General features: G+C 46.5%; 5 protein-coding genes across 6 annotated transcripts in view; all 5 read right to left on the reverse strand.

Annotated features, from left to right (window-relative positions):
* The window catches only part of LOC102971990 (T-cell surface glycoprotein CD1e, membrane-associated), a 2,985-nt gene extending 1,699 nt beyond the window's left edge, over window positions 1-1,286 (reverse strand). Inside the window, exons 1-2 of the mRNA XM_015538472.2 lie at window positions 1,151-1,286; window positions 587-895 (exon numbers count right to left, since the gene is read on the reverse strand). Coding sequence (XP_015393958.2) covers window positions 587-895; window positions 1,151-1,286 — 445 coding nt within the window. The remainder of the gene's footprint in view (window positions 1-586; window positions 896-1,150) is intronic.
* Window positions 1,287-14,253: 12,967 nt separating this feature from the next.
* LOC102972283 (T-cell surface glycoprotein CD1b-like) lies at window positions 14,254-17,745 on the reverse strand. Its single transcript, XM_007084268.3, has 6 exons — window positions 17,624-17,745; window positions 17,109-17,375; window positions 16,293-16,571; window positions 15,808-16,086; window positions 15,473-15,566; window positions 14,254-14,547 (listed from the first exon to the last, which is right to left on the reverse strand). The coding sequence occupies exons 1-6, from the start codon at window positions 17,682-17,684 to the stop codon at window positions 14,529-14,531; spliced, it is 999 nt and encodes a 332-aa protein (XP_007084330.1). The 5' UTR covers window positions 17,685-17,745; the 3' UTR covers window positions 14,254-14,528.
* Window positions 17,746-27,085: 9,340 nt separating this feature from the next.
* On the reverse strand, window positions 27,086-29,837 carry LOC102972571 (T-cell surface glycoprotein CD1c). Its single transcript, XM_007084269.2, has 6 exons — window positions 29,730-29,837; window positions 29,059-29,325; window positions 28,159-28,437; window positions 27,673-27,951; window positions 27,238-27,328; window positions 27,086-27,107 (listed from the first exon to the last, which is right to left on the reverse strand). Exons 1-6 carry the CDS (start codon window positions 29,788-29,790, stop codon window positions 27,086-27,088), a joined length of 999 nt encoding a protein of 332 aa, XP_007084331.1. The 5' UTR covers window positions 29,791-29,837.
* Window positions 29,838-44,112: 14,275 nt separating this feature from the next.
* LOC102972850 (T-cell surface glycoprotein CD1a-like) lies at window positions 44,113-47,776 on the reverse strand. 2 transcript variants are annotated; one of them, XM_042976501.1, is made up of 6 exons: window positions 47,463-47,776; window positions 46,644-46,910; window positions 45,689-45,967; window positions 45,212-45,490; window positions 44,794-44,821; window positions 44,113-44,650 (listed from the first exon to the last, which is right to left on the reverse strand). In XM_042976501.1, the coding sequence occupies exons 1-6, from the start codon at window positions 47,521-47,523 to the stop codon at window positions 44,554-44,556; spliced, it is 1,011 nt and encodes a 336-aa protein (XP_042832435.1). In that variant the 5' UTR covers window positions 47,524-47,776; the 3' UTR covers window positions 44,113-44,553. The 2 variants fall into 2 exon arrangements, with proteins under 2 accessions (XP_042832435.1, XP_007084332.1); XM_007084270.3 differs by having other exon boundaries at window positions 44,794-44,884.
* Window positions 47,777-52,861: 5,085 nt separating this feature from the next.
* Window positions 52,862-56,068, reverse strand: LOC102948549 (T-cell surface glycoprotein CD1a-like). Its single transcript, XM_042976502.1, has 6 exons — window positions 55,906-56,068; window positions 55,093-55,359; window positions 54,141-54,419; window positions 53,663-53,941; window positions 53,244-53,334; window positions 52,862-53,097 (listed from the first exon to the last, which is right to left on the reverse strand). Exons 1-6 carry the CDS (start codon window positions 55,964-55,966, stop codon window positions 53,052-53,054), a joined length of 1,023 nt encoding a protein of 340 aa, XP_042832436.1. The 5' UTR covers window positions 55,967-56,068; the 3' UTR covers window positions 52,862-53,051.
* Between the last annotated feature and the right edge of the window lie 13,887 nt (window positions 56,069-69,955).

Here is a 69,955-nt window from a genome sequence, read left to right on the forward strand (position 1 = left end):
GTAAGCCATCTAGAAGTAAAGGGATTCAAGGGAAGGGGAATCTGCTGGGGAATCACACGGCACACCGGAGTTGGGTCGGGGAAGGGAGGGCAGTTGTGGGAAGAAAACGCGAAGGTGAGAAGGTCTTGAGGAATGACGAACGTGCAGGTGCCTGATGGGAAGGTGCTGGAAGTTGGGGGCTGGGCTGGGAGGCCTCACTTGGAAGGGGTTAGATACACCCGGGCCTGGTGGACTCTCAGGCCAGAGAGAAAAGAGGGCAGAGTTCTGGCTGGGAAAGTCTTCTGAGGTGGGGGGGTGGGGGGAGGGGGGTGGGGATGGGAGGGCTGTAGGGCAGAAGATCACAAGGAGACAACCATCCAAGGAACCAGAACGCGAAGGTGTGTGCGGTGGTGGGACGGGCTGTGTCCTTGCAAGGCGTCAGGCGCATACGGTGGGGGGGCACAGAAGGGAGAGCATGATCCCCCCCCACCCCTGGGGGGAGGGGGCAGGGATAGGGAACAAGTCCGGAAGGTCGGAGGAGGTCAGAGCCCCTCTGCGAGGGGGCCGGAGCCTTGAGGCAAATCCCAGCTGGGAACCCCGAACTCACATTCAAACTGGAACTCGTGTGCAAAGGCCTGAACCTCAATGGTGAACCCGTGGAAGTAGAGCCGGAACAGGCTCTGGAGGTTGTTCAGCTCCTGGGTGCTGAAGTTCCCCCGCGACCAGGGCCACAGGAAGCGGATGGTGCCCAAGGCCGTGTCCCAGCCGTGCGTCTGCACGTCGCCCAGCCAGCCCGAGCCCTGCGAGTGTGCCCAGCTGTGGTTGGCAAACGAGGAGGCCTGGAGTACGTGGAAGGACAGCGGCTCCTCTGCGGCCGGACCAGGGGGACGCGGGGCCTGGGATGCTGGGGATGGGGCTGGGGATGGGGGGGAGGGACGGAGACCGTTGCACGGATGGCACGCACTCCCTTACCCCAGCCGCTCTCGGGCCAGCCAGCCCTCCCCAAAACCAGAAGGAGAGAGCGAGGTGGGGCAAGAGAAGGTTGTCAGGAGCCAGCCTGGCGCGCGGACGCCCAGGGCATCTTGCGGGAGCACAGGCCCCACCCGCAAGGCCCCCCAGAAGGTCACCCTGCAGCCCCTGGCCCCTGGGGTCTTCCCAGGGCCCTTCCTACCCCCAGTGCCTGCTGCATGGTGGAGAAGAAGTCCCTGGAAAGTCAGGAGCAGCGGGAGCGGCATTGCGGCGCGGCAGGAGAAGGATGCCTCGGCAGGACCCGGATGGCACTGCCCTCCAGGCCCTCCCGCCTTCATCTGACTTCCCCTGCCGCCCGCACCGGCAACCCTCACCCTCTGCCCACTTCCCTGTCAGAGAAACCCTCCCGCCTCCTCACTGTGGGCCCACGGGGCTCTCATTTCCCCTCCCTCTCTGCCACTCTCTGGCTTCCAGATTTTTCTCCCCGAGTTCCCCACCCCTGGGCACAGCCACCGTCACAGGACTCCAGGCTGCAGCCTGTGGTCCCGCTGGAGAACGTAGACCTTTCTGGCCTTGCAGAAACCCAGTCCACACTTGGGCTCTCTATGTCCCCCCTCCCCGCCCACCCCCGTGGAGAGAGGGCATGGCAGGTGATCTGAGCGGCCGTGGCCTTCAGCCCTTTGTCCTGCCGCTGCAGCTTCTCCCTCTTCATGACCCCCGACCCCCATCTTCTATTAACCCCGGTTTCCCCTCTCCAGTCTGCTCTCGCCCCTCTTGCTGCCCTGCTTGCTCTCCCTTTCTGTCTCCACCTTCCGCTCTTCTCAAGCCACTGTCAGAAGACACAGGGCACCTCGGGTGCAGCTGTACCACCACCATGAAGAGGGGCATCAGTGCCAATGCAGGCGACCCAATAACCTAAGAGAAGTCCCTCGTGCTCGGCTTCCGCCATCAGACCATCGGTGGCTGTTGGCGGGGGTCTGAGGGTGGGCTTGCCCTGGCACTGGGGAGTGAGTGGGTCTGGAGGGAACACACAGGGGCCTTGGAGCCCTCCCACACTCCAGATTAGTCTACAGGTCTGTGGCAAGCCTCACTCTGGGTGTGAAGGGCTCTCAGCTCATGGCCTGGGAGCACTGGTGATCCCTGGGAGGAGTCTGACGAGAGCAGGGAAGGAACGCTAGGGGCCTGGCGTGTTACTGGGAGAATTGACTACTGTGTGCGGTCTCTATTTTTGTTGCTTGCATTGATGCTTGCTGGGGCAGCCTGGAGGCAGTTGGAATTCTGTTCCTTTGTTTGGTTTTCCTATATTCGCCAACTGACTTTGTGTCAGAGCCCAGCTGGGGCCAAGAAATGTGCCAGGCACAAAGATGTTGGAGATAGAAGTCCTTTGGAGGAAACAAAACAAACCCAACCTAAAAGCTCTACTTTTCTTGTAGAGAGGACCAGAGAATAGTCGCCAGTTATTGGAAAAGGCCCCCCCACACACCCCCCTTTCATCCTGGTATTATTTCTGAATTCTAAGGGTGAAGAAAAATCTGGCAAAGTTTCAGACAAAATGCTCGCTACTTTCATAGAAGAATCGTCCTGGCTTTAGATACGTCACACGCAAGGCCACGGGGAAATACTTCAGAACTCTGAGGTAATAAGGTCACCCAAAAGTTTTTTTTACTCAGGTAAATTACCATTCTCTGACAAGGCCAAAATTAACCCATATTTGAACACTCAAAAACACAAAAAATATGCCACATACTCCTTTCATAAAACCAGTTGTCTGAGTAAAACCAAAATCAACCTGAATGGAAAACCCAAAAAATCATGCAAGACATACCAGTGTCAAAGTGTGTTAAAAATATATACTGAACTTTAAATAATTGCTTAAAACGTAATTGCAAAACTTAACACCTCCGTGGAATATTTCAGAAAAAAAGTTGGTAATAATCAAAGGATCAAGTTCCATATTACCTCACCAAAACCAGGACAGGGAGATGAAAAGAAAGAGAGAAACAGGCTTATTTCAAATCATATCTTATTGGCCAAGAGCACAATGCAAAATGGAGTCAGAAAAGTTGGGGAAATCATGACATTTATGGGAAACTAGATTGCGTCGAGTGGCAGGGAGCATGAACTCTTAGCTCCTAGTCCCGAGACACTTAAAATGTTTAAAAAATGTATGTAAGGAGAAGACACATAAATCCATTCCCATGCTGGAAAATGGTGAAAGGCCCAGCTTCCGAAGAGAAACTTGAAAGTCCTTCGAAAAAGAAAGCAAGAGAAAAGGGTTCAACGTGCCAAGCCCAAGACACACACGGAAGAAACACAACACACCCGGAAGAACATGTCTGCAAAATGTGGTAACAAACACAGGACTTGATCGTACTTGACAGAGAATTACTAACACCAGCCTTCTTGAACCTTCCTGCTGGAGAAGCACTTGGTCGTAGGACAGTGACCCAGGACCTGCTCTCTTAGCGGAGCCACGTGTCCACCCGGAGAGGCGCAGGGGCACCGCACGAGCCCGTCGGGGACAAGGGTAACTAGACCCCCCCATCAGCAGCTCCTTTGTTCTTTCAAGAACCCCAAAGATCTGTTGCATCACAAACGCAGCAAAGTGGAAATTGGTGGGGTGTAATCTGAGTAGCAGCCTCCTCGTTCTACGGAAAGTCAGGTGGATCTGACAAGTTTATTTTAAATTTTATCATAGGGGCGTCTGGGTGGCTTCGCCGGGTAAGTGTCCCACCCTTGCTTTCGGCTCAGGTCATGATCTGACGGTTGGTGAGTTTGAGTCCCGCACTAGGATTCTCTTTCTCTCACTCTCTGCCCCTCCGTCTCCCCCACCCCCCCCCACCGCCCCACCAAAATAAATAGACATTAAACAAATTTTAATAAATTTTATCTTAAAAAATAAAAATGTAAGATCCTACGGGCGCCTGGGTGGCTCAATCGATTAAACAGCCAACTTCGGCTCAGGTCATGATCTCACAGTTTGTGAGTTCAAGCCCCATGTCAGGCTCTGTGCTGACAGCTCGGAGCCCGGAGCCTGCTTCAGATTCTGTCTCCCTCTCTCTCTGACCCTCCCCCACTCACACTCTGTGTGTGTGTGTCTCTCTCTCTCAAAAATAAAATAAACATTAAGAAAAAATTTTTTAAGTGTAAGAGCCTACATATTTCTGCTAAATAGTAACGAAGAGCGTATTTGCCTTACCACACAGTAGCACATACTAGAAAGTTAGCGTCAACACAGATGTATAGAAATGTGTTCCATGAGACAGGTGGGTACTAACAGCTTGGGCACCAAAGGGCAAAAGGAGCCAAGCCAGCAGTCGTTGGTTGGTAAGCCCCTATGACATGTGCCTCACTGAAGATCTGTCTCGTTTCTCCAGCAAGGGAAGGATTTCGAATGCGACAGGGATGTGGTTGAATGACATTTAGGAAAATTCCCTAAACCCCAAGGAGAGTCACAGGAGAGTGTATCAGGGCCTGAGGCCACCACGATGGCAGAGGATGTCAGTGACCTGAACACAGGCAGGAAGAGTGAGTATGGAGAGGCGTGGGGACAATAGAGATAGCCTGGGGGTGACAGGATTACCCAAACCGGGGATGTGATCGGGAAGAGGGAGATAGTGCCATTCACGAAGGCAGACGACGCAGGTGTGACGGACCGTGTGGAGGTGCACAGTTGAGTCTGGGGCATGTGGAGACTGAGGCTCGGGACGCAGGTGCTGGGGTGGCTCACAGCGTGTGCCTTGTTGCACGGGGCGGTTTCGGACCTCACAAAACCTGCTGACCATGTGCCGCCATCCAAAGAGGTGTAGATGTCTAGAAATCTGTCCCTCTTTCAAATTATATCTTGAAGTTAAATTTAATGAGTGTTATTATCTGTGTCTTAGAAGATCTTTTAAGTCTCGGGGCGCCTGGGTGGCTCAATCGGTCAAGCGGCCGACTTTGGCTCAGGTCAAGATCTCACACTTCCTGGGTTCGAGCCCCGCATCGAGCTCTATGCTGACAGCTCGGAGCCTGGAGCCCGCTTCAGATTCTGTGTCTCGCCCTCTCTGCCACTCCCCTGCTCATTCTCTACACCCCCCCTCTGGAGCCCACTTCAGATTCTGTGTCTCCCCCTCTCTCTGCCACTCCCCTGCTCACTCTCTCTCCCTCTCTCTCTCTCTCTCTCTCTTTCTCTCAAAAGTAAACATTAAAAAAAAAATTAAAAATAAAAAAAGAGCAGGAAAGCAAGTTATCACCTCCTTGTCCTGGTAGAGTTTAGTGTGAATAAAAAGACTCATACAAATAAATCTACTTCTGAGAGATTAGAATGACATGCCAACTACCCGTGTTATGAGTAACTGTACTAATTTGAGGGATTTTAGGATCACTTACAAAGTAAAATGAAGCAAAAATAAGTTAGAGATAAAGCAATTGCAATATCCCACTGGAACTCACAGTTATGATGAGGGAGCATAAGGCAAGCTGAGGGCCAAGCACAAGCTAGCCGCACCCCCCCACCCCCAGGAGGGATTTGTGACATTCCTCAGGCTCTCCCAGCTGCCCAAGAACAAAGGAAAGGGGGGAAAATGGTTAGCTGACAGAGGTCACAGTCATGGGGGACAGGAGTCTCCAACAGTTCACAAATATCTTAGTAAATTACAAGAAAAAGGCGATCGTATCAATAGCCAAATCTCCAAGAACTTATAGACTCAGTTCCCTGGAGCCCCAACATCACCCTCCCCTCCATAGTGTTGTGGGGAACAAAGGCAAGAAGGAAATGGCAGGCGAAATTAAATTTCTTTAGGACCTGCAGCCCATTGACAAATGAGGCAAATACAGAGTATAACATTTCTCCAGGAACCCCCTCTGGTCTTAATGTTAATGCCTCACTAGAGGGAAACCAACCTTAGCTTGACCACAGCAAGGCCCCGGGCATCGTAAGAGTCCTCTTTAGCAGATGAAGGTCCTTCTGGAGGCCTCCCTTTGGCCTTTCTTTCCCCCAACTCCATAGTAGGTAACTACTCACTCCTCACAACCCCAGTGCAGCCCTTCCCGCCCAGGGGTCCTGTCCCCATACTTTAATAAAATCACCTTTTTTGCACCACGGACATCTCAGGAATTCTTTGTCGGCCCTCAGCTCGGGGCCCCACCACCACTCCAGAACCTCATCAATTACATGGGTGAAAATAACCACAAACCAGTCTGCAATTTGAGGGTTACCAAATCCACAAGTCACAGCAATGGACCGAGCATAGCAGAAGTAAATTCCTGATAGCAATCCAACAACAGTTAACAAAACGATCAAGGAGATTTCCTCTAAACTGAAATCATGCAGGAGATAAGTTCCGCAGGAAAAATATCTAACATTAATTTTATTTGGGGGCTACATAAAATGGTATAATTATTTCCTCCTCGCTTGACAAAATTTCCTTAGTGTGTAACCACAGTTTTTGACTAAAAACACTTACTGTTTGTGGCCAGGTCCCTTTTAAGAAGAAATTTCCCCTCCTACACTTCTGTCTGTCCCTCAAACTCCCAGATCCCTTTTGTTAACCTTCTTGCCCAAACTGAAACATTCCCTTGAAGCCATAAGATGTGGCTCTAGACAAATTAATCTTCCTAAGTAAGAAATTGGTTGGAGGGCAGCAGCGGGAATCACCTAGAACTGATTTAAAATAGTATTTGGGAATACATTTGTGGAAATGTTAAATCTACTCTGGAAACTCTGCCAACATCTGATGACCTTCCTGTTTTTCCTGCAAAGAAGTCTGATTTACAACTTCAGTGATTTTGGAATCAGCAATGCAAACTTAAGAAAACGTTGACAGAAAGTATAAAATAACATCAATTCTTACTGATGTCTGTCGCCACCCACAGTTTTGTGTAACAAAATCTCATCTTTCCATCCTGAGGGGCTGCCTTTCCGTCCCAGCTACAAGAGGAAGGTGGACCAGGGTGCAGACTGCCCTAGATGGTCACTTAGCTAAGCCTTTCCTGAGCCTTCTTTACCTATAAGGTATCAGCAAACGCTTAATCTTCTAGCTGCCCACACAGCCAGCTCCTTCCGATGGCTAATTTCCAGGAGGTTTATAGCTTACAGCTCTTTTCCTCCCTAATCTAATTCTAAAGCCCAGGGGCATTTTCTCTCTGAGTCTGCTTCTTTTTCAAAGAGAGTCCCCTAGATAGCAATTCCATTCACATGAACTGAGGAAGCCGACATTGTCTCAGGTAACCGCAGTTAAAAGGACACGAAAAGGACCCTGGCCGTATTCATCCACATGGCTCAGATCCCTGCCCTTACCTCTTGGTGCTGTGCCTTCAGGTCTCCCAAAAGCACGGTGGTGATTTTCTGTGAGCTCACCAATGTGTCCGTGTAGCCCCCACATTTTGAAAACCTGGGCGCAAGCTCCTCAGCCCCGTCACGTGCCAAGACAGTGGTGGCCGTTGACACGAACTGGGCTCACATGCTCCAAAGGGCAGTACACCGTGAGGCCCCCCAAGTGCTCACTTCAAATGGAAATCTGTCTTTCAGTTGCATTCTACTGATGCATCTTAAGAAGTCTTAGGTTACGCCAAGCACATCTTACAGCAGTGGTCTCTAATAGAACTACCTTCACAATGGCCGTGTTCTGCTCTGTGCTATCTAGGACGCCACGTTATCCGATTTCACTCTGGAAAGTGCAGCTTTAGGGTCTAAAGTACAAAGTAAGACTTTGCAGGTTTTATCCACATCGCTATGGCTTTCAGTGATTCCAAGGTGTCCAGCTCACAGAACAACCAGACCTTCCCCTCACATCTGAATCCCGAATCCTGCCACCGTTCAGCCCAAACTGGAGCCCCCTGAAGACAGGCACGGGAACTGATGACGGACCATAAGGCAGGCTGAAGGCAAAGCACGAGCTAGCACACCCTCCCCGTCAGGTGGGATACACATGACATTCCTCGGGCACTCCCAGCTGCCCAAGAACAAAGGAGAGCAAAGAAAACAAATGGTTAACTGACAGAGATCACAGTCATGCAGGAGACTCCATCAGTTTGCAAATGTCTCGGTAAATGACAAGAAAAAGGCAATCTTATCAATAGCCTAATCTCCTGGAACTTATAGACTCGGTTTCCTAGAGCCCCAACATCACCCTCCCCTCCACAGTGATGTGGGAACAAAGGCTAGAAGGAAATGGCAGGTGAAGTTAAATTTCCTTCTGACCTGCAGCCCATTGACAAATACTTGTGGCAAAGGCAGAGCCTAACATTTCTCCAGGAAGCCCTTATTGTCGTAATGTTAATGCCTTCCTAGAGGGAAAACAACCTTAGCCTGATAATAGCAAGGCCCCTGGCATCCTATGAGTCCTCTTTAGCAGAAGAAAGTCCTTCTGGAGGCTTCCCTTTGACCTCTCCCTCCCCCAGCTCCACAGTATATAACCAGTCACTCTTACAACCCCAGTGCAGCTCTTTCTGCCCAAGGGTCCTGTCCCTGTACTTTAATAAAATCACCCTTCTGCTCCAAAGACGTCTTCAAGAATTCTTTCTTGGCTGTTGGCTGCAGACACCCCCCCCCACATCACCCCCAAACTTAACCAATAACCACAGTGCTTCATTTAAGGAGTCTGGAGGATTCATCACCACAACATCCTATATTCCTCCATCCCCACCACCAAGGTCATGATATCTCATACTCTATAGCTAACGGTGACTGTTTCTTCACCCCCTGCACAGTTAGTCAAGTAGAGTAGAAGACAGAGTGACCATTGCATAAAGCTGGTTTTTCGTGACCCTGCTTTCGTTCCTGCTTCTCTGACCATCTCCAGCCAGGACAACCGATACTTCTCAGTAGGCTCGTGAACACTTCCAATGACAAAATTTCATTCATTTATTTATTCTTATTTTTTTTTTATTTTTATTGTTTTAATGCTATTTTATTTTACATTTATTTATTTTTTTGAAAGACATAGAGAGACAGAGCACAAGTTGGGGAGGGGCAGAGAGAGAGGGAGACACAATCCGAAGCAGGCTCCAGGCCCCCGAGCCATCAGCACAGAGCCCGACGCGGGGCTCAAACTCACAAACCATGAGATCACGACCTGAGCCAAAGTCGGACGCTTAACCGACTGAGCCACCCAGGCGCCCCTGTTTTAGTGGGGTTTTTTTTAATGTTTTTTCACTTTTGAGAGCAAGAGAGAGCAGGGGAGGGGTAGAGAGAGAGGGCGACAGAGGATCCGCAGTGGGCTCTGCACCGAGAGCCCTATGCGGGGCTCAAAGTCACAATCCACAAGATCGTGATCTGAGCTGAAGTTAGATGCTTGACCAGTTGAGCCACCCAGGTGCCCCTATTTATTTATATTTTAGATAGAAAGAGAAAGAGAGCATGTTAGTGGGGGGCAAGGACAGAGAGAGATAATCTTAGGTTTCACACTCAGCACAAAGCCTGATGCAGGGCTTGATCTCACGACTGTGAGAGCATGACATAAACCAAAATCAAGAGTTGGACACTCAACTGACTGAGCCACTCGGGCACCCCTCCAATGACAAAATACTTGAATAACAGGTTTAATACTGAATTTCAACTTGTGTGGTTTTTGTTCCAATTAATTCAATGTGTTGTCCATCTATTTCTAATTTGAATTTTTCTTTTTACTGGTCATGCTTTAGGAAATTTTTTTTTCAGTTGTTCTTAGTTTTTATAACCCAGAGTATATACCCTCTCCAAGCAAGTGCTATTTCATGAGACACACTTACACTTGTGTAAGACATCTTATCAGTGAATATACTTTAGGAACTGAACTCTGGATTTCTCAGGGCTTTCTTAAGACTGTACTAGAACTTTCTTTAATGTTTTATTTCAGAATAATTTCAGATTTAATGAAAAGGTGTAAAGATCATATGGAGTGTCCCTATATATCTTTTACTTGTTTTCCTCTAAAATGAGCATCTTATGTAACTGTGGTAAATTTGCCTAAACTAAGAAATTAACCTAATTAATTTCCCAATTAATAAAGGACAGATTTACTCATATTTCACCAAGTTTCCCACTAATTTCTATTTTCCGTTCAAAGTTTCAATCCAGGGAGCCACACTGCATTCAATGTCACATCTCCTTAGTCTTCTCAGACTGGTCTTGTTTTCACGACTTTGATGATTTTGAAAAGTACTGGTCAGATTTTGTAGAATTTCCCTCACTTTGGGAATATTGGATGTTTTTCTCGTGACCAGTTTGGGTTTGTGGGTTTGAAGGAAGACTACCACAGAGGCGGCATGCCCTTGTCTTCACGTGATCTTAGAGGAATGTGCTATCAACATGACTTGTGACTGGTAATGTTCACGTTGATCACTTGACTAAGGTCATCTGCCGGGTTTTTCCACTGTAAAGTTACTCTTTTACCTGTCCACACTCTGTCCATTGGAAGTGAGTCCAGCCCACGTTCCAGGGCAGGGAATCAAGCCCCACCTTCTGGAAAGGAAATATCTACATAGATAATTTGGAATTCTTCTGGAAGGAAGATGCATCCCTTTTCTCCCATTTAAAATTTTATTCATAACTTGTTATGTTTCTGGGCCTTGTGCATATTTATTTTGCACTTTGGGTTTCACCAGGAATTTTTCAATGTTTATTTGTTTATTTTTAGAGACAGAGCCTGAGTGGGGATGGGCAGAGAGAGAGAGAGAAAGACAATCCCAAACAGACTCCATGCTGCCAGTGCAGAGTCCAAAGTAGGGCTCAAATTCATGAACCATGAGATCATGGCCTGAGCTGAAACCAAGAGTTGGATGCTTGACTGACTGAGCCACCCAGACACCCTGGGTTTCACTAGGATTTTTAAGACCTACTATCACCTCTTCTCCTACCCATGTCAGTGACCACTCTTGTCTCTGTTATCCATTTCCATACTTTTCCTTGTAAACCACATTCCCAAACTGAGAGTGATTAAAGCTCTAGAACCATCTTTATCCTTATTCCAATCCTACATTAAACATGTTGTAAGTTCATCTTTTCCCCAAGAGTCATTAAAAAAAAGAATTGAAATAAGAGAATTATTAGGCCATCTTGCTCTGTGTGGATGTAACGTGAACAAATTGCACAATTCCGTGAATTACAGCATCCACACGTGAAATGAGAACAATTACATTACTGCCCTCATAGGGCTATTGTAAGGATTAAATGAGGAGTGTGGGGGGCAAAAAGCACACATGAAACAATAAAAATTATCAGGACCATCTTGATCATGATCATGATCATCACCATCACCACCGTCACCATCATCACCATCATCATCATCGTCATCACCATCACCATTATCATCATCATCATCACCATCATCACCACCATCATCACGATCACCATCATCATCACCATCATCATCATCATCACCATCATTATCATCATGATCACCATCATCATCACCACCATCGCCATCATCACCATCATCATCATCATCACCATCGCCATCATCACCATCATCATCATCACCATCGCCATCACCATCACCACCATCACCATCACTGTCACCACACCATCATCATCATCACCATCATCATCATCACCACCATCGCCATCATCACCATCACCATCACCATCACTGTCACAATCACCATCACTGTCACTGTCACCATCACCATCATCATCGCCATCACCATCACAATCATCATCAACGATGATCTCTGCAGCTTGAGAAAACAATAATGTCTCCCCCAAATGTGTTCATGTCATGAATCAGTCAGTTTCCATTTGCCTCCCTGATTACTAAATCTTTATTCTTTCAAGGTCAATCCTAACCAATTTTATTGACTTCTAGAATAACACTGGCAATGATGAGTTATATTGTTTGGGGAAAATTACCCTGCTCATAAGAACAGCTCATAAGACAGATTTTGAAAAATATAATCTATTTAAAGACATCTGAGAACTCTCAAGACAGTGAGGCATGGAAAGACTATGATCCATGAAAGGAAAGAAGTCCTGGGAGGTAAACCCAGCATTCGGGACCATTGTCTTCTCCTACAGGTGTCATACCCAGAGGGAGGTCAATCTGCAGGCACAGCTGATCTGGTCTTTGGCCCTGTTTTCATTGCTCAGTTTTATTTGTGGACTTCAACCCTGGGCCAGCCTAACTTTGGGAAGAAAACTCCATTGCAACCTTGAGCTTTGCAGGCAACGTACCATCCAGACAAAGAGAGAGCCCCTCTTCACTCAACCACCAAACAGAAACTCAGGCTTCAGTTGGATTGGATGAAATTAGGTCACATACACACTATGAACCAATTATTCTAACTAAGCAGGGGGATGAAATTGTATTCATTATCTTAGACCTCGGTTCTCATCTATAGTCAGTTTTGCCCCATAGGAGTCATTTGGCAATGTCTGAAGATGCATTTGGTCATTAAAACTGGGGATTTTTTACTGGCATCTACCCAGTAGAGGCCAGAGATGGTAGTAAAAGTCCCACCGTACACAGGACAACCCTCCATAACAAAGAATTATCTGGCCCAAAATGTCAATAGTGCAAAGGTTGAGAAACCTTTAGAGAAGGATTTTTCAAACTTAAATATATACACCAGAATAACCAGAAAGGCTTGTTGAAAATACAGATAATCTGGTTCCCATTCCTGGCTTTGCTGATTCAATAGATTTAGGGTGGGTCTGAGAACCTCTTTTGCCTAACAAGCTTATAGGCACTATTCCTGCTGCTGATTCACAGTCCACACCAAAAACACATGCATTAGGGCCCTGGGTGATAGCTGAAGGTGCCTCTGCTCTAAGGTGAGGTAAGGTTTAATGCATTCTGGAGAAGTAACCAGTTGTGCTAAAGGAGAGGAGAGAAAGCTATATACCTCAGCCATTTCCTATCCTTGCTCAATCCTAAAGTTCGTATTGTCCTAACATTTCCATATGGGAGAATTGCTTCCAGTACCTTCCACTTTGCCAAGGTCTCTGCTTGCTCTGACCTCCCCTCCCAAAGTCCTAAAAAAAAAAAAAAAAAAAAAAATATATATATATATATATATATATATATATATATATATCTCCTTGGGGCACCTGGGTGGCCCAACCTGTTGAGCATCTGACTCTTGATTTTAGCTCAGGTCATGATTTTGCAGTTCATGAGATCGAGCCTCATGTGGGGCTCTGCACTGACAGCTCAGAGCCTGCTTGAAATTCTCTCTCTCTCCCTCTCCACCCACCCCACTCACGCCCTCTATCTCAAAATAAATCAATAAATAAACATTTTTTTTTAAATATCCTCGGGGCACCTGGGTGGCTCAGTCAGTTGAGTGTCTGACTTCAGCTCAGGTCACACTCTCACAGTTCATGCATTGGAGCCCTGCATCTGGCTTGTGCTTTGACTCCTCTGTCCCTCTATCTCTGCCCCTTCCCTGCTCATGCTCTCTCTCTCTCTCTCTCTCTCTCAAGAAAAAATAAACATTTAAAAAATAAATAAACATGATAAAATAAAAATATCCTCAAAATCTCCCCCTCCTCCTCCTGCTGTTTTAATCAAAATGAGTTTAATCTTTTTCTTAATGGAGTTTCTTGAAAACTATGGAATAAGCAAAAGAATGAATCAGTATAAAAGTAAATAGAAATATGACTAAATTGCGACAGCGCAGGTATTTTTAAAAAGCCCTCTTGATCGTTTTGCATGAATATTTAACAGCCCCTCTGTGCTATTACCCTCCCCCCATCCTGCCTAATCATTCTCACTGGAAAATCGAGGAGCAGGATCCTGTCCAGATGAAGCTTTGCCAGTGGGCTATAGTCACAGCAAGGGAGCAAGGGGTTTTCTCTAGAAGGCTTCGGCGCAGATGAGAGGATTGCTCAGTGAGAAATATCTTAGAAAGAGGGAAATCTAGAATATTAACTAAGGGGTTGGGGACAAGCATGGGGAAAAGACCATCAACGTGGCAGTTATATCCACTTAGGCAATTCTTACTGAGCAAATGCATAGGCACAGAAGAGATCGTGCCAGAGATCCATCTGGAGAAAGCCCTTCTCCCAAAGAACTCACAAGTAAAGGGGGAAGAAAACCAAAAATAACTCAATGTTGTGGGTACAGAGTGAAGTAGGTCACTGCATGACACCGGACAAGGGAGGGTCATTTCCACTCCACCGCTAAGGAAAGCTTCCTAGAGGAAGAGACATCCCAGCTGGACCTCGAGGATTAGAAAGTCATCCAGGTGGAGACAGAGAAACCGTGTTAAACATGCTCAGCATCTCTGCAAATACGATGATCCCAGCATAATTGTAGTTAGCTTCCTTTGGCAAATGACATTTCAGCAGAAGCAGAAAAAAAGTTTTATAATAGGAAACCAAAGGGACGTCACCAGTAAGGGGTATACCACGTGTCATTTATTCTGAAACACATTCTTTCCCACGTCTCACACGTAGGAGATCAGGGTGAATCGTACTATTGACACCATCTCATAATAAATTTGTGGTTTTCTATTATTTGTCTGCCAGTTATGAATAGTGATTTATCTCGCATCGTACGGGAACTCTGGCGTGACCAACCAAGAGGATTATTTGATGAAATGTGACGCGATCGTCTCCCAGGCTGACAACTTGAGCTTCTGGGCTTCTGAGCGTTTATTCCAAATGGAATAGGAGTCCATTAGATACTCTGATACGACCTATGAAGAACACAACCAAAACTTAGCTCTACGTGAGAGGTACTCACACTCCCATGTTCATAGCCACATTGTTCACCAGTAGCCAGAACGTGACATCAACCCCCGTGTCTGTCGACAGATGAATGACAAACAGAATGTGTCCTGTTCGTGCCCCAGAACACCATTCCTCAGCCTTGAAGAGGAAGGAAATTCTGACGCGTGCAACCACACGCATGAACCGTGAGGGTGTTGTGTTGAGAGAAAGAAGCCGGTTACAAAAGAACAACGACTAATGACTTCACTTAGGTGAGGTCCCCAGAGTCACCAAATTCATAGAGACACAGCACAAAATGGTGTTTGCCCGGGCCTGGGGAGCAGGCGCTGAGAAGGGCTTGTTCATTGGGTAGAGGTTTCATTTTTCAAGGTGAAAAGAGCTCTAGAAATTGCTTGCACAAAAATGCGAGCACACTTCATACATTCTAAGCTGTGCATTTGAAGACCATGAAGAAGGCAGATTTTTTTAAAAATTTTTTTTCTTAATGTTTATTTATTTTTAAGAGAGAGAGAGAGAGAGAGAGAGTGCAAGTAGGGGAGGGGCAGAGAGAGAGGAAGACACAGAATCGGAAGCAGGCTCCAGGCTCCGAGCTGTCGGCACAGAGCCCTACGCGGGGCTCGAACCCAAGACCTGTGGGATCCTGACCTGAGCCGCAGTCGGACGCCAACTCACTGACCACACCCTCCCCCCCCCACACACCGGCGTCCAGAGAAGGCAGGTTTTGTGTCGTGCACATTTCACCACAACTTAAACAATGGATTTACATAAAGGAGATGGGACTGGGGAGAAAGGGGAGGGTCTGGTGGAAAAGAACTGAGGCTAATGTGTAAATCAATAAATTGGGAGGATGCACAGATGCACAGAAAAGAAAGACTAAAAGTAAACACTCACCGGCGCCTCAAAAACCACAATGTAGGAACTGTCAAAAGGATGAACAAGGGCACTATTATCGCCAAAGATATCAAGCCGATGGAGACGGGGTTTCCTGAAAATGGGGGAAGGACACAGGACGTCCCTTGAAAACCCATTCTCTGATTCTCCTGACCTTCCTTTGCCTACTTGATGGTCACGTGCTCCTGATGCTCAAGCCCTCCATGCCTCCCCCGCCGTGTCCCTCCTTCCCTCTCCCTCCTGGTCATGGATCAAGCCCCACCCCCGGCCAGTGCCTCCCTCTATGCCTGAGGACCCTCTTCTCCGGGCCCTGCGGGGCACCAGCCCTTTCTCACCCCAGTGGAGGACCATGTCCCGGCCTCCTAGACTGCTGTGTCTCACTCGGCAAGACAGGCCGGCCGCCTCCCCGGCCGCCACGTCCAGGGTCACCCGAAGATACCACGTCTCGTCAGCGTGGGGCAGGACGTCGCCGCGCCGGGTGCCCGGCTGCTCCTGCTCACCCCGCATCCACGTCACCCACACTGGCTTTGGGTAGAAGCCGGACACGTGGCACACAAGGAGCAGACGGCCAGGACCGGGACTGGGGCCACTGGACAGCCAGGCCTCGGGCTTCACTGGGGCAGGAAGGAACAGGGAGAGCAACGGATTATGACTCTAGTCTAGAGGGATTTGGAAACTCAAGTTTGGACGGTGGCCCTTTCTCCTCCTTTGGAAACCAAATAATTTATTAAGCCCTCTCTTGGGTACATCCTACTCCTGAACTTAAAGAAAGTGGTGGCAGGTGAAACAGAAAGGCCTCAGTGGGGGGGACAGGACTAACCTTGTCTCTGCAGTTCTGCCTTCCCCACATCAAGGACACCCAGGAGATACTGAGGGCAGGTTTCAAAGAGGAGCTTCCCCGCGATGTCCCGGATGCCCGCGTACTGATGGATGAGCGCGCAGATGCGCCGTGCCCGGCTTCCACCCTCCGGGGCGGGCACACAGGAGTAATTCTTGATGCTCAGAAAGTCCACTCCTCCTAACGCTCCCCGCAGGAAGCTCACCGTGCCCCCACCGGAATGCAGACTACAGCCTGCTATCCCCTGGATCTCAAAGGGATCTGGAGAGAAGGAAAACAGAGAAGAACCTGGGATTTGCGATTCGGGTGGGGCAAAAGGTGTGAGGCGTAAAAGGATGAGCCAGGGTCTCGGAGAGCTTAGGACCAGGGAGAGGCACACGTGTCACCAACGGCGGAGAGGCAGTTGTGATGGTGTGTGTGTGAACAGGGAAAGGGGGGCAGCTGGGCAGAGTGAACGGGAAGAGTGCCAGGGAGGAGGCAGGAGGCTCGAGGAGAGGGATTGCAGGTAGAGATGTCTCAAGCATCAGGGCAGGGAAGTGGGGCTTCTTGCTTGGGGTGTGAGAAACGCAAGTTATACCCAAGCCGACCAGGAGATGTTGCAAAGGGGACCTTCACCCATCAGCAGAGCGTGTGAACGCTCTGTGGGGTGTGGAATCTGAGGCTGTGGCTACTCCAGGCCAGCTTGTGGGTGCAGCTGGGCACCGAGGGAAGGAGGGGCAAGGTCAGAGGCAGTAGTGGCCTACAACAGGAGAGAGACAAGTCGTTGAGAACCTCCCTCGACGAGAGCCCCGGACTCACATTCCATCTGGAACTCATGGGCATGGTCCTGTACTTCCAGGATGAACCCGTTGAGGTAGACCTGGAACACCTCCTCCAGCCCGGTCACCTCCTCCTCACTGAAGTTGCCCTTGGACCAGGGCTTCAGGAAAACCGCCCTGCCCGCGTCGCTGTCCCAGCTTTGAAGCTGTAAGTCACCCAGCCATCCTGAGCCTTGGTTCTGCGCCCAGCTGCTGTTGGCAAAGGACGAGATCTGGATGACGTGGTAAGAGGTGGGCCCTTGAAAGGCTGTGGGTGACGGAAGGTTAAGAAAAGTGAGCAGAACGGCAGAAGCCGGGGACAACGAAAGAATGAAACTTGGAAAGATCCGGAGAAAAGGAACCCGGAGTCTGAGGAGCGACACAGAGCCCGAGACCTTTGCCCCCAAGGCCTTGGGCGCCCACCCCACCTCCGGATGGGGGGAGCAGTGGTGCTAGGATCACCCGACCCTCCGGGGCTTTATCCACAGCCCCTCCTGGTGCTGGCCAGTCGCCCACCTGCCTCGCCGCCGCCCCCCGGGCAGAGGACCACAAGCCACAGGAGCCACGGAAGCAGCATCTCCCCGGGGACCCAGCTGCTGCTCTTCTGGCTCTGGCTCAGCAGTTTCGCTCAGGGGTGACTTCCTCTGTCTCCCAGCTGGCAGATCTCTTCCTGGTCCAGGCTGCCCAGCAGAGAAGAGCCGCCCCTCCCGCAGCCCCGGGCCTCCCACTCACCGCTCGTTTTCACCCCAGCCGATCTGACTCTGACTTCTGGTTTCTTGTCTCCTTGGCCCCCGGGGGCCAGTTCCCTTTCTGCTTCCTACCTCGGAAGACCCCCACCCCCATGTGGTTCTGAAGGGCCGTTTCACCTCCCCACGCAGGTCCTTCCACAGCATTAAATAAGGGGGAAATGGTGGACAACTCCTCCGGCTCGCCTGGATCTAGAAGGATGCTTTGGGTTTAGCCACCCCGCTGGACCTTGCCCCGCCTCCCTGCCCTGCAATTCTGTCACTGCTCCCGGCGTCCTCAGTGGTTCCTGTGGCTCATCTCACCCCCCTTGTCTGGACCCTCTCACCCACATTCTCATTTCTGGGGTGCTGTATATATTGACAGTCATTTACAACAAGGCAAAGCATTGAAAACCCCACCCGGGCTGTAGTGCCACAAACCCAAATCCCAGAATCAAGTATGATAAATACTGCCGTTTAAGAATCCAAACAAATTCGTCTTATGCCACAGCCATTTTTCACAGGTAAAGATGACACTTTCTACTGGCATATGACCTTCTTTTCGGTGGCGCTCAGGCTTTGGAGTTTAGAGTAACAAATCTTCTGCGTGGAAACCAACCTGACAAGAAGTTATATTTAAAAAAAATTATTTAGTTAAAAAAATAGAGTAACAAAGCTTCTTCATGGAAACCAACTTGACAAGAAGTTATATTTTAAAAAAATTATTTAGTTAAAAAAATAGAGTAACAAAGCTTCTGCATGGAAACCAACTTGACAAGAAGTTATATCTAAAAAAAATTATTTAGTTAAAAAAATAGAGTAACAAAGCTTCTGCATGGAAACCAACTTGACAAGAAATTATATTTAAAAAAAATTATTTAGCGAAAAAAAATAGAGTAACAAATCTTCTTGAGCCCAGGAGAAACTGGGGAGTCTCCTGTGTGTAGCTTCAGTCTCAGAGACAGATTTTTGTAAGAGGGTCCCAGGCCAGAGAGCGTCCTTCTCCTCTCGCAGCATCTCACAGCCTCACTCTACCTTTCGGCATTTCCGACAGCAAATAAACGATTGCTAGGTGAGCAAGGAGCTTGTCACTTTTCACCAAAAGTTCCAAGATATGGGTCCTGAGTTGTCATCCCCTGTCTTCTCTACGAATGCCCTCGGCACATCGCAACAGTACATTGAGCATCCACGGAGGGAAATATATGGGCGCTAGTCAACATGTTGCCCGTTACGATAATTCTTGGATTTCCTCCAATCAGGAAAGCGTGACCCACTGGCATAGGTCCACGTATCATCTAGCAGAAACGGGGTGGTAGAAGATTCCAAGCACGAGGGGCTTTCGCTCACCGATCTTACGGCTGTCGATAAGCAAATCCAAGATGAGGACTGTCACCATCTCTACGCCTGGAAATCAGTGGCTCCCGCCACGAAGAGTGGCCTTTATCTGAGCCTGACCGCAAAGTCCGAATTGTGAAGTATGTAAGTCACCGTTTGGGTGACAGCCAGACGACAGCAGAGACTGGACACCTCCCGCCATTAACATGGTTGGTTTTTTATTTCTTTGTGAGCCTTGAGTTTGAGGGAGAACACCCAAGACTCCATCTGCGGGATGTGGTGTTGACTCGCTGACCGGCCCAAATGGTAAGAACTTAGTAGGTGCGTGAGCGCAGTGAGTAGATTAATTCTCCCACACAACAAACATCCCGCTGACAGCGATGTGGCAGCACCGAGGGCCGGTGGAGCTGGCCTCGGAGGGGACGCTGGCCGAGCAGTGTGGGCCGATCGGGATGCTGGCCCACGGCGTCCTGCGTGGACTCAAAGAGAGACTGGGAACGGCAGCCTCCGTTTCCGGGTCAGACACCTGACAGGTGCTCTCGTGCCCTCTCGTCCACCGTCACGGTCGCCGCCACCACCACCCCTGCTCGGATGCAAACCCGACCGAAGGCGCGACCGCACCCGCTGGGACGGGAGGTTGGCAGCCGTGAGGCGGCACCCTGCCACATCAATCCACCCTCCGGCCGTAAAGTCCCCTCTCCCAAATGTTCCGAGCCTCCAAGACAGAAGCCTGAGTGGACACAACTCTTCGGACACCCAGATGACTCCAACCAAGAGACTCAGAAGACAGGGTCCTGCCTTTCCTGGTAAAGAGGAGAGAGAGCAGGATTAACGGGTGAAAATGTCCCTGATTCCTCCAAGATCCCAACGACAAGAAATACAACAAAGATCCTCAAGTTCCACCCCAAAAGCAAAGAGCACAAACACCTCGGCGGCAAACGTGAGATGTCCGCAGACCCGGGGCCAGTCGGGGCCCCTCCACCTAAATGCAGGCGGCGGCCCAGCGAGCTGGCCTCCAGCAGCCGCCTGAGGCCCAGCGCCGTCCGCGTCCCGCAGCCCGAGCCGAGGTCACGGTGCCTGCGGGCCCGAAGCCGGGCAGAGGCAGCAGGCAAGTGAGCGGCCCGTAGCTGTATTGCTTTCTTTCAAACTTTGCGATTTTAACCGAGGGATAAAAGTTAGCAACAGATCCGAAAACGGCAGGCGTCTTGCCCTACTCGTTCATTTATCCGGCGAGCATTCACGGGGCACCTGCCGTTCGCACCTTTTTCAGCTCTGCGGTACCTGTTTAGCATCCAGACTCTCGTCCCCCAGCCCACCTTATCCCAAACTTGGAAGTGAGTTCACAGACTTCCTTTTAGCTCAGGAACCTTGGCTGGCCGAACTTTGCCCAGAACACACAGGTTCTTAAGGGCCACAAAGAACCTCAAATTTGAGCTGGAAGGGGCAATTTCCAGTGAAATGTACCTGCCTCCCCAGTACTGGGACACAGAGAGGTTGAAACTTCTTTTTTTTTTTTTAGCATTTTAATTTTTTTTTACTGTTTAGTTTTGAGAGAGAGAGAGAGAGAGAGAGAGAGCGATCAGGTAGGGGCAGAGAGGCAGGGAGACACAGAATCCGAAGCAGGCTCCAGGCTCCGAGCTTTCAGCACAGAGCCCGACGAGAGGGGCTCGAACCCACGGACAGTGAGATCGTGACCTGAGCCGAAGTCGGATGCTTAACTGACTGAGCCACCCACGTGTCCCTCTTGAGAGATTTAAACTTCTGAGACAGACTGATTGGAAAACCCGCTGCATTTTTGACTTAACTGGTCTTTGAATCCAAACTGTATGTTTTGGGGTTTCAATTTTTTTTTTTTACACACCTTTGTTCCTGTAGGTTTACTTTGCTTTTTGCTGTTGTCTATCTTTTATGAGTGCATATGTTGGGGTCCGTACAATCCTTCTATCTATAGAGCAGACGGAGGTCCCAGTAGGTCTGGATTTCAAATTCTAGTGTCAAATTCTAATTTACTGTTTTCCCACATCTACTGTTGAAAAGGAAACGTCTATTATTCTATTTGTTACTACCTTGTAGGCTTTTTTTTTTTTCTCCAAAGATTTTCCATCTTTCCTTCCATTCTTTTCCAATGGAACATCTCATACTTAGACTCCAAAATTTCGGATTATCTAATTGCGTATCTGTTTTGCTGTTGAGGTGAAACACCATATAAAACAGCCAGCTCAATGGAATTTAGTACATTACAATGTTGTGCAACCACCAGCTCGAACAACTTGCCCAAAATTTATATTACCCAAGGGACTATCCCATAGCCATTATGCGGTCACCTACCCCCACCCTTCCCCCAGGCCAATCCCCTATTAGCTCATAATCTTCTTTCGGTCTCTGTGGACTTACTGTTGTATTTCATATGAACAGAATTACGCAACCTGGTTTCTTTTCCCCCAAACATCGTGTTTTTGAGGCACATCCACGCTGTGTTATTTTTCATTCCTTTTTATGGCTGAATGATGTTCCATTCTGTGTATCTGCCACATTTTGTGCAGCCATTTACTCACCGATGGGTATTTGGGCAGTTTCTTCCTATTCACTCTTCATTATTGCGAATAGCGCTGCCATGAATTTTGCGTACATTTATCTGAACATCTGTCTTTAGGTTTTATGGGGATATACCTAGAAGTGGAAGGTCTGCGTCATATGGTTAATTCTACACTTAGCTTTTTGGGGAAATGCCAAACCATTTTCCACAGAGGCAGTGCCACTTTGCATTCCCACCGGCGATATGAGAGGGCTGAAATTTTACATAGATAGATACTCTACTAGAAGTAAAAACTAACGCATTTTTATTTTTAGTGTTCTTTAAAAATTTTTTAAGTGTTTATTTTAGAGAGAGAGAGAGGGAGGGAGGGAGCACAAGTGGGGGAGGAACAGAGAGAGAGGGAGACCCAGAATCCGAAGCAGGCTCCAAGCTCCGAGCCACCAGCACAGAGCCCGATGCGGGGCTCGAACCCACAAACCGTGAGATCGTGACTTGAGCCGAAGTCGGACGCTTGATGGACTGAGCCACCCAGGTGCCCCTGATTGTCAAATTTTATGCGACTTATTATCTCTAATCGCAAAGTGAGCTGGTCAGCACCCACAAAGAGCTCTCATGCCTTTGACATCTTCCGCCTTCTTTTTTGTTTGTTTGCTTTTGCTTCGTTTCTTTAGAATTTCTCAATCCTTCCAGGTTGTAATCTCCTAAAATTTTAATACCAATGTTTCCAAATGCCACACTTAAACTTTACATTTTAACCGTCCCTTCATACCATTATCTGTGGAACACAGCATCACCTGTCCCCAGCACCCCCACCCCTGGCCCTGAGGACGACTGTCCCCGCGTGGGGGCCGTGGGGCTGGACCGCCGCTCTCCCCATAAGCCGCTCACAGGGAGCACCCCTCACGTTCCCTGCTCCCGGCCTTCCTGCAAGAACACGCTTGACCAGCTGCCGCTCTCGCTCATAATCTTGAAAAATAATCTTGTTTGTGACTTCAGAGCCTGGATTCCTGTCGGCCACTAAAGCTTGAAGGGAGGGGTAGTTGGTGTTTCTCTCTTTCCCCAAGTGACTTTAACTGTCATTTTAACCCAGGGGATTAATAAAAGTCCTTCCAGCATTCCGTTCTAGGACCTTCGCCTTTCGCTGAAAGGGGGGCCTCCGCACACAGACTATATTTTTGCAAAGACCCTGGTTTGAGCCACTCCTTGCCTGATGGCAGTTGGGGACAGCAGCACATGCCTTATTTCTTTGAAGACATACCATTTGTGACACTCGCTTCCTGGCCTCTCCCCTACCATCTGCCCCCTCTGTGTCTGCCGTAACCCTCACGGTTCAGACCAAAATGTCTGTTCTGGGAGCCAATCACATGGCTACACGGGGGCCTCTTAAAATCGTCCTGTGGGCTCCGAGCCTCCGGGTATAAAGGACGCTGACAGTGACGTTCTTACAGCCTCCCCTCTGGATAACAACACAAGCTTTGCTGGTTATTCTCTCCCCTCTTGGTTCAGAAGGAAGAGGCAAAGCGGAGGCCCGAGAAGTTCGGCTTCGCTCACCGCATGCTCTGATTCTACGGGAGGTAGGGGGGCTCAGCCTGGAAGTGACAATGGAGCAGGGGCTGCCCTGACTTCACGCCCAGCTGTGCAGTTTGCCAGAACGGCTACTTGTAACGAATGATCTTCGCTAGGCCAACGGAAAGCTGTTTTCTGGTTGGCCATTTTCTTATGTCTCGACATTAAAAGATTGATACGTGAAAAAAAAAAAAAAGAATACCATAATGAGTTCACATTTGTATAAATTTCATTTCAATTCCAGAACCACAGAGTTTTATTCCTTTAACTCATAGCAACTTCTTCTCCCACGAGGAAAAACTGGCCGCCGATGAACCAACACAAATACGTCCTCACCCACCCCACTCTACGCTACATCCCATTAGACCACACACGCAAGATGGTCTTAGGACAATACCAACACCATCATGAACAATATGATTACCGGAAACAAGGTAAGAATTGTTTTCTGACCCTGGGGTAGATCCCCTGTAGATAAGTAAACTGTTATGCTTTAAAAAAAATTTTTTTTAATGTTTATTTATTTTTGAGAGAGACAGAGACAGAATGTGAGTGGGTTAGGGGCAGCGAGAGGGAGACACAGAAGCAGAAGCAGGCTCCAGGCTCTGGGCTGTCAGCACAGAGCCCGACGCGGGGCTAGAACTCATGAGCTGTGAGATCATGACCTGAGCCGAAGTCGGACACTCAACTGACTGAGCCACCCAGGTGCCCAAGTAAACTGTTATGCTTTAAAGGAGCTTGAAATGGTTCTAGACTTACGGCTTGTCACCATCTTGACAAGTGGTTATGAGTAGTGTTGCATTTTGCTTTCAATGGTTAGGAATGGAAACTTTTGCTTGTTTGATTTATAATATTACACAGGGAGCAAGGTGTTCAGAGGGAGCAGGGAGCAAGGTGTCCAGAGTGGCTGGGTAAGGGGCTCAGCACGTTCTTTCCCTAACTATCGGTGATAACAAGGGACATGATTTTCTAAATAAGCAATTTCAGAATTCTGGAAAATGACTGAAGGTATACAACAGATTGAGAAGTACTTACTCCAGAGCTACCTTACCCTCAGCAAGAACAACAGAGTGACTGACGCCAGGCTGCTCCCATCTCTCCCCTGGCTTGGTGATTCTGGAAGCCGAGGACCTACGGTTTTGCTGTCACCGGAAGGGTGTACCCAACCTGGAACTCTGCAGAGAGGCCTCATGCCCAGGGAGGTTGTAGGAAATAATAACAATGGGTGGCAAATATCAAAGGTCAACATGACTGCTGCCTAGGGCTGCAATACCCGTTAAGGCAAAGAATAGAGCGGCCAAAATTTAACAGATATCAGGGAAATGAGTCAGCCATGGTGGGGCCTGATGAGCTGCCATGTATTCCTAGAAGTGTGGAACGTTGCACACCTACTAAGGAGAGAGCAAAGCGGGCCACAGTCCTCCGCTTATCCCTGGCCAGACACGAAGCTTTGCACAGAAAAAGTAGAGGCCAGGGCAGATTTGCAAGCTGCTTGAATGGTAAATGTGTGTGCGCTCCAATCCATATGTGTCCCCTCGACAAAAGATGTAACCCTTACCAGTGCTGTTAACACACAAATTTCAACCAAAAGAATTTGAAGATGTAATCGGCTTTATGAAACGATTCATGAATCGCGCAGCATCCCATCTAGGAAGTCGAGATGGGAGTGACTTCCAGGGAGGCAGGAAGTAGGAAGAAGGAGAAGAGGGGAGGGAGGGAAAGAAGGAAAAGAGATCTTCTTGCGGTGACCACTTTGCAGTGTAGACAAAGACCCAAGGATTACATTTTACGCCTGAAACTAATATAACACCAGTTGTCAGCTCGATAAAAAAGCAAAGTGAGGAGGGCAGCCAGAATCCACAGAACTAGCCCAGGCAGGTAATGAAATAAACAAAACCACAATCAAAGAGCCTCGAATAACCATCAAAGAGTGGATGAATAAAAAAAAAAGATAGTATATTCATACCAGAGATCTATTGAGTAATAACAAGAAATATGGAATGACTTACAACCATATACTAGGTGGAAAAAAAAAAAGCCCAGATACAAAGAGTACATATAAGTGATTCCGTTTTTTCCTTTTTTTAATTTTTCTTTTTTCTTTTTTAATTTATTTTTGAGAGAGAGAGAGCTAGAGAGGAAGTAGGAGAGAGAGAGGGAGGGAGATAGAATCCCAAGCAGGCTCCACACTGTCAGCACGGAGCCCGATGCTGGGGCTCGAACTCACAAACCGTGAAATCATTACCTGAGCCAAAGTCAAGACTGAGCCATCCAGGTGCCCCTTTTCCTCTTTGTTTTAAGTTAAATTTAATTTACTTGATATACAGTGTCATCTTGGCTTCAGGAGTAGAACCCAGTGATTCATCTCTTACATAGGACACCCAGTGCTCATCCCCTAAAGTGCCCTCCTTAATGCCCATCACCCATTTAGCCCATTCCCCCCACCCACCACCCTACAAACCCTCAGTTTGTCCTCTGTATTTAAGAGTCTCTTATGGTTTATATAAGTGATTTTATGTTAATAAAATTACAGAAAAGACAAATCAAAGCTTAGCCATATCAGTAAGCATACCAGTATTTGCAAGGATTCCTGGTTGGCGGTAGGTTTAGCTGCCAGTGGGTATGGGGGTAACTAGGGTAATGGGATGTGCTGTATCTTGACGGTGGTCTTGCTTACATAAGTGTATATGTATGCCAAAACGAATAGAATTGTATACCTAAAATAGATGCATTTTATGGTATGTAAATTACACATTCATAAAGTTGATTCAAAATTTCTAAAATGAAACCGAAAAAATGTACCGAGTACAAAGGGCATCGACAGACTGAAGAAGGTGGGCATTGCATCTCTAGTCAAGTGGATACGGTCCCCACTGTTTCTTCCTCGACCAGTTCACGAGTGTGCCTGTCCCGTGTTTCACGGTTTGACAAGTGTTACTTGCATTAGTGAATGAGTCTTGAAGAAAACAAAGTCCAGACAAAGGTATCTGAGAGAGCGCCACCCTTGGGGGGGTTTGTCTTCCATATACATCCTGTGCCTTGATCCCACCCCAATCCCGGGGACCGGCTCTCTTGTTCCGTTTTGTTAACCATCCGCGACACGTCTGCCCCACCGCACACGTGGCCTGCTCACTCTTTCTCTCTTCGTGTTTGGAACGAGTTGGAAAGAGTAGCATCGTTGTATTTGGGGGGCGGGGGGAAAGCTTGGCAAGGAGCAACGCTGCATTTTTCCTTAAGAGTTTAGTGAAAAAATGAGGGCACTAAAGGGATATGGGATTTGGGGGCCACTTAAGAAACATTTAAAGAAAAAGGGAAACACCAATCCTTCAAAACCTATAACCACGTCAGGAGTAAACATATGAGGAGAGACTGTCAATAGAACAGTGAGTCCAGCTTGGATATGGTTTGTTTGGGTTTGATTTTCACTGAGCACGTCTTAGCCGCAGAAAACACATCTTCATCATGATCGCCGTCCTAGAGGAGTTTGCATATTGGAAGGGGAAGAACGACCTAGGGAGCCGCTGTGCAGGGAGAAATGAGATGCACACGGAACGGAGTTGAAGGGCTTCCCACCAATGGGTCAAGGAAGACTCTGGAGGCTGTGAACCACAATGGGCTTTGAAAGTTGCGGACTATGGAACGAATGGAGATTATAAGGGAGGCATTCCATAGAGGGTTACACAACTAGACCGGTTTGTGTGAACTGATGATCGTCAAGCAGAAACAGGAAAAACAAATTCAACGGAGGGTGGAAAGAAGGGTATCACTCTGATGTCCTAGGCTCCCGGGCCCTTGGGGAAGGCGTGGCGAGGAAGCTCACGGGATGTCTTGATAGGAGCTGTGGAAGACAGATGGCAGCCTCTGGGTGCATTGGAGGAGCGAGGAGTCAGGAGACAGAAGCTAAGACAGGTAAAGCTGGAATGTGAAAGAAGAAACTGGGGAGAGAGGAGGAAACCCAGAGAACTCACCAGCGCTTCTTAAACCACAATGCAGTGACTGTCAGAAGAATGAGGGGCACTATCGCAGCCAACAGGATCAAGTACATGGAAAGGTGGTGTCCTGTGGGTATTAGAGAGACACAACAGACGTCATTTTTGACCCACTGCCGGTTCGACTCTGTCCATGATTCCCCATCTCAACAGGTGCATCGGATATGAATGCCGTCTTCAAACAACCTTGTCACTCTGTTCTCACACCTGCCCAGAGGAGGGTGCCTCATCTCTTCCCCAAGCCTCTGGCATCCGAGCCCCCCTTGTGCTCCACCCTTACTTTCCTGAAATCACTTGTATTCATTCTTTCCTGATACTGCACTCCCCTCGTTCTGGCGCCATGAAACTTTCCTCTGCCCACCCCTCTAGGCTCAAGAGCCACCTTCTCACACCTACAGGCTCTACCTTACTCACCCCAGTAGAGGACCATGTCCCGGCCTCCTAGACTGCTGTGTCTCACCCGGCAAGACAGGCCCGCTGCCTCTTGTGCTACCACGTCCAGGGTCACCCGAAGATACCACGTCCCGTCAGCGTGGGGCAGGACGTCGCCTCGCCGGGTGCCCGGCTGCTCCTGCTCACCCCGCATCCACGTCACCCACACTGGCTTTGGGTAGAAGCCGGACACGTGGCACACCAGCAGCAGACGGCCAGGACCGGGACTGGGGCCACTGGACAACCAGGCCACTGGCCTCACTGCAGAGGGCATGAAAGGTATTCAGACGGAGACTCTAACACACAGCTCAAGGGGGTAACCGCATCAGTATGTACATATTATCCTGCTCTAGGAAACTTGTACCCAGAAAATCCTAACCTCCTTGAACTCGTCCTTGTCTTAACTTTGAAAGGGATGGTGGGAAGGGGCATGTATAGAAAAATCTTAGAGGCAGGGGCCGCCCAAACCTTGCTTCTGGAGATCCACCTTCCCTGCATCGAAGAGACCCAAGGCAAATCGGGGACAGGTGTTTGCGGTGAGGCTGTGCACCGTTTCCCTGATGGCTTCATACTGGTTCATGAGGTCACAGGCGCTCTGGGCTCTGCTATCACTCTCTAGAGATGGCACCCAGGACATGTTTTGGAAGCTCAGGAAATCTGATCCTTGATAAGCTGCCTGTAAGAAGCCTTTTGCAATGTCACTAGAATGTAGCTCACAGCCAGCTGCCACCTGTATTTCCATGGGATCTGGGAAGAAGGAGGAAGGAGAAAGACAGATTTGTGGGTGGGAAAATGAGACAAATGATATAAGGGCTTGATTGAAAAGTGGAGCCGGAAGGTTTTGTAGAGGTGTGGGCGTAAGCCAAAGATGTGTTTGATCAGGAAGAAGGAAGAGAATTCGGGGGATGGGGAAGGGGCCATAGGGATACATGCCAAGAATTAAGAATTTGATTTGAAGAAGTCAGGGAAATGATAGTAAAGTGGAGGTCAGAGTCCACGTGAAGGGTCTCCTGCAAGTAGAGGGCACATGACATGGGTCGTAATGGTTGCTGGGCTGTAGCATAAACCTTGGAAGCGCCTGAATGGAGGAAGAGATCACAGTTTAAGGGAGTCAGGCGCAGAGGGGCACGACTATGTGTCTCTGTGTTTTAGGCTGCAGAACGGAGACCACTGAGGAAAGCTAAAAATGAGCAAGAAAAAAGGAGTCAGAAGAAGAAAGAGTCTAGGAAGTCTTGAGGAGCCCAAATCCGGAAGGACCCCCGAGTTGATTCATGAAGATGTTTATCCTGGGACAGGAACAACAGGCAATGGTCTTGAAGGGTGTGCGCATGCTTCCTGGAAATCGAAGCACCTTCTGAGGGAACTTACATGTTAAGTGCAATTGATCGGCATACTCTTCAGTCTCCCGAGTTAATCCGATGAAGTAGACGCGGAACAGAAGCTCCAGGTCGATCAATTCCTCGTTGCTGAAGTTGCCTTTAGACCACGAGCGCAGGAAAATTATCGTTTCGGACTTGCTGTCCCAGCCGTGAGTCTGCATGTCACCCAGCCAGCCTGAGCCCTGATGCTGTGCCCAGGATTGGTTGGCAAAGGAGAAGATATGGGCGACATGGAACGAGAGGGGTTCCTGGGCTGCTGTGGGTAGTAGAGCATCAGGTTGTTTAAGAGAAAAAAAGAAGCAAGCAGGAAAGAGAAGTTGGGAAGTGAAGCAGTAGTGAAGGAGGAGAGGAGAGACAGAGAGGGCAGGGGGAGAGGGAGAGGAGGAGCGAGAGGAGGGGGTAGAAGGAGGGAGAAAGAGGGAAAGAAGGAGAGGGAAAGAGGGAGAGAAGGGGAGAGAGGGGCAAGCCACAACGAGGTTAATGATGACATTTCCCTGACTCGGGGCCCCACGCTCGCCACCTGTCAAGGAGCGGACCTAACCCGGGCCGGGACCTCTCAGGGTGCGGACGCTCCAGCCACCTGAGAATCCCGATCGTCTTGGGAGAGGCCGCCGGGCTCTGCCCGGAGCTGGGGACCGGGCGGGCGGCAGAGGCTCTTACCTCGTGCACCGTGACCTCCCAGGAGAAGGGCAGCCAGCAGGGTGACCTGTAGAGACACCATGTCACCTGGAGAGGTTTCCCCACTCCCCTCTGTTTTCAGCCAACCTGCCTGGCACTGTCTCTGCTCTGACTTCCTTCTTCCACCGACAAGCCGTCCTCCCCCCCAACCGCTGATTGAAATAAAAAAGCTCTGCTGCTCCCTCTCCAGCCTCCAGCCTCCTACGCGGGCTCTCATTTCCCCTCCAGCTCCCTCCAAGACTGTCCCCCTGCCTGGCTTCCAGCTCCTCTCCTTGTCTCCACCCCCCCACCACGCCCGCTTCCCTCTGCCAGGATCCTGTAGGGAGTTATGTGTGACACCGGAGCGTCACCGCGCCTCCCTGGGACTCACGTCTCATCGCTACAGCAAAACACAGAAACCGCACCATTTGGCTGCGTCCTGCTTGTTCTAACAGATCAGGGGTCCAGCTCTGCCTCTGTCCCATCCAGCCCCCTCTCTGGATGGTCCATCCCTCTCCTCCCCTTTCCAGAATCTTCAGAGTCCGCTCTTTCCCGCCTCACCCCGTATCCCCCCACCTTTCTCCTCCCCTGATTCTTGCAGGCACCTTTGTAAGTTGCAGGATTTGTGTTCTCAGGTCTGCGCCACCTCCCCAGGCACCTTGATAAGCCATCGCCGGCTCCCCCTTCCCCCGAGAGAGGAAAGTGCAGCCACCCCAGAGTGCACAGGACCATGAAAAGTGTAAAGAATTTGCCCGCCTATTGAATCTAACTCATACATCCATTCACCAAAAAGTCACTCAACACATGCTTGATTCCAAGCATCTTAACGGAGTCGTGAACGGATAGAGCCTGACAATGCGTTCAGCCAATGCAGAAGTGTATTTTCAGCCAAGAATTGAATTCGGGGACACGTTTGTCAGCATTGATAACAAGGCTGGAAATCACACTCGGTGAGCTCTTTCTTTCTTTCTTTTTAAAGTTTATTTATTTGTTTTGAGAGAAACAGAGACAGCGTGAGTGGGGGGAGAGGCAGAGAGAGAGAGGAAGAGAGAGAGAATCCCAAGCAGGCTCCCCACTGTCAGCACAGAGCCTGACTTGGGGGCTCGAACCCGCGAGGCCATGAGATCATGACCTGAGCTGAAACCAAGAGCCGGACGCCTAACCGACTGAGCCACGCAAGAGCCCCTCAGTGAGCTCTTTCTATTACGGCCACAGATACGTGGCGATTTCCACGTGCCACAAACTTCCAAGAGCCACCGTCCACAATTTCAGCCCCAGCCAGATCTCGCTCACGTCCCAGATCCTGTCATCGTCCAAATCTTCTTATTAATGGCAAACTCTGGTTTTAGGAGGCCACAGTCCACACAATGCTGTGTGGTTATTACGTTTTTTCCCACGGGCTCGTAGGAAAACTACAGCTCCCTGCTTCCTCGCCTTGGGGCTGGGGCCGCTGAGCTCTGGGCATGGAATGTGTTGTGCTTCAGACGTGGCCTCTGACCACCTTCCCTGCAGGATTCTGAGAACCGCTGCCTCCAATAGGAGTTTCCGAGGCAGAGGCCACGGGCCATTGGCTGGCATCAGAAATCAACCGTGTTGTACTTGGTCTCTAAGATTCTCAAGTTCACTTATTTTTTTTAAGTTTATTTCTTTTTTTTTTTTAATTTTTTTTAACGTTTATTTATTTTTGAGACAGAGAGAGACAGAGCATGAACAGGGGAGGGTCAGAGAGAGAGGGAGACACAGAATCTGAAACAGGCTCCAGGCTCTGAGTTGTCAGCACAGAGCCCGACGCGGGGCTCGAACTCACGGACAGCGAGATTATGACCTGAGCCAAAGTCGGCTGCTTAACCGACTGAGCCACCCAGGCGCCCCTAGTTTATTTCTTTGAGAGGGAGAGAGAGACAGATGGCAGGCAGGGCAGAGAAAGAGGGAGAGAGACAGGATCCCAAGCAGGCTCCGCACTGTCAGCACAGAGCTGGATACGGGGCTTGAACTCACGAGCTGTGAGATCATGACCTGAGCAGAAGCCCAGAGTCGGACGCTTAACCCGCTAAGCCACCCAGGCACCCCTCTCACGTTTACTTATCACTGGGACCCAACCTGGCCACAGCGGTTAGTATTATAGAACCTGTAACCCTGTAACTTGCCCCCCTCCCGAACTCAGAACAAAGTGAGGTAAAGACACAGAGCGTAAGATCTACGATCAAATCGTCCACATCACTTCTGATGAAGCTTCTAGAGAACTTCCCTTACGCGTGTAATCCAAGTACTCTTGGTGGCCTTGACCTCCAAATGAAGTGGTCTTACTGTTATAAACTGAGTACTTGTGTCCCCTCCCCCACCAAATTCATACGTGGGAGACCTACCCTCCCCCTCACCCCCTGCAGGGTGGTTCTATTAGAAGATAGGGCCTCCAGGAAGGCAGTCATTGTTACACAGGTGCTAACGGGGGGGCCTTACAAGGAGAAATGCCAGGGAATGAGCTCGCTCCCTCTCCCTCTGTCCTCACGCACCAAGGAAAGGTGATGTGAGGACACATCAAGAAGGCAGCCGTCCGCAAACCAAGAAAGAGAGACTCCACCAGAAACCAAACCCTTGCTCTTCCAGCCCCAAGAACTGGGAGAAAGTGACGGTGTGGGGGGTCAGGCCCGGGCAGCCGAGCTCGCCCAGTGCGGGCCGAGCCCCCGTGCAGAGTGAGCACAGCCCGGAGGAGGAGAGCAGACCGAGCCTGTGGGCGTGGGACAGGTTCTACCCTCGCTTTTTCTCCCGGAGTCACTCGTGAGACAATCCACGTGATTGCCACGGGAAAGAGCACAGACTGATGAAAGAAGGGAGGAGAACGTGGGAAAACTCGGCCTCAGGGGAACGAGAAGAGCAGGGACAGCCCAGCCCAGGATGTGGCCGTGCCGGGCCAGTCACCCCAACAGAAGCTGGAAACCCGCGTTCCTGGGACCCGTCCTCTCCTTGCTCCCTGTCACTTGTCTGTGTGGCCTGCATAGCATGCCTCTTCCCGTGGGGGCCAGGGGCAGCCGTGACCCCCGCTGCCTCCCGCAGCCCAGGCCCCCTCCACATCTGCTGGGCACTCTGCCTCAGCGGCCCCATAAAATGTAGACCTGATTACGTCAGGCTCGTTCTTAAAATATTTCGGTTACTTCCACGAAAAGCCAGCTAAACTCATCCTAAATTGGTCAGTTTTATGCCCGGAGGCTCACGTGGCTGGCACCCCAACAGAAAGGCAGGTGGGGTGGGCAGGGGGCTCTGTGAGGAGGGGACTGAAGCTATTTGCAGTAGTGAATGCTCAGGAACACAGACCCCAGGGTCTGGAGTCTATAGAAAAGGCATCGGGGAGAGGAAGTGGGTACAGGTGAGCCTGTAGACACACACAGCCCAGATGGGATAATCTGACAGGGGAGCGGCCTCCTGGGATAAGAAGGTTGTGGCTGTGCTGCGGGCCCCCTGCTCTGCCTCTGGCGACAGCCTTCGCCAGGCGCCCTCTGCTCGCCCAGAAGTCCTGGTCCTTGACCCTCCCGAATTCACCTCCATGGGTGATGTTTGCCCCTCAGAGAGCTCTCCTGGGTTCCCTGTGGTCGCGGCCAAGTTCACAGGACCTGCCCCCTGCCCTGCCATCCCCTGCCTGGTAAGCCTCACCCTCTGCCCCGTTCCCTGTTGGAGAAACCCCACAGCCACATGCCCTTCCTGGCCTTTTCACTTCCCCATCAGCACGCCTGCGGGCTACCCCCTTCCTCCGGGTCCCAGCAGCAGCCCTGCCCCCTTCCGCGTCCTCCACCTGCCCCCCACCCACAGCACTGAGGGCGGGATAGTCCCCCAGGAGGACCACCTGCAGAATGCTTCCCCCACAAATAACTTCTCTGATGGAGGGGAACTGACGTTCTCTAGCCCGCCTTCGACCGCAACAGTGTCTGACTTGGTCCACGTTCACATCCATTTCTACTTACAGAGTCTTTTCTTTCTCTGTTTCCTGGGTCTCATTTCTTACTTTTCTAGCTTGAGTCCACATTGTTTTCTACTCACCCTTCATGTGAGTTCCCAGGCCCTCCTCTCTTTTACCACCCCTGCTGCCTTCCCCCCTCATCCATTCGTTCAAAGACCCACCACCCCTTGGCTAAAATCTGAGAGCTATGGCACTACCTTATCACGTTGACCCTTAGATTTCTGTGTGTAATTATATATGAACCACGTGCTTTTTTTTTTTTTTTTTGCAAGACAGAAGTAGATATTTTTTGCAAGGTGAAGGTTTGCATAATCCATTTTTACAGTCCCACACTCTCATGCAAAGCAAAGACTGACTATACCACAAGATTTGGAGTCAAAATTTGAACAACGGCAATTTGTTGGCATTGACGACATCTTCTTATTGATATCATAGCTTCATTTTTATTTTATTTTTATCTTTTTCAAATTGTTTACTTCATTTTTCTTTTTAAAAATCCCTTAATCCTTTGAAACTTGCAAGGAATTAAGTACATTCAGTTGGGATTCGAATATCATTCTGCGTTTACTAAGTTTACGAAAATGTCGTGCCACATTAGGACTGAGGGCGTCAACGTAAAGGATATTTGGAAGCCCACGTTTGGCTTTTGTTTTATTAAAAGTTCAAATTAGCAGTATCTTTAAAAATATACGGTTGTATTTCTGTCCCTTGAGAAAAAACTAGAAGTAGGCAGTTCAGGGTGGTGGTGGCATTTCATTGCATCAGGGGCTTGGGTGCTGGTTTCCTCTTTTGTTTGGGGCTTTTTTTTTTATTATTTTTTGTTTTACCTTATTTTGTCCTATCATGGTCTTCACCACTCCAGGTCCTCATTCTGAAGGTCACCCCATGCTCCGAGATGGTTGCTGAAGGTCGTTCCTGCAAACGCAACTTTCCACCAGCAATCAGGAAGAAAGGAGGGGGCTGGGCACACCCACCTCCTGCTATCTCAACACACTTCACGGAGGTTGTACAGTCCATCGGTCAGAGCACAGTCACGCAACCACACCAGCTACAGGGTGCCTAATGGTTGCAGCCTTTCTGCTGCCCAGCTAATAACTGGGGGGTTGATTTATTCCAGAGAAGGTGGAGAATAGATTCTAGAGACAACCGGTGGTCTCTGCGAGGAGCCCAATCCACCTATCCATTTAGGCACGTAGGTATGATATATGGTTGGTCAATAGTTTGCTTGAGTAATGCTGCTCAAAGCTCAAAGACCAAGCGTTCTTTTCTCAGGACACGTTACGCCCAAATTAGGGATGGTACTGGCTCCTGTCGACAGTCATCTCTGGCTTTCTTGCTGAAGCAGAATGTGTTGTGCTCTGGGAATGGAAGGAGTCGTAATCAGGCCAGCCGGTGCCTCTGTCTTAGAACAGCCCCAAAATTGGGTCTCAGGAAGGATCTTCGTATTCCCTGTGGACGCTCTCAGTCCCCTGGGAGCAAATCCCGGATTCAAGCGACAGTCTTTGACCAGATCTCCAAAAGCCACGAGAAATGTCCAGTTCCTAATTCTACCCACAGCTCAACTGATTATTGGCTACCGCTCTGCATTTAGCAGGTAATATAAAAATTGTGGCACATGAGGTGGATGTTAGAGTACATAGTCTAAAAGTCGCTGCCGCTCAAGTTCAACATAGGCGGTATTTACAAGAGACGTAGAGTATGCTCATTCCTACAGATAATGGAAAATCAAGCCTTGAGTTTGCCAGAGCGTGGGAGACCTACACGCAGGCCCGGATGCCGTCATGCTGTGTAGGGTTGTCTCCTCATCTTTCACGTAGCCTGATATCATCCCCTTACGTTAAGAGACTTAGCAAACTGGTGAAATTGACAGAACAAATTTCTCGAGAACGTTGTTCACCACACCACATAGGAACTGATGGGAGAAATTTCCGTGTGGCCTGAGGACCAGGAAAACCTATACTTATCCTGAATGACTCACCTTTCTATATCTTCTAGTCCCTTCTAGACCCTGCCTCAGTCACTGCAGAGTCCTCCCGTGACTTAAAACTCACAGCCAGTGTTCAGGAGGGCATCATGATGCTTTTTTAAATTTATTTCATTCTTGGCATCATCTTACTCTACCAGCCAAATATTCCCTTGGATTCTATTCCCGTGTTACTGTTGATAAACTTTTCATCTTATATGCATGGTTTTACAAGTAATTCCAATGACTAACTAACAAGTTAGTGTGAATTTAAGCGTGGGGTTTGTAAGCCATTGTTCCTTCAGGAACAAGGACACAGAAATTTTGTTTTAATCTCCACTGCCACCCAGAGGTAAAATATAGAAATTAATCCCAATCTGTAGCCTTGGGCGATTACAAAAAACCCTCACATTTCTAACCAGAGGGTTTTGATGTTGCACATTTTGATTCTGTGCTTACAAATGAAAGTACTTGATACAATATTTTATATTTTTATGTCTTTTTTTCCCTGGCGTTTTATCCATGGTGCAACCCATTATCCCAATTCAGTCTCTTTATTCTGTAGAACATAATTTTAAAACGTTTTCCAATATTTGTTTTGTCCTGTTGTGTTTTGCCTGTAGAATCGTAAGCGCAGATAGTTGAGCAAATATTCTCCTTCATTTGTGGCCCCCGGACATTTCTTGGTCTGAGCAGACCACCTCTGTAAACTACCTGATCTGTTCATCCCCCTACTCCCTTCTCGCCACATTTTACTGTCTTGATGGGCTGTCCTTCTGTTCCTGTGTGTTCTTAGAAAACGTGGTGTTTTTTGACGTATACAAGTTCAATTTCCACAAAAGGTATTAAACTGTATGCTTTATTTACTAGCATATCTCATTGAGCACTGTTTTAAAGACGTTACCACAGTGCTCTGTGTACATGCGTATCTTATTTTTAGAATTCCAAATACTTCTTTCAGTCGTCCACCATTAATTCTGTCCAGTGTATACCTGGTGGACAAGAAAGCTTTGATTTTGTAAAGGAAAATGCAACAGTGTTTACTTTTTGTGTATTTGTTTTTTCAAAAAGCCCATCCATTCTATACACTTCGTGGTACAGAAGCAACAATTTGCAAAACAGTGAAATCGTCCGTGTTGCCCCCACTCCTCCTGGACAGGCCCGTCTCCTAAGGGAGGAGAACCCAGGACTCTTGCCTGGCAGGACCCCCCTTAGTTCCGGGTCCCTGGGAAGGACCAAGCCCTTGGAGCCTGCCCCACTGCTGAATGGGGGCCGTGTACGTGTATATGGCAGGCGGGTGAATGACCACCCTGGGCCATTTCTCGCCAAGGCTCTGCAGCCTCCAATTAGGGAACTTAATTTAAGAAATAATTCCTCACCAATAGGTCATAAAAATATTCTGCCTTGTTCTATGCTGCTAACTTTGTAGTACTGTCTTTTACATTTATGACTTTATTCCATTGCGAATAAATCTTTGCTCTACTCTTTCAAATCTATTTGTAGTCATTTATTCTTCCATATAATATAAAAATTAAATTGCTATGTGCCTCCAAAAATCCAGCTGGAATTTTAATTAGGAATTTACTGATGCTATAGAATAATTTAAAGAGAAGTATGCTTTTTTATAATGATAACTCCTTCCATCCAACTCTGATGAATTAGAAATACTATTAGGATCTTTAAGCGTTTTTATAATTTCTCTGTAGAATTCTCATATATTCTTTCTTTAGCTAATTCTTGGCTATTTTGTAGATTTTGTTGCTATTATAAGTGGCATTTAATTTTACCTTATTTTCTCTTGTTGCTTATATAAAAAATGCTGTTGACTTTTTAATATTTATTTTGTGGCTAAATAACTTGCTAAATTTTTTAAATCTTTTTCTATTTTTTTTTTATTTTAGAGAGAGAAAAGAGCGGTTGTGAGCAGGGGAAAGGGGCAGAGGGAAAGAGAGAGAGAATCCCAAGCAGGATCCACACTCAGCGCAGAACCCAACTCCGGGCTTGATCCCAAGACCCTGGCATCATGACCTGAGTCAAAATCAGATGCTCAACCGACTGAGCCACCCAGACGCCCCAAGAACTTGCTAAAAAAAATTTAAATGTTTCCTTTTGAGAGAGAGAGACAGGCAGACAGAACACAAGCAGGGGAGAGACAGAGAGAGACGGAGACACAGAATCTGAAACAGGCCCCAGGCTCCGAGCTGTTCAACGCAGCCCCTGCTGCGGGGCTCAAACTCACTAACCGTGAGATCATGACCTGAGCTGAAGTCAGATGCTTAACTGACTGAGCCCCCCAGGGGCCCCAGAAATTGTTATATTAGCTCCAGTTGTTTACTTTTAATTCCAATTAAATTCCAATTCCTAGGATTCTAATTCTAGGTAGAAATCATACTATCTCAAAAAAAAAAAAAAAACAAAAAACCCACCAAGAATAAAAAGATACTCATTTTCTTGAAATCCTTACAATTTTTTATCGCTTCTCGGCCTTTTGGCTAAGATCAAGTGAAATCCTTACAATTTTTATTTATACGTTAAATTTTTACCTAGATAAGTTCCTAAACTCTCTTGTTATTCCCATTATTTTGCTTATTTTTTAATTTTCTTGCATACAATTGTATGATCTGCAAATAATAATAATTTTTCTTCAATTTCTATTTCCATGCCTCCTTATTTCCCTTGCCTTCCTGGATTAAGGATGGCTTGTAGTATTCTACAGAAGAGCGAAGATTCCAGTGGGCGGTCATCTCGTCCTTGGTTCTCACTGGAATACTTTTAAACCTTCGGAAGCAAATAAGTGCCCTGCAGGCTGCTTGCACCCACATTCCCTCCATTCTGGGCTGGTCAGGTTTTATCAGAGGGGACATTTCAAGACATCAAATGCTCTTTTTGTAACTCTGGACGTGATTATTTATATAGATGTGGTTTTATTTTCTTCATCTGTTCAAGTAAGGGATTCTATGGAGAGATTTTTAACGGTAGACAATCCTTACGTTGTGTGGGTAAATCCCACTTCGTCGGGTGCTGGATTCTGTTTATAAATATTTTGAGTCTGTGCACCTAATTTCCCGGAAAGTGTGCCTAAATGAGGTCAGCAGATAGTCACTATTTTAATATTTGTTTTATTGTTTTCCGGAAAAAGTCTCGCTGGCTTTGGTGTCATGCAGATTTTGCCTCAGGGAACTGGTTGCGGTTGTTTTCCATTTTTCCCTTTGCCTGGAACAACACATCTGGAGCAGGGTTACCCGCTGTGCCTGCAGTCTGCACCCAGGACCCTGTACAGCTCACAGGAACTGGTTGATGCTCCTTCCTTCTCTGTAGCAAGGACCACGCCCTCAGGCGTTTTCCCTCTTCTTGTTTCTCCTTCCTTCTCGCTCATGAGGAAGTATGTCTTTGTGGGCAGACGTGCGCAGCCCCGTTTCAAGAAGAAATGCCCTTTGCCTAGTTATTCACTGCAAGTGCTCATTTCCGCTCTCAAGTTCCATTTCAATGTTCTTTTCAGAACGGAGACATTCTCTAGATGCTCGCAGCTTGCTGTGGACTTGGCCAGGTAAACTGCCTCTCATGTGGGAATAAGAAAAGGAATTTTTAAGGTCACCAAAACGATTAAAATAGTTAAAAATGAACGGGTTCATAATGAAATCATTATAAATAGTGAACATAAAGATTCATAAATGGGATCAGGCGGTGATCAGTTAACTCTTCTCTCATGGACAAAACTGACTGTAGTCATCTGGTCACATGTCTGGATTTCAGAAAAAGAAAAAAAGAAGAAGGAGGAGGAGGAGGAGGAGGTTTTTACATGCCATTAAAAAGTTCTAGGTAAGTGATGAGTCACTTAATTCTACTCCTGAAACCAATACTACACTATATGTTAACTGACTTGAATTTAAAAAAAAATGTCGGGGCACCTGGGTGGCTCAGTCAGTTAAGCGTCCAACCTCAGCTCAGGTCATGATCTCACTGCTCATGGGTTTGAGCCCCACGTTGGGCTCTGTGCTGACAGCTCAGAGCCTGGAGCCTCCTTCTGATTCTGTGTCTCCCTCTCTTTCTGCCGCTCCCCAGCTCGTGCTCTGTCTCTCTCACTCTCAAAAATAAACATTGAAAAAAAATTTTTTTTAAGTTTAGAACAAGATGAAAAGCTAATGAATAAATTAGGAAAACATCAAATACTAACTAAGTTAAACACTTTTACCATGCAACACTTCACATTTTAAAACATCACACCTTTCAACCTGATCAAATAACTTTTGTGTCCAGAAAGCAGGAGACGCACCTGGGGTGGGGGCACAATGCTTCCACACAGTGGAAGCAAAATGCCACCACTCACTCATCTGCTCTCCCCATCTGCCCACGGATCTCATGGATTCTGCACAACAGCCCCTCCTTCCGACTGTCCAGGAAGTTTACTTTTCATTCAGCTTCTCCTTTCTCCCGTGTCCAATCACAAATGGAGTCACATTTGTACTACACTCTGGATCCTTCCATGAGGAGATTCTCCTAGTGGACACTTCCATCCCCTAAATATGAGCCCACTGTGGCCGAGGCAGAGCCACTATTTAGGAAACCAACAGGAATGCTTACAGAAAGAGAGGAAGGCTCTGTCCCCATCCCATGTGAAGGCTCATAAAGCCCACTGTAGACAAGATTTTTAGAGATTTTGTAGAGAATAACCTGTAAAGAGAAAAGTTGACACAGAAAGGCGACAAATTTTTCTGAGTTTTCACCTGGGAAATTAAAAACAGACATCAAAAAAGGACTGAGCTTGGAGGAAGAGATGATTCATTATATCTCTAATATCTTGACACACAGCTGCTTCTCAAGGGTTTTGGAACCAGTCTCAGAGAATATGCAACCGCACAAATAGTACAAGTTGAGTAAGAGGTGAAGGAATGAACTGACGTATTGGGTCTGGGGAAAATCCACTGAAAACTTCTTGCATTTTGAGTATTTAATGCCATTGCCACAACACTTCCTGGTTCATGATGGCTGGTGAGGCTTGTCCTCTGGTCTGTAGGCAAAACCTGTAGTGAATTTTTACCGGTCACTTATTCAGCAGCAGAATCAGCACTCGATTCCTGACCAGTGGTTTATTAGAAACCCACGAAAACACCCAGGATAGGGATTGATCCAGATGTCAGTGTCAATAAGACAGGGTAAGAGTGTGACAGGTGAGGACATGTGAAGAAAAAGGCAAGCAGGTAAGAAAAAGAATAGAGGAATATTTTCAAGAATTGAAGGCAAGGAAGAGAAGAGTGAGGAAGAACACCGCAAGGAAGAGAGATATTATCCCAGCATCCCCAGGGGCCACGTCCACGTCCATCAGAGGGAGCACCCAATCACGAAGGACAGAAATCCACCTTTTTGGGCTGAAACCGTACAGGAAATGAATGGGCTGATGGAACTGGGGATCCCAGGGTTATTGGGGCTCCAGTCCCTTCTGTGGGTCTGTGTGTCTGCCTTCACTCTTGTGATGCTTTGGTTTTGTTGTTGCTACTGTTTTCTGCTTCACGGGAATATGATGACAAATGAAAACCGTACCTTTGTACAGCATGCAGCTTTCCAGCCACCCAGGGAGGAAGGCTGGGAGGCACCATGGGCGACACGGGCCTTCGCCAGGTCCGACAGGTGCAGCACAGCCTGTGATGTGACAAGAACAAAAGTCCTCCTGATGAAAGTCTTCCAACAACTACTCCGAGAGGACGGCCTGAAGAACGTCGGGGGCCCAGTGCACACGGCATGCAGGGAGCTGCAGGTGACGCTCAGGCCCTGAGCTGTGGAGCCTCCAGTTTGACATGCAGCATTTTGAAGGAAAATGAAGCATTGGTCAAGAAAACCTGAATTCAAGCAAACCATGAAAGTGAATTGTTATGCTGCATTTATCACACATTAGAATACTTTTAATTGCGAGGCAAGAATTCTGTTTTCTTTAAAAACCGTAAAAGGAAATACACACTTGATGTTTGGTATATGTTTGGAACAAGGTAACATGATGCCACAATCACTCTTGGTAACACGGCCACCACCTCACACCCGGATCCTCTCCTTTCTCTTTCTTTCTTTTCTGTTCCTTGTGGCGAGAACACTTTGGATCTACCCTCTCGGAAAACTTCGTGTGTAGAATTTCTCTGCCTTCTTGTATGTAGGTGTCATCCTCAGGCTTGCTTCCCTGACGCTGAAAAATGGGTTGAAGTTGTGTCAGGCTTCATGCCCGACCTTATCATCCAAGACGATAGAGACCATCTCTCTCCTTGCCATCAACCACAAGAATCGGAATGCCTGTGACCCGAGCCACCTGGAGCCAGTGTCTGGCCCCAAACCATCGCACTGGGGAAGGTCAAGTGGCTCCTGTCTGGTGAGTGGCCTGAACTGGATGGAACCTGTCCATGCTTCATCCCGTCGCATTGTCAAGGATGCTTTCTCCTGAGGGACTCAGGGTGATCAGAGCCCAGGGCCACACACAAAGCTGAAATCAACCAACCCAAACCCACAAGGTGGCCATGAGGTAGACTAGACCCTAGAGAAGAAGCCAATGGGTCTCATCTAGGGGAAAAATTTGGGGAAGTGCCATGATTTGCTCTCTCCCTCCCAATACTTTTCACCTTTGCCACCTCTCCCATCTCAACATTATCTCCCAGAAATGTCCCCATGTGCAGCAGTGGGAACCTGCATTTGTTCCCTCTGGACGTTCTCCTGCCCTGAGCCTCTCCTCTCTGACCCTGAACAGATTAGAACTAAGTCTCTTTCGCCATTGAACACAAAGAGCTTCCTGTACTAAGAAACTATTAGAAACAACAATTAAAACCTTAAAAAATCAAGAAAGCAGAATTTTCAAACCCCAAAGGCTATAATAACCTTTTCCTCCCCACTACCTTCCACTCCAAATGTCCCTGCTGCATGGTCAGGGCTTGAGAAAGGTTTATTGAGTGAATTAATGAAATCTACAGTAACTGAAGTCTGTCCATGGATGTTTCCACTGCCTTTGGGGTCATAAGTCACAAAGAGTCCATGTTCATTATTCACGGAGTCTGTGCAGATTGGTCTTCCTACTGGCATTGATTTGTAACCCCAGACACATGTGCTCATTGATGTTCATGGACACATAGAGTGGCCGACATGTGTCACACACCCCACATGTTCCCCAGTGAGGCTGAACCAGGTACCGCTCTGCCTTCCTGTGTGAATTCCCACACTGCAAACACGTGTCCTATTCACGATCCATTTGGTGCCACACTTTCCTCACTTACATGCTCTTTCTTGGTGATTTTGTATTTAAAATGACCCTGAAGCCCAGAGCTACAAGGAGCATGGGTGGTCCTAAGCACAGAAGGCGGGATGTGCCTCACAGACAAAAACACCTGTGCAGGTAAGGCTCGCTCAGGCTCACAAGGCAGAGTTGTGGGCCATGAGGTCAGTGGTAATGAATCAATAATACAATAAATTCAGGAAAGGGACAGAAAATTTGTGATGGCCATGTGGAGCCACTCTAGAAAGTACTAAAGTCACATCTAGGATGCTATGATGACACCACAGAAAAGGGGAAAGGAAACTATATTCGTGGATTCATGAGATGATGACTATTTCTTGTTTGTTTCTAAAGCATCATGGGCAGCACAGCTTTGGGGCTGAAAGCCAAAGACCCTGGATATCACAGTACCCATGCAGGGGAATATTACAAACTTTTGAGCTGGTATTTCCGTATAGGGAAATAGAGCATGCAATCAATTATTTGGAAATATATATATATATATATATATATATATATATATATATATATATGAATAAGCTCTATTTAAACACAAACACACGGGAAACAAGGCTGTGTATTCATCAGTGGGCAAGTGTTGCGGGCAGAGGCTCCCATGATCCCAACCCCCTATTAACTCCAGGAGCAACGGCTCACTGTGGCTGATTCCGTGTCCTCAGGGACTGGGACACAGCAGCCACGAATGTGAGGATGCTCTGTATGCCCTCTCCCTGCCGGACCCCCGTTCGTTCCCGAGCACAACACTCTTACTGGCTTTTCGGGACCCACTCGTTTCCCTCCAGGGACGCACTCACACTGCTACCTCTCAGGCACCACATTTATGCACCTGTGAATCCCCTGCTGGTTTTGCTAAAATGCAAATTGTGATGCAGTGAACCTCAGCTGAGGCCAAGCCCCTATACTGCCAACAAGCCCCCAGGTGACGTCTCTGCTGCTGTCCTGGGGGCCTCAAACAACCAGGACCTGCATCTGCCCTCCTCCTTTCATCCACAACAGGTCCACTCCAACAGGTGTCTGTGTTTAAATAATAGAAATATCCACAGACAAAACTGTATTCTCCTCAGAGGCTCAGAGATGTTACCAAGGAACCATGACAGTATCAAGTCTCCAGGCAAAGTGAAAAGACTTTTAACAAGAAGAACATCAAATGTCTCAACTACTACAAACATGACAGGAGGCAAAAGAAGAAAAACCTATGAAACTGGCATCAATTCAACACAGACTTTTATTGAGGACATATTCCATGCAGGCGAGACTCCTTGCCAAGGATACAAATATTAGAAAGACATGGACTTTACTCTCAAGAGGCCTAAGAATTAGGATGGAAAAGGGACCCAACTGGGGACAATAAGGGATGGGTAGTGAGTCATACGTTTGCCAAAGAGAAACTATGGACGTTGGAAATTCTCAGCAGGCAGAGACTGCTTCCCCTTGAAAATCAGGGAGGGCTCCCTGGAGGAAGTGACATCTGATGCCTGTGACCCAGGGAGGTACTCACGCTTCATTTTACTTGGAGAAAATGTAGAATTTAACTCCAAGAATCAGGTGAGAACAACAAAGCCCGCTAAATTATTCTTGGCCGATATTGACAACTGATCATCGAGCAGAAAGGAAAGACAAAAGTTGCACACAGAGACTTGCAAATCCATCACCACTGAGCTGGGTTTAGGTAAGTGCTGGAACTGGGGCTGCTGGGATCTCTCTCCGGAGGGAGGCCAGTGCACTGAGGTCTCCAGTGTGATTTCCTGGGAGGAACAGATTGGAAATGCTCTGCAGCATGTGGAGGTGAGGACTCCAGGGGAAAGGGCATGGTGAGGAGGAGGGCTGAGGACAGACAGGAAGGTGGGGACACAGTTGGGAAAGAGCAGAAACACGGTTCCAGACTTACCAGCGCTTCCAGAGCCAGAACGCAAGACCTGCCAGAAGCACCAGGGGCACGATCACCACCAGGAAGACCAAGCCCACGGGGCGGTGCTGCTCTGTGGGTTTGGTGCACAGAGGGTGTCAATTCCCATCCACCCCGGGTTGACCTGCACCTACCTGGTCCTTTTTGCTCCCGTCACCCTCTGCCTCACCAACCACCCTTCCTCTTTCTCCTCTCCCATCCCTGCTCACAGATGGACCCTTCAACCAACCCTCTGCTTCCTGCTGTATCTACAGGACCCTCACACCCAGCTCTCCATTTCTTAGGTCACTAAATTTTAGTCCTTTATGATCTGGAGTCCCTAGAATCCCAACTTTGTACCTATCTCTCCTGCACTGCTGGAGGACCCCCCTTTCCCTGCTGGGCACCAGCCCTTTCTCACCCCAGTAGAGGACAATATCCTGGCCTTCTAGACTGCTGTGTCTCACTCGGCAAGAGAGGCCGGCTGCCTCCCTGGCTTCCACATCCAAGGACGTCTGAAGATACCATGTCCCGTCAGCATGGGGCAAGACCTCGCCTCGTCGGGTGCCCTGGTGCTCCTGCTCACCCCGCATCCACGTCACCCACACTGGCTTTGGGTAGAAGCCAGAGACGTGGCACACGAGGAGCAGACGGCCAGGCCCCGGACTGGGGCCAGTGGACAGCCAGGCCTCGGGCCTCACTGCAGAGACAGGACAGGAATTCTCAGACTGAGAGGGAAGATCTTCACATCAGTTGAGATACATACATCGCTCCACCTCTAGAAACCTGTCAGCATCATCCCCTCTCCCTCCTGGCCCCCTCTTACCCTGAAGCTGAGAAATGGTGCGAATTTATGAATGCACAGAGAGAATGCTTGGAGGTTGGGAGCAGAACTGACCTTGTCGCTTGAGATATGCCTTTCCTGCATCAAGAAGACCCAAGAGGAACTGAGGGCAGGTGTCACTGAAAAGCGTGTGTATAATTTCATTGATCACATAGAACCGATTGAATAGTGTGCAGACTTCTTCGGTCCTTCTGCCTCCCTTTGGAGATGGCCACCATGACGTGTTCTGGAAGCTCATGAGATCTGATCCTTGATATGCAATCTCCACAAATCCTACCGATGCTTCCCCAAGGTGCAGCTCACAGCCTCCTTCCAGCTGGACCTGAAACGGATCTGGAAAGAGAGGGTGTGAGATACAGGAATAGAGAAGGGAAAGTGTTGACATGAGGTGAGTGGAAGCCATGGATGGAGGAAGGAGAAGTTGAGGGTATTGGAAGGAATCAAGCAAAGTGTGCTTTGAGTGAAGGCTCAGAGAGAGGGGAAGTGGTGGTCACTGGAAGCAGAGGAGGAGGTGAATGCGGAAGAAACCAGTGTTGGAGGAGTGACTGGAAGGGTGTGGGCAGAGAACAGGGAAGGCCTCCACTAGAGAGCTTGGATAAAATCATCTAGGGTGAGAAGAGAGAAGTGGATACAGGGAACACATAGACAGAGCCCATTGAGGGGACTGAACAGGGAGAAAAGCACATTTCAAGGATCTGTCACAGAGTGCGGGAGAGGAGGACGTCTGGCTGCAGGCCAGGGAATAGGGCGGTCACTGAAGACATTACTGAAGGCCTCAGAGCACAGCCTGAGGTCAATGAGGGGAGGGGAAGGAGCAGAAGACATAAGGCTTTTCGAGAATCAGGGTCTGGCTTCTGCCCCGTGAACAGACAGGTGTGATTCAGTTTTACGATGGGGAATCGAGAGGTTCAGCAGCCAGTGGAGGCTCTTTCCTGGAGGAAGAAGGAACTCATGGCTACACACACACCGGCCACCTCCATCCCACCTGCCCTGAGGGACCTGAACTCACATTCAAGCTGCCATTGACTGACATGGTCCTGAAATACCTGAAGAAATCTAATGGAGTATGAATAGAATAACTTTTCCAGTTCCATGAACTTCTCATTGCTGAAGTTGCCCCTGGACCAAGGCCGCAGGAAAATGAAAGCTCCGGTCTTGCTGTCCCAGCCATGAGTCTGCAGCTGTCCCAGCCAAGCTGAACCCTGATTTTGTGTCCGGGCACGGTTGTAAAAAGATGAGGTCAGGATGATTCGAAAAGTGATTGGCTCCTGGAAGTCTGTGCCAGAAGAACAGATAGACTAAGAAAGAGGAAGGCAGAGGGAAGGAGAGAGAATCAGCAAAAGGGGCCAGGGAGGGGCACCGAAATCTGGAGGACAGGGAGCCGTAGTTCCCTCTGGAGACACGTGCTGCCCCAGAGCCCCGAGCTTGGCACCCACCATTCAGAAGAGCACAAGGCCCTGGGGTCAGGGAGGCTCAGGGAGGAACCAGGTGGACATGCCTCACTCCCCAGGAATGTGCTGGGGAACCCACACCATGTGTGCACGTGCGCACAGACACCAATGCACACATGTACACACACATTCAGAGTTACACGTGATATGCACACACATAGACACAGATGCAAATACAGACATACAGACACCCACCCACACACATGCACACACGGCAGAAACACACAGAGATACACACACAGGCACATATACACACATACTCATACACATATACACACATGCACACATGTACACAACAACATATGTGCACACATGACACACATCACACAAATGTAGACAAACACTCTTGCACCGACCAGGCAGGGCCACATCCTCACCATCGTCACTGTCACCACCTGGGACGAGAACCGTGAGCAACACCAGTTGCAACAACAGCATCTTATGTGCAGATGTTCTTTCTTTCTCTCCGAAAGTGGGTCTTCGGCGTCTGTTCTCACAAACCTCCCCACACGCAGCCCCTCTCTTCTGACTTCCTTCTCAACACACACGCCTGCCCTGAGTCTCCGCGACAATGCAAATGGGCTCCGCCCTCAACCCTGGACACCTACTCAGACTCTCACTTCCCCTCCGGGTCTGACCCTCCTCTCGGCTTCCAGCTTCTCCCTGTCACCAGCCTCCGTCGTGCTCCCTGAGGCCCTGATTCAGGCCCTGTTCAGGCTGGGGAACAAGTCTCGTGTGGCATGGAAAAGGGACCCTACCTCTCGCGCCTTTTCTCCTCATCCAGACAGTAACCCATGAAGACACACGACTCCCCAGCACCCAACCCTGGACCCTGCTGTCACCCTGTCCCTCGTGCCCTTGGGTCACTGCCCATGGACTCCCTTGCCTCTCTTACCCCTTCTGCAACCCATTCACATCTCTGACTTCTCACTGTCTGTGTTCAAATACAAAATGAAGCAGCTTGATTTGAAGGTCACCTTCCCTTAACTGGGGGGACAGGCGTCTAATCATGCAAATAATCTCGCCTTCTTGGGGGATAGAGAGGGTCCATGTGAGAGAGGACCTCACTTGTGATGAACAGAGAATTCCTCACTGACGGGGGAAGACTTACATTTCTGGGGGAGGTTGGACTGCACTTAGGTTAGGTGAAACAAGGTTTGGGGAGTTGGCCTGCCCAAGGCACCATTTTGAGCCCATGGGTTTCTTTTAACACTTACTCTATTCGCTTTTCCAAATTTCGCCATGATTGCCTGTGTAACAGTATCAACAACCACCAGTTCACCAATGTTTTTAGGGGAGAATCAGTTGCCATCAGAGAGACCACAGGATATTGAAACATCTGAAGAATACCTCCTCAGTCGGACTTGCATTAATATATATTCACTCACCAAACAGTCGCTTAACAGCTTCCTGGATCCAAGCACCTCACTACGCACATGACAATACAGTGTTCACAATGCAACCACTATTCAAGGAGCTTTTAGTCTACTTGGGAAGAAAATCACGTCAACCGAGAACTAACCATTTTGGTGTGCTGAGTTTTCTTTTAATGTGCAGACTCTAGACTCTAACAAACCTGCCTGCAACAATATTTACTAAAGTGGTGACCTTTACAGGTGTTTGCCCTCTCAGAATCTTGACTCAGTTGTTGGCTCAGGTGTTTCTAATCCCCTGGAACCGGATCCCAAATCCAACAGGGCCTGGCAAGTGGTAGGCGCTCGATGATTAACTCTGAGTGATTGGATAATTCAGTTCAGGCATCAAATTATTCTTAAAGGTTATGGATTTCTTTGACATAAAAATGTTTTTAGTATCCAAAAGTATTAGTTGTAATCCTACTTGATGAAATCTGAATCTACACAGTTATCTTTTGGATTCAAGCATATGCTAATAACCATGAAGTTCACACCGATTTGTACGGCAAATCTACAACAAGAAATCATGGGAATTTATAGTGTGTGCACTTAATAGAGTGTTCTGGAATCGTGTATCCAGATTCCCTTCCTACTATTCCTGCTAGAATGTTCCATGCTTGTCTTATCATGAGTCGGCCTTGCTGGACATGCTGACCTTCTACTTCCATGGTGTTCCTAAGTGTTTAAAACCCCTTAAGTATTTGTGCTTTATGTCATCTGGATAATGTGTTTGGGCTATTTGTCTGGTTATTTCTTGGATCACCAGTAAACTGAAATAAACTCAGGCTGTTGAGAGAAAGATAATATTTTTGGCAAGTTCAGACTGAAACATAGAAAATTGGAAAGAGCTCACTCCCACACATAAGATTTTGAAAAGCTGGATCGTCCAAATCACTTCTCTGGAATCCATCAAATTGAAGGGTGAGAGCATGTTGTCAACCCAAAATCTAGGGAAATACAGACTCCTCCAAGGAAATCAGGGATTCAGATGCCAGAGGCTTTATAAACCAGAATGAATAATTCAGCTACAATTGTTAACAAATGACTGAAGGCTCATTGAGGACTGGGAGGCCCAGAGAGTCACAGACTTAGCAAATTTGATATATCTCTAGGCTTTTGCCCATTGGCCTCCCAGGGTCCTGACAAACTGAAGTCCAGGATACAGACTAGAGAACTGGTTTCTGGTGGTACAAGCCTGACGTCTGACAGCAGCTCCCTCCTAAGAAGGGCAGGAAGACCACCATCCCCCATAGAGGAAGGAGCCTTCACTGGGTGTGGGAAGGGCAGGGAGCCCCACTACCTCAGGGCACAGTGAGCCACTCTGCAGCTGGGGGGAGGGGCAGAGGGGGAAGGGACAGGAACACACCTTGTCCCAGACTAAGAAGTTCCATCTGCTGAGGCAAAGGGGGGAACTCTCAGAAGGCCCAGTCCCCAAACTGAAACACAAGACACCTGGCTGAGGATGGGACTGGACCAGAGCAGAGGTAGCGTCCCCCTCTCTGTCCCAAGCAGACCAGCCAGCAGGGAACCAAGGGCAGCTCCTGCTGGTGGGGGTTCAAGACGATGAAGATACATGCCCATGAGCCACATCCTGTTAGAAAAAGAAAATTGCAGACCCAAAAGGATGTCATCAGCTGAGTTCCCACCCTGGGACTTCATACCCAATTGAACAAACTACAACCACCCAGAAATGTAGACTTATCCAGTCATCACCAGTAAATTTTTCTTTCCATCAAAGCAATGAGTCTGTCACCTGGTTTCTCTCCAGCCCCCAAAGACAGATGAGGTCATATGCATGATAAGAGCCCGTACTCTTCCCCCAAGAAAGAGGCCTGATTCCTGGAACAATCCTTCACTTTTGCTGCTATCTCCCCGGCCCCACCCTCCTTCTATAAAAACCTTCCATTTGTACAACTTCTCTAAGTGCCTACCTGAGGGTCACATGGGGTGATGTGTGATTCATGGATCATTTAATAAAGCAATTATTGCTGAAATCTATGAGGTTAAATTTTCTTATTTACCAATTCTAAAGTTTGCTCTGGATGATTAAATGTACATATCAAAAAAAAAAAAGCCTGGAGGACAAGATTATTCGTTATGTCTTAAACACCTGTACACACAGCTGCCTCTCATACATTTTAGAACCAGTCTTAGAGAACATGTTTACCATACAAATAGGAAAAGCTGACTAAGTCATGAATGAATGAATGAATGAATGAATGAATAACAGAATGTACGTATGAATGAATGAATGAATGAATGAATGAATACATGTGTTGGGAAGAAATCCATGGAAAATTTCTCGCATTTTGAGTATTTAATGCCATTGCCACGACAGCTCCTGGTTCATGAAGGCTGGTGCAGCTTACCCTTCCATCTCTAGGAAAACCCTGGAGAAAATTTTTACCAGTCACATACCCAGCAGCTGAACCAGCACTCGATTCCTGATCAGCGGTTTGTTAGAAACCCACGAAAACACCCAGGATAGGGATTGATCCAGATGTCAGTGTCAATAAGACAGGGTAAGAGTGGGACAGGTGAGGACATGTGAAGAAAAAGGCAAGCAGGTAAGAAAAAGAATAGAGGAATATTTTCAAGAATTGAAGGCAAGGAAGAGAAGAGTGAGGAAGAACACCGCAAGGAAGAGAGATATTATCCCAGCATCCCCAGGGGCCACGTCCACGTCCATCAGAGGGAGCACCCAATCACAAAGGACAGAAATCTACCTTTTTGGGCTGAAACCGTACAGGAAATGAATGGGCTGATGGAACTGGGGATCCCAGGGTTATTGGGGCTCCAGTCCATTCTGCGGGTTTGTGCGTCTGCCTTCACTTTTCTGATGCTTTGGTTTTGTTGTTGTTACTGTTTTCTGCTTCACGGGAATATGATGACAAATGAAAATTGTACCTTTGTACAGAGTGCAGTTTTCTAGCCCCTGAGGAAGGATGGCTGGGAGGCCCCATGGGCCACATGGGCCTTCGCCAGCTCTGACAGGTGCAGCAGAGCCTGTGATGTGACATGAACAAAGGTCCTCCTGATGAAAGTCTTCCAACAGCTTCTCCAGGAGGACGGCCTGAAGAACGTCAGGAGCCCAGGGCACACGGCATGCAGGGAGCTGCAGGTGACGCTCAGGTCCTGAGCTGCCGAGCCTCAAGTGGCATGCAGCATTTTGAAGGAAAACGAAGAATTGGTCAAGAAAACCTGAATCCAAGCCAACCATGAAAATTAACATTTTATGTAGCTTTCATCCCACATTTGAATACTTTTAATTGCTGGGCAATAAACTCTGTTTTCTCCAAAAAAAAAACATAAAACGAAGTACACACTTGATGTACAGGGTGACATGATGCCCACAACAACACTACCCCACCACCTCACATCTGGGTCCTCTCCTTTCTCTTTCTTTTCTCTTCTTCTCATTCTTGTGGTGAGAACACGTTGGATCCAACCTCTTGGAAAACTTCACATGTACAATTTCTCTGCCTTCTTGAATGCAGGTGTCATCCTCAGGCTTTCTGTTCTGCTGCTGAAAAATGGATTGTAGTTGTTTATGCTTCATACCCCGACCTTATCATCCGGGACAAGAAAGATCATCTCATTCTCTGCCATTGACCACAGGAACCAGAACGCCTGTGACCTGAGCCACCTGGAACAGGTGCGTGGCCCTGAACCATCACTCTGGGCAAGGACAAGTGGCAGCTGTCTGATGATTGTCATGAACTGGAGGTTACCCGTCCATCCTTTGTCCTGTCACATTGTCAAAGATGCTTTCTCCTGAGGAAGTCAGGCTGATTAGAACCCAGGGCTACACACGAGGGTGGAGTCAACCAACCAAAAACCACAAGGTGGCCATGAGAGCATGACAGGTGGACTGGACCCAACAGAAGCAGGCAAAGAGTCCAATGTAGGGGAGAAGTTTGGTGAAGTGCCATGATTTGCTCTCCCCCTCCCAATGTTTTTCACCTTTTCCATCCCTTCTATCTCAACGTTGTTTTCCAGAAATGTCCACGTGTGCAAACATCTGAACTACTACAAACCTGTCAGAAGGCAAAAGAAAAAGACAAACCTATGAAACACAGGTATTTATTGAGGACATATTCCATGCAGTGGGGCTCCTTGCCAAGGATACAAATATTAAAAAGACATGGACCTCATCTCTAAAGTCCTAAGAATTAGAAGGGAAGGGACCCTAACTGTTGGCAACAAGGGCTGGGGGTCAGGAATAGATTTGCCAAGTGCAGGAAAATGAGGTGCTAATTCTCACCAAGCAAAGACTGCTTCCAGTTATGAATAAGGGACGGCTCACTGGAGGAAGTGATGTCTGATGCCTGTGACGCATGGACGTTGCTGGGACTTCATTATACTCTGAGATAATTTTGAGATTTAAGTCCCAGAGTCAGGTCAGAACAAGAAATCCCCTTAAATTACACTTAACTCATCTTGACAACTGATCACTGAGCAGAAAGGAAAGACAACAGTCACATAGAGACTTGCCGGTCCATCACCACTGAGCTGGGTTTAGGGACGTCCTGGTCCCGGGCTGCCGGGATCTCACTCCAAAGGGAGGCCAGTACGCTGAGGTGTCTTGTGTGATTTCCTGGGAGGAACAGATTGGAAATCATTCTGCAGCAGGCGGAGGTGAGGAACGCAGGGGGGACAGCACTGGGACGAGGAGGGCTGAGGACAGACAGGAAAGTGGGGAGACTCTTCGGAAAGTGCAGAAAGGTGGCTCCAGAGACTTACCGGCGCTTCCAGAGCCAGAGCGCAAGACCTGCCAGAAGCACCAGGGGCACGACCACCGCCAGGAAGACCAAGCCCACGGGGCGGTGCTGCTCTGTGGGTTTGGTGCACAGAGGGTGTCATTTCCCATCCACCCCGGGTTGACCTGCACCTTCCTGGTCCCTTTTGCTCCCGTCACCCTCTGCCTCACCAACCACCCTTCCTCCTTCTCATTTCCCATCCCTGCTCAGATATGGACCGTTCACCCAATCTCTGCTTCCTCCCACATCTACAGGACCCTCACACACAGCTCACCACTTCCTGGGTTACTAAATATATGTACTTTTTAGTCTGGAATCCTAGAATCCCAAGTTTCTCTTCAGGCTCTCCGGCTCTGAGGACCTGCCACTGTCTTTCCCAGAGGGGACCCCGCCCTTTCTCACCCCAGTAGAAGACCATATCCTGGCCTTCTAGACTGCTGTGTCTCACTCGGCAAGACAGGTCAGCTGCCTCTCTGGCTTCCACATCCAAGGACGTCTGAAGATACCATGTCCCGTCAGCATGGGGCAAGACCTCGCCTCGTCGGGTGCCCTGGTGCTCCTGCTCACCCCGCATCCACATCACCCACACTGGCTTTGGGTAGAAGCCAGAGACGTGGCACACGAGGAGCAGACGGCCAGGCCCCGGACTGGGGCCAGTGGACAGCCAGGCCTCGGGCCTCACTGCAGAGACAGGACAGGTATTCTCAGACTGAGAAGGTAGATCTTCACATCGCTTTAGATACACACGTCTTTCCACCTCTAGAAACCTGTCAGCATCACCCCTCTCCCTCTTGGCCCCTTTTCACTCTGAATTTGAGGAAATGTTGCAAATTTATGAGTGCAAAATAGAGAATGCTTGGAGGGAGGGAGCAGGACTGACCTTGCCGCTGAAGATCTGCCTTCCCTGCCTCAAGAAGACCCAAGAGGAAACGGGGGCAGATGTCAATAATATGTGCTCGTATTCTTAAGTTGACCACATGGTACTGATTGAATAGTTTGGAGACCTGCTGAGCCCTCCTTCCTCCTTTTGGAGATGGCCACCATGACGTGTTCTGGAAGCTCATGAGATCTGATCCTTCATATGCAATCTTCATGAAGCCTACTGATGATTCCCCAACATGCAGTCCACAGCCTTTTGCCACCTGTACCTGAAAGGGATCTGGGAAGACAGGCTGTGTGTTATAGGAAAGGGGGAGAGAAAGAAATGAAATGAGGTGAATATAAGTGAAAGGCAAAGAAAGCAGAGGGAGATATTGAGTGTATTGGAAAGAATGGAGCAAAGTTTGGTTTAGGTGGAGGCTCAGAAAATGGGTGATCACTGGAGGCAGAGGAAGAGGTGAATGACTGAGGAAGGCACAAATGTGGGAGAAGATACTGGAAGGGTGTGGCAGAGAACAGGGAAGGTCTCCAATGGAGAGCTGGGATAAAATCATCTAGGGTGAGGGGAGAGCAGTGGGTACAGGAAACGCATAGATTCACTGAGCGATCTGGATTGGGTGAAAAGCACATTTCAAGGATCAGTCACAGAGTGAGGGAGAGGTGGGTACCTGGCTGGAGGCCAGGAAATGGGGTGGTCATGGGAGATACCAATAAAGACATGACAGCACAGCCTGTGATCAATGAGAGGATGGGAAGTAGCAGAAGACATGAAGGTTTTCAAGAATCGGGGTCTAGGTTCTGCCCCCTAAACACATGTGGAATTCAGTTTTACGATGGGGAGAGACATGAAGTTCAGAAGCCAGGGGACGCTCCTTCCTAGAGGAAGAAGGAACTCAAGGAGATGCACACGCCTGCCACCTCCATCCCATCTGCCCCGAAGGATCCAAACTCACATTCAAGTTGCCATTGATGAACATGGTTCTGAAATATCATAGGAAAAATAATGGAGAATGTCTGTAATGTCCTTTCCTCTTCCCTCAGCTCCTTCTCGCTGAAATTGCCCTTGGACCAAGGCCGCTTGTACATGAAAATGCCTTTCTTGCTGTCCCAGCCATGAGTCTGCAGCCCATCCAGCCAAGCAGAGCCCAGATTTTGTGTCCAGGAATGGTTGTAAAAGGATGCTGTCATGATGCTTCGAAAAGTGATTGGCTCTTGGAAGTCTGTACGAGAAGAAGAGATAGACTGAGGAAGAGGAGGGCATTGGGAAGGAGAGAGAATGCAGAAAAAGGTCTCAGGGAGGGGCATCAAAATCTGGAGGAAAGGGAGCCGTAGTTCCCTCTGGAGACATGTGCTGCCCCAGAGCCCAGAGCTTCATACCCATGGTCCAGAAGAGTACAAGGCCCTGGGGTCAAGGATGCTCAGGAAGGAACTAGGCTGACATCCCACACTCCCCAGGTATGTGCTGGGGAACCCACACCCTGCATGCCCATATGCACAGACACAAATGCACGTATGTACACACACAAATACTCAGAATTACGCACACACGCATACAAAAACACAGATGTACAGACACACACATGTGCACACATGCAAACACAGAGAGACGCACACAGGCACTATCCACACATAATCACATATATTTACACATACAGAACACAAGCACATGCACACCAATGCACACATGTATGTGCGCACACATACAAGCACACACACAGACACGTGCACACACACGTGCCCCCACAGGGCAGGCCCAGAGTCCTCACCATCGTCAGTGTCACCATCTGGGACAAGAACCGTGAGCAACACCAGTTGCAACAACAGCATCTTATGTGCAGATGTGCTTTCTTTCTCTCGGAAAGTGGGTCTTTGGCGTCTGTTCTCACAAACCTCCCCACACGCAGCCCCTCTCTTCTGACTTCCTTCTCAACACACACGCCTTCCCTGAGTCTCCGTGACAATGCAAATGGGCTCCGCCCTCAACCCTGGACACCTACTCAGACTCTCACTTCTCCTCCAGGTCTGACTCTCCTCTCCGGCTTCCAGCTTCTCCCCGTCACCTGCCTCCGTCCTGCTCCCTGAGGCCCTAGTTCAGGTGCTGCAGAACAAGTCTTGTGTGGCATGGAAAAGGGACCCTACCTCTCGTGCCTTTTCTCCTCATCAAGGCAGTAACCCATGAACATGGCTCCCCAGCATCCAGCCCTGGACCCTGCCTTCACCCTGCCTCTCCAGTCCTTGGGACACTGCCCAAGAACTTCCTTCGTGTCTCACCCCCAGTCCAGCTGATCAGTGTTAGTGGTCTTCTGTTTGGTTGTTGTTGTTGTTGTTTTAATTCCAGTATAGTTAACATACAGTGTTGTATTCGTTTTACGTGTACAATAGAGTGATTCAGCACCTGTACACCTTACTCAGTGCTCATCAATATAAGGGTAATCCTAATCCCCTTCACCTACTTCACCCACCTGCCACCCACATCCTCCTTGGTAACCAGCGGTGTGTTCTCCATAGTTCAGGGTCCAGTTCCTTTTGTTCTTATCTATTTTTTTGTTGTTTGTTTCTCTTGTTTCTTAAATTCCACGTATAAGTGGAATCGTATGCTATTTGTCTTTCTCTGACTGACTTCTTTCACTTACCATCATATTCTCTAGATCCATCCCTGCGGTTGTGAATGGAAAGGTTTTGCTCCTTGTTACAGCTAGTGATATTCCACTGCATGTGTATACCACATCATATTTGTCCATTCATCTACCCATGGACACTTGGGCTGCTTCCATATCTTGGCTATTGTACGTAATGCTGCAATAAACATAAGGGTGCGTGTATCTTTTCAAATTGCTTTTTTTGTATTATTGGGGTATGTATACAGTAGTAGAATTAATGGATCATATGGTAATTCTGCTTTTAGTTTTTTGAGGAACCTCAATACTGTTTCCCTTAGTGGCTGTACCAATTTGCATTCCCACTAACAGGGTGCAAGACTTCCTTTTTCTCCACATCTTCCCCAACACTTGTTTCTTCTGTGTTTGAATTTGGCCACTCTGAATCAGGAGACTATAGATGCTGGAGAGGATGTGGAGAAACGGGAACCCTCTTGCACTGTTGGTGGGAATGCAAATTGGTGCAGCCGCTCTGGAAACCAGTGTGGAGGTTCCTCAGAAAATTAAAAATAGACCTACCCTATGACCCAGCAATAGCACTGCTAGGAATTTACCCAAGGGATACAGGAGTACTGATGCACAGGGGCACTTGTACCCCAATGTTTATAGCAGCACTCTCAACAATAGCCAAATTATGGAAAGAGCCTAAATGTCCATCAACTGATGAATGGATAAAGAAATTGTGGTTTATATACACAATGGAGTACTACGTGGCAATGAGAAAGAATGAAATATGGCCCTTTGTAGCAACGTGGATGGAACTGGAGAGTGTGATGCTAAGTGAAATAAGCCATACAGAGAAAGACAGATACCATATGGTTTCACTCTTATGTGGATCCTGAGAAACTTAACAGGAACCCATGGGGGAGGGGAAGGAAAAAAAAAAAAGAGGTTAGAGTGGGAGAGAGCCAAAGCATAAGAGACTGTTAAAAACTGAGAACAAACTGAGGGTTGATGGGGGGTGGGAGGGAGGGGAGGGTGGGTGATGGGTATTGAGGAGGGCACCTTTTGGGATGAGCACTGGGTGTTGTATGGAAACCAATATGACAATAAACTTCATATATTGAAAAAATAAAAATTTTTATAAATAAATAAATAAATAAATAAATAAATAAATAAATTTAGCCACTCTGGTGTGAGGTGATTTCTTGTTGTGGTTTTGCTTTGCATTTCCCTGATGATTAGTGATGTTGAGCATCTTTTCAGGAGTCTGTTGGCCATCTGGGTGTCCTCTTGGGAGAAATGTCTATTCATGTCTTCTGCCCATTTTTTAATTGGATGATTTGTCTTTTTGGTGTTTTATTGTACAAGTTCTTTACATATTTTGGATACTAATCCTTTATCAGATATGTTATTTGTTAATATCTTCTCCCATTCCATAGGCTGCCTTTTAGTTTTGTTAATTGTTTCCTTCACTGTGCAGAAGCTTTTTATCTTGATGCAGTCTCAACAGCTTATCTTTTCCTCTTGTTTCCCTTGCCTCAGGAGACATATCTAGAAAAACGTTGCTGTGGCTGATGTCAGAGACATTACTGGGCATGCTCTTTTCTACGATGTATATGATTTCAGGTCTCACATTTAGGTCCTTAAGCTACTTTAAGTTCATTTTCATGTATGGTGTAAGAAAGTGGTCTAGTTTCTATCTTTTACATGTAGCTGTCCAGTTTTCCCAACACCATTTGTTGAAGAGACTTTCTTTTTCCTATTGCAAATTCTTGCCTCCTTTGTCAAAGATGAATTGACCATAAGATCATTGATTTATTTCTGGGCTCTGTACTCTCTTCCATTCATCTATGTGTCTACTTTTGTGCCAATACCATACTGTTTTGATTACCGTAGCTTTGTTGTGTAACTTGAAATATGGAATTGTGATACCTCCAGCTTTGTTTTTCTTTTTTCAGATTTCTTTGGCCATTTGGAGTCTTTTGTGGTTGCATACAAATTTTACATTGTTGGCTTTAGTTCTGTGAAAAATTCTATTGGGATTTAGAGCGGTATTACACTAAATTTATAGATTGCTTTGAGTAGTATAGACATGTTCACATATTTGTTTTTCCAGTCCATGTGCATGGAATGCCTTTCCATTTCTTTGTATCTCATTCAAATATTTTCATCAGTGTGTTATAGTTTTCAGAGCACAGGTCTTTCGCCTCTTTGGTCAAGTGTATGCCTAGATATGTTATTATTTTTGGTGCAACTATAAATGGATGGTTTTCTTAATTTCTCTTTCTGCTGCCTCATTATTAGTGTATATAAATGCAAGGGATTTTTCTAAATTGAATTTGTATACTGTGACCATACTGAATTCATTTATTTTCTCTGGTAGTTTTGGAGGGATCTTCAGGATTTTTATATATAGTATTGGGTCATCTGCAAATACTGAATGTTTTTCTTCTTCTTGGTAAATCTGGATGTACTTTTTCTTGTCTGATTTCTGTGGCTGAGACTTCCAGTACTGTGTTGAATAAAAATGGTGATAGAGGATATCCTTGCCTTCTTCTTGAAATGAAGGGAAATGGTCTCAATTTTCCACTATTAAGTATGATGTTTGCTGTGGGTTTTTTATATGTGACCTTTATTATGTCGAGTTGTGTTATATCTAACTCTATTTTGTTGAGGGACTTTATCATCAATGGATGTTGTACTGTGTCAAACAAATTTTCTGCACCTATTGAAATGGTCATACAGTTTTTATCCTTTCTCTTGTTATGTCATATATAATACTGATTGATTTGTAAATATTGGATGATACTGAATCTTAGGAATAAATTCCACATGATCATTACAAATGAAATTTTTAATGTATTGTTGGATTCAATCTGTTAATATGATGTTGTGGATTTTTGTATCTTTATTCATCTGAAGTATTGGACTGCAGTTCTCTCTTTTATAGTGTTTTTATCTGCTTTTGGTATCAGGATAATTCTGGCTTCATAAAATGATTTTGAAGCTCTGCTTTCCATCCAATATTGTGGAATAGTTTGAGAAGAATAGGTATTATTTCTTCTTTAAATATCTGGTAGAATTCTCCTGTGAAGGTTTCTGGTCCTGGACTTTTGTTTGTTAGGAATTTTTTCCTTACTGATTCAATTTCATTGCTGATAAATGGTCTGCTCCAAGTTTCTATTTCATCTGACTTCATTTATGGGAGATTATGTGTTGTTAGGAATCTATCCATTTCTTGTAGGCTGTCCAATTTGATGGTGTATAATTTTTCATAATAGTCTCTTAAAACCCTTTTTGTTTCTGTTGTGTCAGTTGTTATTTTTCCTCTTTAATTTCTGATTTTGTTTGAGTTCACTCTATTACTCGCTCCTTTTTTATGTACCTGGCAAAATGTTTATCAATTGTGTTGTTCTATTGAAAGAACCACCTCTTAGTTTCATTGATCTGTTCTTTTGTGTCCTTTTAAAAATTTTTCTATATAATTTAAATTGTTCTAATCTTTATTCTTTCCTTTCTTCTGCTGCTTAAGGGTTTTATTTCTTCTTTTTCGAGTTCCTTTAGTTGTAAGGTTAGGTTGTTTCTAGAGATTTTTCTTGCTACTTTGGGTAGGCCTGTATTGCTATAAACCTTCCTCTTAAAACAGCCTTTGCTATATCCCAGAAATTTTGGACTATTGTGTTTTCATTTTCATTTGTCTCCATGAAATTTTATTTCCTCTTTGATTTCTTGGGCTGATCCATTAATTGCTTAGTGCCATGTTATTTAAACTTCATGTATTTTATGCTTTTTCTAGATTTTTTTTTCTTGTGGTTAATTTCTAATTTCATAGTGTTGCTGTCAGAACAAAATGCTTGGTATGATTTTCATCTTCTTGAATTTATTGAGACTTGTTTCATTGTGTAATATATGGTCTGTTCTGGAGGATGTTTCATGTGCACTTGAAGAGACTATGTATTCTGCTGTTTTAGGATGGAATGTTCTGAATATATCATTTAGATCTATCAGATTTGATGTATCATTCAAAGCCATTGTTCCTAGTTCATTTTCTCTTTGTGTTTGCTATTAACTGCTTTATGTATTTGGGTGCTTTCATGTAGGGTGGAGAAATATTTACAACTGCTGTATTTCTTGTTCCATTATCCGATTTATTAGTACATAGTGTTCATCTTTGTCTCTTGGTACAGTTTTTCCTTTAAACACTATTTGGCTTCCATTTCACATTCATTTGCTGGATAAATGTTTCTCCATCCCTTCCTTTTCAATCTACATGTGTATTTAAGTCTGAAATAAGTCTTTTGTAGTCAGTATAAAGATATGACTTGTTTTTTTCATCTATCTCATCACACTGTGTCTTTTGATTACAGCATTTAATCTACTTACATTCAATGTATTTATTGTTAGGCATATGCTTACTCCCATTTTGTTACTTGTTTCATTGTTGTTTAGGTATTTTCTGGTCCTTTCTCCTCTTGGTCTCTTTTTTTGTGATTAGTTGTGTTCTTTACTAATATACTTGGATTGTTTTCTCTTTATTTTTTGAGTATCTACTATTAATTTTTTATTTGTAGTTATCATTTAGGTTATATATATCATCTTCTGTATATAGCAGTCAATATTAACTTATTGGTCACTTAACTTTGAAATCATTCTTTATTCTCTCTTCCCACATTTTAGGGATATGGTGTCATATTTTACTTCCTTTATTTTGTGAGTCCTTTGACTCATTTTTATGTATATCCTTATTTTTACTATTTTTGTGCTTCCTTTCCTTTTGATCTTTCCTTTCCTTACTACTCACAGTTCCTTTCAGTATTTCTTGTATTGTGGGTTAGTGGTCATGAATTCCCATAACTTTTGTTTGTCTGGGAAACTCATTAATTCTTCAATTCAATTGCTGGGTACAGCATTCTTGTTTAGAGGCCTTTTTCTTTCTGCACTTTGAAGATATCATGGCACTCCCTTCTGGTCTGCAAAGTTTCTGATGAAAAATCAGCTGATAGCTTTATGGATTTCCTTTGTATGCAACTGTCTTCTTTTCTCTTGCTGGTTTTAAAATTCTCCCTTATCATGATTCTTTGTCATTTTCATTACTATGTCTTTTGGTGTGGACATAGTAATTTTGTAAGGTTCTCTCTGTGCTGTCTGATTCTTGATTTCTGTTTCCTTCAACAGATTTGGGAATTCTCCAGCTACTCATTCTTCAAATAAATGTTTTTACCCTTTGCTCTCTTTTCTCCTTCTGTGATCCTGATAATGCAAATGTTACTATGCTTGCCTGTGCCTCTGAGTTCCATAAATCTATTTTCATTCTGTATTATTTTTTCTCTTCCCTGCTCAGCTTGATTGCTTTCCATTTACCTTATCCTCCAGGTTGCTGATCCATTCTTCTACTTTGTATGGTCTACTCTTCATTCCATCCATGTATTTTTAATTTCATCTCTTGAGTTTTTCCTCTCTGATTCTTTCTTTTTTTTTATCTTCTCTCCCTTTATTGAGGGTCTCACTGATGCCCTCCATTATTTACTCAAATCAGATGGTTTCCTTATGGTTTCCTTACTTTAAATTCCTTATCAGGTGGGAGTTAAGTTGGCAGAGTACTAGGGGAAACTTTGCCTCATTGCTCAAACATAGGTAGATGAATATCAAAACATTTTGAGTACACAAGAAATGATCTGGGTACTGAGAGAGCAAAACTGAACAACAATAGCTCAAAAACAGCCACAATGTGGCAGGTAGGAGCTTTGGGGGAGAAAAGAACTGTGGACACTGCAAAGGGGAGGGAGCCCTGATCACAGAAAGAGCAAAGAGGAGAGGGAGAGAGAGAGAGAGAGAGAGAGAGAGAGAGAGAGAGAGAGAGAGAGTTGGAGGGAGAGAAAGGGTGGATGCACACAAAGGGTATTTTACATTAAGAAATTTTCACCAAAACCACTGCGTGGAAAAAGAAGACAGACTGACTACCACATTATTTATAAGCAATGAAACACAAAGACTGAAGTTTTGGAGGTCAGAACAATCGCCAGTGTCCTGTTTGGTGGGCTTAAATGTGCTCTGGTGGGGAATAAAGGTAGAGACCCAGAAGCTGACAGCATGGTCTGAGGATCCCCTGGGTCACATGGAGAGAAACTGTTCCCCTGCTTGGAGTTCATTTGGGAGAGGTGGCATGGCCTGTAGGGGACAAAAGACTTGGAAGATGCCAATGTGCTGCTCTATTCACTGGCATAGAAATAGAGATGGCAGCTTAGGGTAGCTAACCTTGGTGCCAGGTTTTGGCTGAGCATTACCATATACTCCAAAACCTTGCATCGTCAGGCAACTGATATCTGGGATGAACTGTCAAGCAGCAAAAAAGCAGCAAAACACTCTCCCAGAGGGTCAGAATGAATCTGAACCACGTGGATCTTTAAAATTTGGAGTTTTGAAACAGCTCTTCATCTGAGATAAAACCCAGGAGTACTGAGCCACCTGGCAGGCAGACAGCTTGGATGCAGGCAGAGTGAAGGCAGGGATCTGGAAGAAGCTGGGGACCCAAGATGGGTGATTATTTGCTCTTCTGTGTGGGCTTGCCGGGGAGCGGCAGGCTTGAGCTTCCCTCTCTGGGGACGAGAGAGCAGGGTAATGCCATTCCCACCCTCCCCCAGCATGATTGACCTCAGTGAGCAAAATAGCACCATCAAGTGGAGGTTGGAGCCTCTTACACCAAGCCCCCTCCACTGCACCCTGCAGGTACATCTCCACTAGGGCAAGTCCTCCAGAGAATCAGCAAAACCGGTCCAGTCCCAGAAGACCAGCACAAACTTGTCTCACATACCAGATCTACTGATCATAGAATGCTGCGAAGAACCGACTGGAGGAGGAGCCAAGATGGCAGAACAGCATGGAAGTTTTTTTGCATCTCACATCCATGAAATACAGCCCGATCAACACTAACCCATCCTGCACACCTAGAAAACTGATCTGAGGATCAACGCAACAATCTGCACCCTGCACCACAGAACTCATCAGGTTCATGGCGCGGAGAGGTGAACTGGCGGAGAGAGAAGCCGTGGAGAGAAAGGGCAGGGAGCTATTTTTGCTTGAGGAGAGAAGACGGAGATAGAGGGAGATTTCGGGAAAAGCGCCCCACCAAAAGCAGCTGGAGGGAAAGTGGAAAAGTGGAAACAGTCGCAGGGACTGAACTAAAAAGTGAGAAAGTAGAAAGGAGAGGGTTTAACTTCCATTAACACTCTGTAAACAGGGAGATCTCAGAGTCTGAAACTCTTCAGCTCAATACCTGGCAGTGCTCTGGTGGGAAGGGCAAATCTCCAGGAGCAGAGTGGGGTCTGGAAGGTTCTTGGGCCACATGGGGAGAAGTGGTTCCACTGCTGAGAGGACATTTGGTAGAGGTTGTGTGGCCACCCAGTCCCAGCAGACCCCAGAGAACAACCACATTCACTGGTGTTGGAACAAGGTCATTAAGGGTGAAGCCTGGTGCCAGATGTGTGTTGTGATTTTCCATAATCTCTGAAATGCTGCTGCTGTACGATCGTGTGAACTTTTTCTGGGGTGGGCACCCAGCTGGGCACCCAGCTGCAGTCTCTGGGCATCAACAGCAGCACCATCCCACAAATGTTCCCGGGCATGGCCGGCACCCAGCCATTGCTTGGTGAGACCCTCCTGCAGACGATCTGAATGGGTCAAAGCTGCAGTCCCTCAGAAGTGAGGGGTGGGAAACACAGCCACATCTGAGATAAAACTCAGGAGAGAAGTGCCACCTGGTAAACTAATGGCTTGGTCACAGACAGTGTAAAAGCAAGGAGTGGGTGGAAACCAGAGACAAAGGACAGGAGCAAGATTGCTAGTAGGGGAGAGCACTGGGTAGCTGGGTGACTCCATTTTCACCCCTTCTGCGCATGCACATACACACCTACAAGCACCACAACAATCCACCCCAGTAAGCTAAGCAGTGACATCTAGTGAAAAACACAGCTGATACACTAAGCCCCACCCAAGTGGGCCAATGTTGCTCTTCAGGAACACCAGAAACCTCTCTGCTTGCTTAGTCTATGGACTATAAAGTGCTTCATAGTTTGACTTCTAGGGGAAACTGATGTAATTTCAATCGTATTTCAGTCTGTTCACTGGTCCATTTATTCAATTTTCTTTCTTTTGTATTCTTTTTCATTTCTTTTCTTTTTCTTGAATACAGAAAGAGAAATATCTATTTTTATTTTCAATTTTTATTAAAAATATTTTTCTTTATTTTTTCTACTATATTTTTTACTTTTTTGTAAAATTTTTATATTCCATCTTACTTCCATCATTTCATGTTATTCTATTTCATTGTATTCATTTTCTCAAATTTTCAAAGGTTTTCCTTTTTTCCCCTTTTTCTCTAATCTATCAAACTAGTTTCATTAACCAGACCAAAACACACCTAGACTCTAGCATCATTTATTTGATTTGTGTGTGTGTGTTGTTTTTAATTTTTTAATTTTAATTTTTTTTTACCTTATCAATTCCTTTCCTCCCTTCAAAATGATGAAACAAAGGAATTCACTCCAAAAGAAAGAACAGGAAGAAGTGACAGCCAGGGACTTAATCAACACAGATACAAGCAAGATGTCTGAACCTGAATTTAGAATCACGATAATAAGAATACTAGCTTGGGCCAAAAATAAATTAGAATCCCTCACTGTGGAGATAAAAGAAGTAGAAACTAGTCAGAATGAAATAAAAATGCTATAACTGAGCTGCAATCTCAAATGGATGCCACAGATGCAAGGATGGATGAGGCAGAACAGAGAATCAGTGATATAGAGGACAAACTTGTGGAGAATAATGAAGACAAAAAAAGAGGGAGACTAAGACAAAGGAGCATGATTTAATAATTAGAGAAATCAGTGACTCATTAAAAGGAGCAATAGAATCATAGGGGTCCCAGAAGATGAAGAGAGGGAAAAGGGGTTAGAAGGGTTATGTGAGCAAATAAGAGTGGAAAACTTTCCTAACCTGGGGAAAGACACAGACATCAAAATCCAGGAAGCACAGAGGACCCCCATTAGATTCAACAAAAACCAACCATCAACAAAGAACATCATAGTCAAATTCACAAAATACTCAAGCAAGGAAAGAATCATGAAAGCAGCAAGGGAAAAAGGTCCTTAACCTACAAGGTAAGACAGATCAGGTTTGCAGCAGACCTATCCACAGAAACTTGGCAGGCCAGAAAGGAGTGGCAGGATATATTCAATGTGCCAAATCAGAAAAATATGCAGCCAAGAATTCTTTATCCAGAAAGGCTGTCATTCAAAATAGAAGGAGAGATTAAAAGTTTCCCAAGCAAAAATTAAAGGAGTTTGTGACCACTAAACCAGCCCTACAAGATATTTTAAGGGGGACTCTCTGAGAGGAGAAAAGACAGGGGGAATAAAAGACCAAAAGCAACAAAGACTAGAAAGGGACAGAAAACACCACCAGAAACTCGAACTCTACAACAAGAAACATAATGGCAATAAACTCATATCTTTCAGTACTCGCTCTAAACGTCATTGGACTAAATGCTCCAATAAAAAAACACAGAGTAACAGAATGGATAAGAAAACATGATCCATCTATATGCTGTTTACAAGAGACCCACTTTAGACCTAAAGACACCTTCAGATTGAAAGTAAGGGGATGGAGAACAATCTATCCTGCTAATGATTGTCAAAAGAAAGCCAGAGTAGCCATACTTATATCAGACAATCTAGACTTCAAAATAAAGACTGTAACAAGAGATTAAGAAGGGCATTATATCATAATTAAGGGGACTATCCTCCAGGAAGACCTAACAATTGTAAACATTTATGTACCAAATGTGTTAGCCCCCAAATATATAAATCAATTAATTATAAACATAAAGAAACTCATTGATAATAATACCATAAAAGTAGGGGACTTCAACACCCCACTTAAAGCAATGGAAAGATCATCTAAACAGAAAATCAACAAGGAAACAATGGCTTTGAATGACACACTGGACCAGATGGACATAACAGATATATTCAGAACATTTCATCTTAAAGCAACAGAATATGCATTCTTCTCCAGTGCACATGGAACATTCTCCAGAGTAGATCACATACTGGGACACAAATCAGGCCTCAACAAGTACAAAGAGATCAAGATTATACCATGCATATTTTCAGACCACAACACTATGAAACTCAAAATCAACCATAAGAAAACATTTGGAAAGATAGCAAATACTTGGAGACTAAAGAACATTCTACTGAAGAATGAATAGGCTAACCAAGAAGTTAAAGAGGAAATTAAAAAGTACATAGAAGCCAATGAAAATGATAACACCACAGCCCAAAACCTCTAGGACACAGCAAAGGCTGCCATAAGAGGGAAGTATATAGCAATCCAGGCCTTCCTAAAGAAGGAAGAAAGGTCTCAGATACACAATCTAACCTTACACCTTTAAGAGCTGGAAAAAGAACAGCAAATAAAAGCCAAAACCAGCAGAAGACAGGAAATAATAAAGATTAGAGCAGAAATCAACACTATTGAAACCAAAAAACAAACAAAAAACCCCACAAAAAACAAAAACAAAACAACACAACAAGAACAACAACAAAACAGTAGAACAGATCAATGAAACCAGAAGCTGGTTCTTTGAAAGAATTAACAGAATAGATAAACCACTGACCAGTCTGATCAAAAAGAAAAAGGAAAGGACCCAAATAAATGAAATCAAGAATGAAAGAGGAGAGATCACAACCAACACAGCAGAAACTAAAACAGTAATAAAAGAATATTTTGAACAACTATATGCCAATAAAATGGGCAATGTGGAAGAAATAGACAAATTCCTAGAAATATATAAACTACCAAAACTGAAATAGGAAGAAATAGAAAATTTGAACAGACCCATAACCAGTAAGGAAATCGAATTAGTAATCCAAAATCTGCCAAAAAACAAGAGTCCAGGGCCGGATGGCTTTCCAGGGGAATTCTACCAAACATTTAAGGAAGAGTTAACACCTATTCTCTTGAAGCTGTTCCAAAAAATAGAAATGGGAGGAAAACTTCCAAACTCTATGAAGTCAGCATTACCTTGATTCCGAAACCAGACAGAGACCCCACGAAAAAGGAGAAATATACACCAATTTCCCCGATGAACATGGATACAAAAATCCTCAGCAAGATATTAGCCAATGGGATCCAACAATACATTAAAAAAAATTATTCACCACGACCAAGTGGGATTTATACCTGGGATGCAGGGCTGGTTCAATATCCACAAAACAATCAATGTGGTTTATCGCATCAGTAAAAAGAAGAACAAGAACCACATAATCCTCTCAATAGATGCAGAGAAAGCATTGGACAAAATACAGCATCCTTTCTTGATAAAAACTCTTAAGAAAGTAGGGATAGAAGGATCATACCTCGAGATCGTAAAAGCCATATATGAAAGACCCATATATCATCCTCAATGGGGAAAAACTGAGAGCTTTCCCCCTAAGGTCAGGAACAAGACAGGGATGTCCACTCTCGCCACTGTTATTCAACATAGTATTGGAAGTCTTAGCCTCAGCAATCCGACAACACAAGGAAATAAAAGGCATCAAAATCGGCCAGGAGGAAGTCAAACTTTCACTCTTCACAGATGACATAATACTATACTCTATATGGAAAACCCAAAAGATTCCACCAAAAAACTGCTAGAACTGATCCATAAATTTAGCAAAGTGGCAATATATCAAATCAATGCACAGAAATCGGTTGCATTCTTATACACCAATAATGAAGCAACAGAAAGAGAAATCAAGGAATCGATCCCATTTACAATTGCACCAGAAACCATAAAATACCTAGGAATGAATCTAACCAAAGAGGTGACAAATCTATGTACAGAAAACTATAGACAGCTTATGAAAGAAATTGAAGAAGACACAAAAAAAAAAAATGGGAAAAGATTCCATGCTCCTGGATAGGAAGAACAAATATTATAAAAATGTAAATACTATCCAAAGCAATCTACATATTCAATGCAATACCTATCAAAATAACACCAGCACTCTTCGCAGAGCTAGAACAAACAATTCTAAAATTCGTATGGAACAAGAAAAGACCCCTAATAGCCAAAGCAATCTTGTAAAAGAAAACCAAAGCAGGAGGCATCACAATCCCAGACTTCAGGCTGTATTATAAAGCTGTAATATCAAGACAGTATGGTACTGGCACAAGAACAGACACTCAGATCAATGGAACAGAACCCAGTACCCAGAAATGGACCCACAAATGTATGGCCAATTAATCTTTGACAAAGCAGGGAGGAATATTCAATGGAATAAAGACAGTCTCTTCAGCAAGAGGCTGAAGTGCTGGGAAGACTGTATAGTGACATGCAGAAAAATGAACCTGAACCACTTTATTACTCCACACAAAAAAATAAACTCAAGATGGATGAAACACCTAAATGTAAAATAGGAAGCCATCAAAATACTAGAGAAGAAAGCAGGCGAAAACCTCTCTGACCTCGGCTGCAGCAACTTCTTACTCAACACGTCTCCGGAGGCAAGGGAAACAAAAGCAAAAATGAACTTCTTGGAGCTCATCAAAATAAAAACCTTCTGCACAGCAAAGGAAACAATCAGCAAAACTAAAAGGCAAGCAATGAAATGGGAGAAGATATTTGCAAATGACATATCAGATAAAGGGTTAGGATCCAAAATCAAAGAACTTATCAACTCAACACCCAAAAACCAAATAATCCATTGAAGAAATGGGCAATAGACATGAATAGACACTTCTCCAAAGAAGACATCCAGATGGCCAACCGACACATGAAAATATGCTCGATATCACTCATCATCAGGGAAATACAAATCAAAACCACAGTGAGTTACCACCTCACACCAGTCAGAATGGCTAACATTAACAACTCAGGCAACAACAGATTTTGGCAAGGATACAGAGAAAGAGGATCTCTTTTGCATTGTTGGTGGGAATGCAAGCTGGTGCAGCCAGTCTGGAAAACAGTATGGAGGTTCTGCAAAAAATTAAAAATACAACTGCCCTACAACCCAGCAATTACACTACTAGGCATTTATCCAAGGGATACAGGTGGGCTGTTTCGAAGGGGCACATGCACCACAATGTTTACAGGAGTGCTATCAACAACAGCCAAAGTATGGAAAGAGGCCAAATGTCCATTGATGGATGAATGAATAAAGAAGATGTG

The sequence above is a fragment of the Panthera tigris genome, chromosome F3 (assembly GCF_018350195.1).
Source record: "Panthera tigris isolate Pti1 chromosome F3, P.tigris_Pti1_mat1.1, whole genome shotgun sequence".
Classification (NCBI taxonomy): domain Eukaryota; kingdom Metazoa; phylum Chordata; class Mammalia; order Carnivora; family Felidae; genus Panthera; species Panthera tigris.

Bases quoted from the DNA above. Each gene is read 5' to 3' on its own strand.
- LOC102972283 (XM_007084268.3), bottom strand. From the start codon at position 17,684: ATGCTGCTTCCGTGGCTCCTGTGGCTTGTGGTCCTCTGCCCGGGGGGC. The intron at 17,376-17,623 runs GTGGGCGACTGG...CGTCACCCACAG, and splicing joins GGGGGGCGGCGGCGAGGCAG to CCTTTCAAGGGCCCACCTCT. The intron at 16,087-16,292 runs GTTAGTCCTGTC...TTCCTGCCCCAG, and splicing joins GGCAGAACTGCAGAGACAAG to TGAAGCCCGAGGCCTGGCTG.
- LOC102972571 (XM_007084269.2), bottom strand. From the start codon at position 29,790: ATGGTGTCTCTACAGGTCACCCTGCTGGCTGCCCTTCTCCTGGGAGGT. The intron at 27,952-28,158 runs GTTTGGGCGGCC...TGCCCTCTGCAG, and splicing joins GGTGGATCTCCAGAAGCAAG to TGAGGCCAGTGGCCTGGTTG. The intron at 27,108-27,237 runs GTGAGTTCTCTG...TGTCTTCCACAG, and splicing joins TTGTGGTTTAAGAAGCGCTG to CTCCTATCAAGACATCCCGT.
- LOC102972850 (XM_007084270.3), bottom strand. From the start codon at position 47,523: ATGCTGTTGTTGCAACTGGTGTTGCTCACGGTTCTCGTCCCAGGTGGT. The intron at 46,911-47,462 runs GTGAGGATGTGG...CTTCTGGCACAG, and splicing joins AGGTGGTGACAGTGACGATG to ACTTCCAGGAGCCAATCACT. The intron at 45,968-46,643 runs GTGAGTTCAGGT...CTCTCTTTCCAG, and splicing joins CAGTCAATGGCAGCTTGAAT to ATCCGTTTCAGGTCCAGCTG.
- LOC102948549 (XM_042976502.1), bottom strand. From the start codon at position 55,966: ATGCTGTTGTTGCAACTGGTGTTGCTCACGGTTCTTGTCCCAGATGGT. The intron at 54,420-55,092 runs GTGAGTTTGGAT...CTGTCTTCCCAG, and splicing joins TCATCAATGGCAACTTGAAT to ATCCCTTTCAGGTACAGGTG. The intron at 53,098-53,243 runs GTAAGTCTCTGG...TGTTCCTCCCAG, and splicing joins CTCTGGCTCTGGAAGCGCCG to GAAATCACACAAGACACCTC.